Here is a 72,089-nt window from a genome sequence, read left to right as displayed (position 1 = left end):
CCACATGCCTCCGGAGAGCTGCCTGAAGCCGCTCAACAGCAGAGGCGCGTGGAGGCAGACACCAGCGTTCGGCGCCCCTTCCGCGCCCCTGATGGCCAGGCGCCCTGGCACCTTGCGCCACCCAGCCCGGGCCTAGGGGCAGCCCTGAGTCCAAAGGTACAAAGACTAGGCATCCAGCAAGGTGTTCCAAAGGCTAATCAGGCAGAGCTTCTGAATTCACACTCAGTGTGCGGCCTCAAAGGGCACTTCACTGGACTTCCAAGTGCAAACACTATTTGTAGCATTACACAGTTTACCAAAAAAAAAAAGTCACGCTGGATCAAAATTTTCTTCAGCATTTCTCCTTGTTCATCTCCATCAATTAATGAGAAAGGAGATTGCACTGAAAATAATCAAAGGGAATGGGGTTTTTCCATGAAATTCTCATGGAAGGGTTTCTTCTTCTTCTTCTTCTTCTTCTTCTTCTTCTTCTTCTTCTTCTTCTTCTTCTTCTTCTTCTTCTTCTTCTTCTTCTTCTTCTTCTTCTTCTTCTTCTTCTTCTTCTTCTTCTTCTTCTTCTTTTGCATGTGTGCTTCTGTGTGCTTACCTTATTTTCAAGGTGGCCAAACTGTGAGTGTACATTCATGCATCTCCATGGAACAGCCTTACTTATTACCTACACTTCTTGAAAATGCCATGACATTCTCAGCTGGGTTTTCCTGCAAGTATAAGAAAGCAGGAAGAATACCTTGCTTGACAGCTGCTGCTTGTTGCTGCTGCTGCTTTTACCTTTACAGAAATTGGTAAGTTATCATGTGACTTGAACCAAATTTCTCCTCCATTCCTAGTAGTGAGTTAGAGACACTATTCACATTCTGGGTTCTTGCACAAGAGATACATCTTCTGCTAGCTGATTTTTCATATGCGACTTTTAAGCAGGACTGGGGGTGGGGAATCATGGTAAAATGCAGAACAGAAGTTCCTAGCAATGATGCAGAGTACAAAAATGTCATGATATGAGTATGCTTGTAATTTAAACATATTGACTTGCCTGGAAGAAGGTGCCAGACATGAAAGTCAAAGCAACAGGAAGTGACCCGCTGACTTTGCTGAGCTGATAAACATCACAGACAGGAAGTACATCATCATTTAACTTGACTCAGCAACCAGGCAGAAGAACTAATACAATTGCTGATAAGTGCTGTAATCCCAAATACAAAATAATAAGGACAAATGCTTCTTGCCTTTAAAATTAATGTAATGCTATGCTAATCAATAGCTAAAATTGTTGCAAGCTAGCTGTCCATTAAAGCAATTGTTCTGTATTCTTCAGTTGCTAGTAGACAAAGAGCAGATGGCTCTTCTGGGAAGCAACACTGGTCATTTGAAACCCAGTTTTCCCATGTTGCCATTTGCTTCACTTTGGTTTGAGAAACTTTGCAGCAGTTCACTCGAACTGTACTGTCAGAAATTGAAGATGGTGCTTTATTTAGTCTTGTTTTCTGTGTGTACAGGCAAATCATGCTGTTTAAACTGGGAAGTTCTGGGGGAAGCTGTTCAGAGGCTGAACAAAACCAATTCAATATCTATCTCCCCCCCCCCAACGCACTGCAACCAGATGGGATTCTGAGAGTCAAAGTTCAGAAACCATCCAGCTGCTTTGGGGTTTCTGATAACAGATCATATCATGGCGAAGGCTTCCCTATCTTTGATTACCCATGCGTCTAAAATTGGAGTATGTGTATTTTTCTCCTCTTCATGGGTGAATTTTTATCACTCCTTGGGTGCACATTATTCACTCTTGTGCTGAAGCTGGCCGTAACTTTTGAATGATTTCCAGTATGCCATCCGAATAACTGTTACATCACTCACTGGAGGCCTTGCTCATAATGTCCTATTCATTGAAACTTGGAGCTCTGTGGGTGCCGGTCATGGAGACTCCACAACTCAGCACCTGCGGAGCACAATCCTGATTCATGCACCACAAGCTTCGGGGCATTGTCTCGAGAGAACCGAGGACCTAGCTTAGCTGTTTCCCCTCCCTGTTCTCCCTCCACTTGCTAGTGGCACTCAGGAGAAATTAAGCTTGCAGCCGTGTTAAAACTGATGCCCCTAATAAACCAGGCATGGGCAAAACAACCAGAAGGGTGATGCCTTGCTGTGCTATCACACAACCTGTGAAGGCAGGGAGAAAGCAGCTTCAGGGTTGCTAAACCTAGAGGACCTCTCGTGAAATTGGGAGGGCTGCATCATTATGTTATTTTCTTTTGTGAAAATGTTAAGATCAAAAACAAAGAATGAAGAAATGCAGTATGCCCAGAAACACGTACAAATAAACGTTAGCCTTTTTGTTAAAAAATGAATTAAAAATAAATTGCCTTGTGCAAATCGGCTTGCCGCGGTGGCTAGAAACATCCAACCCAGTTGCACTTTGTCACATGTACAAATCCTTACCTTGTCACAACTTTACTCCCATTTGATGCATTTATGGGTGTTATGGGTCTTTATGTTGATAAACCTCCTTTCTCAACTTGGCAGGCCATGAACTGTGGAGGAAGTCCCTCACCAGGATGCAGCCACCTTGGAGTTTGCTTGTGTGGAAAAGGTGCTTCCGCCACTGGGCTTCCTGAACTGTGCAAAAGATGGGACCTGCCATCTCATCATAGGCAATAGGAGTAGCACCCATTTCCCCAACTTGTGGATTTTCCCACTGATCAGCCCAGAATGAGAAGCAATCGCAGATATAAACTGAGTCCACCCAACCATCCCCTCGCCTTAAGAACCATTGCCCTGGTGGTAGTGGTTAGCAAAATTCCTCTCAGAGACAGTAAAAATCAGAAATCAGTCATAGCTGCCAAGTCTCCTGTTTTTCCCGGGAAATCCCAGTTTCCCCAGCTGTTCCTAGCTGAAAAAATGGATTTTTTTTGTTTCCCCCCGGTTTATTCTGGTGTGGCGGCCATTTTGGAACTGGGCAGAGCATGCTCAGAAGCGACTTTTGATGCTGCTCTGCCCAGTTCCAAAATGGCTGCAGTGCGACTTCTGGCACGGCCGCCATTTTGGAACTGGGCAAAGCAGCATCAAAAGTCACTTCTGAGCCTGCTCTGCCCAGTTCCAAGATGGCGGCAGCGCTACTTCCGGCCTGCTATTTCCGGCCCGGTCCCTTATTTCTCTGACAGCAACTTGGCAGGTATGGAAATCAGTATGTACAGGCTAAAAGTTTCTCTGTTGACTAGCAAGGCCCATCTTACACCTTAATAACTGTTGATATAGTCCAGGCATCCCAAAACTTCAGCCCTCCACATGTTTTGGACTACAATTCCCACAATCCCTGACGACTGGTCCTCTTAGCTAGGGATCATGGGAGTTGCAGGCCAAAACATCTGGAGGGTTGTCGTTTGGGGATGCCTGATATAGCCTATTGTTGTTCTGGGTGTATGGGCCGCAGTAAAGCTGTGTGTGTATAATTCCAAAGTTCAACAACTACTAATACAACTACAGTGCAGTACAGTATTCAAACCATAAAACTAATAGCTATAATTTTAAAATTCCAGAGGTAAATCAAGCTGCAGGGTTTTTTTAAAAACAGGTTTCCATCATGTAGTATCAACCGAGTCAGGGGCGTCTTACCCATAGAGGCTAGTGGTGCGGGGCGCAAGGGCACCAAGTTCTGGAGGGCGCCAGGGAAGATGCGGGGGCTGGATGTGGTGCCCCCCGGCATCAGCTTGCTGCCCTCACCCACCTCCACCATGCCACACTGAAGCAGCGCCATGCCGGAGCCTCCGTCTGCCGTGGCCACCGCAGCACAAAGCGGCCAGCTGAGCCGGGAGGTGCCGCGTCCAGCCTCCACCTCTTCCCCGCCAGAGGAGCCGCCCTCCAGCCTCTGCCCGCCTCCTCCACCTCCGCCGGTAGCACCGTCCTCCCTAAAAAACTCTGGGAAACGGGGGGGGGGGCGGCGCCCGAGGGAGATTTGCACCATGGCGCCGGATATGCTTAAGACGGCCCTGAACCGAGTCCCTCACTCTCTCACACACATAGCATGTACAGAAATGTTCAAAAGACTAGGTGCAGGGACTGCTGAAATAATGCAGTATCACAACTTGTGAAGATTAGAACGGATCCAATATGATGCGCTTGCCTGCAAACACCTGCCAATGCTATTGTGATCCCACTGCATGGCAGGGTTTAATGGTGGCGTGCAAATTGCTTGTTTAGCAGATAACAGGGTGATAGTGGCAACAGAAGGTCTGGAAAGTGCCTATGATCCGCTCCAAGGATAGCTATATAAATGCAGCCTTGTTAACCTGATCCTGAGACTGCATAACAAGACAGATTTCGGTACTCCATGCTGTAGCTGTGGTTGCAGATATCTGCGTGTGCTATTGCAAAGACGCCTGTATGTGCAATCAAGCTGCCTGGTAGAATCAAAATGTGCTTTGGAGCACTACTATTTAGCACAAGTGTAAGGGAGGGCAAGAGGGAATACAAGCAATTAATTACTAACAAGATACAAAATCTGGCCTTTCATTTCTCTTTCATTTTTGCACTGTTCTCACCCATTTCTTTTTCCAGCAGCTGTAAAAAACAACAACAACCTTATACAATACTCCAAGAGACTGAATTTCTCAGACTGAACTTCCTCAGTCTGAATGATAGACAGTGTGCTATACAAAATATGTCACCCACTTTGGCTAATCATCACCAAATTGGGGTCTGTAACCACTAAGAACATTCTCAGATCTACCTCCTTAGCTTTGGTCCTTTTCATCATCAGAGACATTCTTGTCGCCTTTCTCAGGGTTGCCTCCAGATTCACTTTGCCAGCACATTGCAAAGCAGCTGGTGGCAGGAATGTGTTTATACTCTCCAAGAGTCTTAGGTGAGCATGTTTGGGTTTCAGGGCCAACAATGTTTGATGGCACATCAACACTGAGTATGTAATGCATCTGCCTTCCCTGCTGTTGCCTGTTCGTCCAAGTTGAAAACGAGATCTGTATTGCCCTTCCTTGTTGTCTACCTGAAAATGAAAACAGACTTTGAAACCAAAGTACTGTGTTCTAAAGTACCATGAGCTTCCTCAGATAAAGTCATAGCTTCAAATAATGTCTCCTTGGTGGACAATTCAGTCACATGCTGGTGCTCAAAAGGAATTATTTTTCCAGATTGTTTTCCTCTCTAGGGTCATAATAATGAAAAAAGGTTTCATTTGGTAGTGAGGGTGATGAAGTGGAATGGAAGAAGGGAAGAGCATTTTGTGTTTGCTCCTGCAAAATTAACCCACCGTTAATAGATACCTTGGACTTGTGATCAGCTCTGGATGTCGAGATGCCATTGAAATTTCCCACAATGCCCCTGATGTAGAATTTTTCTCAAGAAATTGTAGGAACATTCTGATCTAAGTACTGCTGGCTGCCTCTGCTATTGCTGCTAGGCCCATTAAGATAGGGGGCCTCCAGCAGCCACATTCTGAAGGACTCCCACAAAGCTGGAGCCAGTCCTATTCTAAGCAGCAGGAGATTTATTGAATGAGGATGGCTGAAAACAAGGAAAGTGTGCAAAAAGGGTGGAAGTAGCTCTCTCCTCTTACACTATGGTTACCAGTTACAGGTAGGTAGCCGTGTTGGTCTGACGTAGTCGAAACAAAAAAAATTAAAAAAATCCTTCCAGTAGCACCTTAGAGACCAGCTAAGTTTGTCATAGGTATGAGCTTTTGTGTGCATGCACACTTCTTCAGAAACACTGAAACAGAAGTCACCAGACCCTTATGTATGGTGATATTACTCAGAAGGGTGGTGGGAATGGGTGATTGGCTGATAGGAGTGGTAAACCTGTTGACGACTGTTAACAACTGTTAACGACTGCAATTGGTCTTGCAGGAAAAGCAAGGGTGAGATGGCATAAGAAAGCTTGATCATGTATAATGAGATAAGAATCCAATGTCCTTATTCAGACCAGGTCTCTCCATGGTTTTAAGCTTGGTAATGAGTTGCAATTCAGCAACTTCTCTTTCCAGTCTGTTTCTGAAATTTTTCTGTAATAAAACAGCTACTTTGAGATCTTGTATAGAATATCCTGGGAGATTGAAGTGTTCTCCTACTGGTTTCTCTGTCTTGTGATTCCTGGTGTCAGATTTATGTCCATTTATCCTTTGGCGTAGGGTTTTGTCTGTTTGTCCAATATAGAGAGCTGAAGGGCACTGTTGGCATTTGATGGCATACACAATGTTAGAAGATGAGCAATTAAATCATACTGAGATGGCATGTTTGATGTTGTTGGGGCAGTAATGGTGTTGTCCGGGTGTATGTGGTGTATGGTTACCAGATGTCCCTGTCTCCCGGGGACAGTCCCCAGATTTACAAATCTGTCCCCGGACAAAATCCGTCCCTGGAATTTCCCCGGATTTCATTTAATGTCCCCGGATTTATATTTTAAGTGTTGTAGATTTCTTAGTAGGGAATGAATGTTGCGTCATTGGTTCAGTGGCACAAGGCACATCATATGGGGACTTCAGGCAAGGCAAAATGGCAGATGCCACGGCAGCAAGCAGCTCCTGAAGCCAGCCAGAGACAACTGCGCTACCAGGCTGGCTCCGGGCTTCTGAGACTGCCGCTGCTGCCACCACTGCTGAAGGGGAACTGGGGACACCCAGCACGTCAACTGGGTGAACCGCTGACACCCTCCCCCCCCGTGACCCAAATTGAGCTGGGAGTGAGAGCGCCTGGCCACCCGGCCAACTGCCCAGCAGCACTCCGGGGCCAGGAAAACCCCAGAGCCGACGCAGAGAGAAGGAGGAGAGGAGAAGGAGAAGGAAGAGAGAGAAAGAGGAAGGAGAAAAAAGAGGGGAGCCCCAACCTTGCTGCGCCGCTGCCACTGCTGCTGAGGGGGAGAGGTAGGAGAGCACCAAGAGGGCAAGGACACATGGCCAAGCCCAGGCCAAAAACGGGGGTTTCCCGGGGAAAACGGGATACTTGGCAGCTATGCCCATCACTAATATTGAAACCCAGCCATAAAGATCAGCGATATATCTGAGTAGGCAGATGACTGCCAGGTGCAATGAACATCCTTGTCTACATTTGCTTCATCTTCCATTCTCTTGGCCCAACTTCACAGCCCTCATCTTTTAGACCCATTGCTTCCATCTCCTTTCCTGGACCGTGCCCAGATTCCTAGTCCTGCCCCACTTCCATTGGCTCCTATTTCCTACATGCCTCCTGCCTCTGTCTCCTCATTCCGCTTTTACCCTCAGTTCTCCTCAGCCATACCCAGCTCTTCCTGCTGTTGTCTAGAACAAGCGAATCTTTGCAGAGATGTCTGCTGCTCCTAAATTGGAAAAGGTCATATTCTCATGTTCTTCATGGCTGTGGCTGCTTATGAACACAGGAAATTGTCTTAAACCGAGTCAGACCATTAGCTATGGCTCTTCAGGGTTTCAGACCTCCAAACTCTACCTGGAGATGCATTGATTCAAGATGGGACCTTCTGAATGCAAAGCGGATCCTTCCATGCTCGTAGCTATGTAGATGGTATTCTTGGTTTTGCTCATTTCTGTGTGCCCACAGTCACTCCTTGTACCTATGCTAAGAGGGGTCTGGAAGGAACTCTTACACACATCCTCACAACTTCTTATGGATCTTTAACTTTGGCAACCATGGTTCTCATAGAATCATAGAACTGTAGAGTTGGAATGGACCATGTGGGTCATCTAGTCCAGCCCCTGTGACTTGGGAAACAGATGCCTTGAACTTACTGTCAATAGGGGCAGGCTACAACATGGGAGAGGCTCGTTGACATTATACTGGCAACTCCTTTGAATCTATTATGCCATATATATTGTGCTTCTTTAAAAAAAGGCCTCCAGCCTAAGAAATGGACTTAATCCTTTGAAAACAGATGGCTGTGTTTGTAGAAATTATAAGCCAGAAAGCTGGCATTGTACATTTACTCAGGAGGGGTGGGAGATTTGTGGATAAAAGTGACAGGATCAAATTTATCTTACCGGTATATCCTTGACTTGTTTCTTTCTTTCTTTTTTAAAGAAAACATTAGAAAGAAGGAATATTATCCCATATAAAAAAATCTTATCAGACATTTCCAGAAAAGACTTGCTATTGAGAAATAAATGAGAAATGCGCTTCTGAGTTCATAGATATTTTTCTCTCCCCCTTGTGTCATGTTGTAGACATCAGTGGGGTTATTTGTTTATTTATGCCACTGTGGATACAATCCTACGCAGACTTGTTGTTGTTGTTTAGTCGTTTAGTCGCGTCCGACTCTTCGTGACCCCATGGACCAGAGCACGCCAGGCACTCCTGTCTTGCACTGCCTCCCGCAGTTTGGTCAAACTCATGTTCGTAGCTTCGAGAACACTGTCCAACCATCTCGTCCTCTGTCGTCCCCTTCTCCTTGTGCCCTCCATCTTTCCCAACATCAGAGTCTTTTCCAGGGAGTCTTTTCTTCTCATGAGGTGGCCAAAGTATTGGAGCCTCAGCTTCAGGATCTGTCCTTCCAGTGAGCACTCAGGGCTGATTTCCTTCAGAATGGATAGGTTTGATCTTTTTGCAGTCAATGGGACTCTCAAGAGACGCAAACTTACCTGGGGCTTATTTCTGAGAAGGTCTGTATAGGATTCCACTGTACATTCCATGCTGGGAGGAGTGAGCAGAGGTAGCCAACCAGTTGGTGCTAGGCCTGCTAGAAATCCCCAAACATATCCATCTCTGGACCACCACCCCTTGATTTAAAAATATACCATGGGCCCAAGTGGCCTTGCTATCTTCCATTTTATTTAATCTGTCTGTTGTTTAAACGGTAACAGAAGAGAAATTTGTATTTTATCCAACTGATACTCTGGGAATCCCACTGGGACAACATTTGCTAGTCGATGTGCCATGCATAAAGGAATGGGCTGTAGGTTATGGGGAGGAAGAGAAGACCATGAGAAGACTCTCTCTCTCTCTCTCTCTGTGTGTGTGTGTGTGTGTGTGTGTGTGTGTGTGGCTATGAAAGATGAACAGGTCTGCTATAAATGCAAACCATCCTCTGAGAATCTGTCATTCTGATCCAAAGCAAGCACATGAATTTGAAGTCCCATTGGTTGAATTGGTTTTTTTAATTGGGCTTTCATTTTCTCTCTCTTTATCTCATTGTTGTTTAGTCATTTAGCCGTGTCCGACTCTTCATGACCCCACGGACCATAGCACGCCAGGCACTCCTGTCTTCCATTGCCTCCCGCAGTTTGGTCCGACTCATGTTCGTAGCTTCGAGAACACTGTCCAACCATCTCGTCCTCTGTCGTCCCCTTCTCCTAGTGCCCTCAATCTTTCCCAACATCAGGGTCTTTTCCAGGGAGTCTTCTCTTCTCATGAGGTGGCCAAGGTATTGGAGCCTCAGCTTCACGATCTGTCCTTCCTGTGAGCACTCAGGGCTGATTTCCTTAAGAATGGATAGGTTTGATCTTCTTGCAGTCCATGGGACTCTCAAGAGTCTCCTCCAGCACCATAATAATCTTCTGGAAGTGTGACAGTTTCACTCTACCAAGACAGAGCAATATTTTATATACATATAATACACATACATACACTACATACATACATAATTAGAATAACGTGGCTGATGCTGGGTTCTGAATATGATATGGAGCCTCATTCATGCACCATGAATGAAATGACCGAACCAAAGAAGATAGGGATGGTGGTGGTAGCAACTTCTGCCCTGCCTTGCACCTGGGTGAAATGCTTTTAGCTGTATTTTGCTGAGTGCCACATGGCACAGGTGTAAAAGACACAAGCCAGTCTGGAACCTGCTTCATATTTCAGTGCAGCAGAATAAAGACTTGCATTGAGGAAGCAGAGCCCCACTGACATCTCATCAAGACCCAACTCCCCAAATGAATTAAGTCTGAAAATCCAAAAATAGCTTCCACAGACGTATGAGGCAAGCCTGGGTCTCTGGTGAGTCATATACAGCTTTCCACAGGGAAAAGAAGGAAGCCCTCTAATGAAAACTCCAGCTTTCAGCTAAGCTCCTTTTCATAGGTGGCTCCCATCATTCTCAGCAAAATATATGTTTTTGTAGGTCCAAACCAAACTGCCTGTTGAATAATTTGGCCTAGAGCAGGAAGTGGGATCTTTGACCTTCTGCAGTGTCCTTATTGTAGATGCATGCCTATAATTCCCAGTAATTTAACAGGAGCTTTAGTTCGAAAAACAGAAAAGATTTTGGCTTTATTACTTTCATTCATCATCATTAACTCATGCCATGTGGCGTAGAGGAAGGAATGACATATTTCAGCAATTAGATTCAGTATTTTGCATGAAAAAAAATGAGCTGTTACAGCAAACATAGCTTTTTGAAACGAGAAGTAAGTCAAAAGGGAAGCAAAATCTGTGGTGCAGGCATGATAACAAAAAGACTTTTTAGGCCTTTATTTTATGAACAAGATCTTTTTAGAAAAAGATTGTACTGCACATTTGGCTTATGCTGAAAAAAGGAGAATACTGTATTTATTAAATACAGGCAGCCGTGTTGGAGAGATGGCATCCAGGATGATAAAAGGTTTGCATGATATCAAAGTAAGGAATTTAATCCGCCTTTGGGATTGGCTGAATTGAAGACAGACATACATTGAACTTCCATTTCCTCTTCCAGCACAAAGAGTATTGTTCGTAAGACCTCATTCTTGGGCAGTTGCTCTGTGAGCACAACCCATTAGGACTGGATGGCACCAGTTGCATGGAGACTCATTCTCAAACTGAGAACAGCAGGTGCTTCCCTACATGCCCCAACCCAACCTCTGTAGTATCCAGACAACAGAGTCTCAAACTCACCATATAAACACAAGCCTGTGCAGTGTTTGGGGCCAGGCAAATGGGTGTTCCTCTTTTGTCCCATTTGTCCCAAGCACAGAATGGTATTGCACAGAAAAGGTTGCCTTGAGACCAGCGCATGATGGTCCTTTCTTGCACTGTATACAATTCTGTGCACAGCAGATACTTCCTTACGAAGGGCATTCCTACACAAATCTCAACAGGCATTTGACTTAGCAGCATTTGCCATCTCTGACATTCATTTTTCCTCCCGGATGTTTCTTCATCCTGCAGATGTTGCCATGATTTTGTCCTCTTGATAACGTTTCTGTTTCTCTTCTTGGGATGTTTCCTTTCTTCTTTTCCTTGCTGCTTGTTCAATTACATGTGCTCATTCAGCTCTCATTAGTTCCTGTTCAGTGGAGGATACTTTGCGGAGCTCTTTATATAGCATTCATAATATCCTTGCCCACAATCTGGATTCTCACTGACAGCAAAGCAGTTTTGATTTCCTGTAGCCCCATCCTTTGGCAACCTATTTCTTCTTCTTTTTCTGGACAAATAGCTCCCAAGGTCCTTAAGTGGAAGTATGACAAATTTGCTGGAAGTTTGAAGGCTATTCTTAAAAATATATAATGGTGATGTGTTAACATGCAGATTCATGCACATGCTTTTAGCTTGATCTTGGTTATCTATCAGAAGTTGCTCAATTATTTCTTACATTGTCTATACGAATCTCATGTAAAATTGTGGTCATCCTTTCACTGGGTTTGCCAGCTCATTACTGTTTAAAGCAAAATGACCCTTCCCCCCTCTCTATAATAGCATATTTTTAGAGATGATTTCAGTAACTGATTCCAAAGAGGAGCATGTTAAGGTTGGTTCACACACGCCTGCATGTGTAGGTTATCCATGTAGCCTTACCCCACTGTGTATAAAGCCTTTAATGAGAAATTGAACATTTGTGCAGTAATGCATTTGTGCGCAGGCCCTGCTACTGCAAATCTGTACACCGTGAAAAGAGAGTGAGCAGATCACACAAGTGGAGATCTGCTTGCTTAGGTACTTACGCATGCATTAAAGTTTCTACATTCAGTGAGAGAAGATACAGTACATATTTGTGTTGTATGTTAATCAGTTCCACATCGCTTGAGAATATTATAAAGTAGCTCTGCCTGTGAAAGCTGAGGTCCCAAGGAATGAATGTGTTGTTCTCTGAGATGCCTTGGGAATCTCTGCTCTTCCCCACCCTTCTCTTTCTCAATATCAATAGTAAAGGTAAAGGTAAAGGGACCCCTGACCATTAGGTCCAGTCGTCGACAACTCTGGGGTTGTGGCGCTTATCTCATTTTACTGGCCGAGGAAGCTTCTGGGTCATGTGGGCAGCATGACAAGCTGCTTCTAGCGAACCAGAACAGCGCACAGAAATGCCATTTACCTTCCCGCTGAAGCGGAGCCTATTTATCTACTTGCACTTTGACTTGCTTTCAAACTGCTAGGTTGGCAGGAGCTGGGACTGAGCAACGGGAGCTCACCCCATCATGGGGATTTGAACCGCCGACCTTCTGATCGGCAAGCCCTAGGCTCAGTGGTTTAGACCACAGTGCCACCTGTGTCCCAACAGACTCCTCTTATATAGGATATGTCAGTGCTGCAGACACCTTTTGTCTAGGAAGATAGGCAATATAAACTGTAATTATGAAGGACTGGTCTCTGTCACCAGCCAGGTGACTGGCAGGTGGGAAACAGCCTTGTCCCATCCATCAGCCGGAAAAACAACTGTTGGGACAATGCTTCCCCACCCCCAGGTAAGAAAGAGCACTTTCCTCCCAATCCCATGAGAAGGCAGACCCAAAGGGAATGGTACTCAGGCATCTGCCACTGGCCTGGACACCAAGGGTGCACCCCCTGCATCCCAGAAAGAACATCTTGGCAGGGGGGGGAGATTATCCTCACCCCCATCTATTGGCCAGTGAAGGACCTACCACCCAAATGCTATCTTCTCTGCCCATTCCTTTTTCCTATTGTAGTGTATCTGTCCAATTGTTAGCATGTGGGCAAGTACTGCCTTATATTTTAATGTATGCACAGCCCTTTGGAAGTGTATCATCATAAATTGGCTTAGAGTTCTGTTCTTTTCATGTGCTTTTCTATGGCAACACGGTGAGGGAAGAGACTCCATCAGGCAAGGCCTCTTTCCACCTGCCTTGCCTCCCCCCATGGCCCTGGGACTCCTCATAAGGAAGCTGTGCCTGGAGGAAGAACTGTGAGGGGAGAGGCTCCATCAGGCAAGGTCTTCTTCCACCTGCCTTGCCTCACTCTCCAGTCTCTGTTTTACAATTTGTATTGAATTTTTTTATGCACTGTGGCTTGCTGTTGTTTTATTGATTGTTGTTTTGAAATTATTTATTGTAAATGTTAAAGAGTGGGTTTCTGTTTAATTTTCATATGCTGATATTATTCTATACTATTCTAATGATTGTTGAGCGTTACATTATTTGATTTCTTATTTTAAAGCTATGTTTTATTATCACATTTTTTTATTGCATTAGATTGTTATAAGGGTGTTTTGTATTTCATTAGATTCTGTTTCTTCAGCTTGTAAACCGCCTTGAGTATTGTATGATAGAAAAGCGGTATACAAATTAAAAATGATGAATGATGATGATCTTGACCAGCCACAACTACGTACCACAGCAGCTTGTCTCTTGTGCATGGAACAAAGTGAAGCCATCTAAGGCTGCTATCTCTCAGGCGGCACCAACCCTCCCTACCAATCCTATTATTTCAGGTTATATTCACTCTTGAACAGGTGAATGAAAAGTGAGTGAAAGTGGTACTGTAATTAAGGACGGGTGTTTTCACACTTGTGGGATAGAGTGCAGGTCTTTGGGGCTGTGTTGCCAGATGTGGTGGACATGTCTAATGGTCAGTAACTTTTGGAATCAGATCTTTAAGGGAATTGAAAATCTAATTGGTGAAACTGGTCTCCAACTAGCTCTAATTTCCATGTGTGGGAATTCAATACAATATCTAGAGGAACTAAGTTTTTATTGGCTGCTGCCAAACATACCATTGCAACATTTGGGAGAATGCTCAAATGAAGTTAAATGCAAGACTAGTAGAGTCAGATTTGGCATTCAGCCCTTATTGAGAAATGGACCAATTAGCTCTGTGCTAAAGGAAATTAATACACATTTTGTACAATTGGTACAAAATATGGGACAATCTTACTTAGTATGCTACCACAAAGAAGCATGGATTTCACCCAGCAACAAGGCTGCCTGTGGAAAGATACTATCAAATCCAAACTCTTCTTCTTCTTCTTCTTCTTCTTCTTCTTCTTCTTCTTCTTCTTCTTCTTCTTCTTCTTCTTCTTCTTCTTCTTCTTCTTCTTCTTCTTCTTCTTCTTCTTCTTCTTCTTCTTCTTCTTCTTCTCCTCCTCCTCCTCCTCCTCCTCCTCCTCCTCCTCCTCCTCCTCCTCCTCCTCCTCCTCCTCCTCCTCCTCCTCCTCCTCCTCCTCCTTCTTCTTCTTCTTCTTCTTCTTCTTCTTCTTCTTCTTCTTCTTCTTCTTCTTCTTCTTCTTCTTCTTCTTGATTTAACTGTCTTAAAGCTATATATGATGTGGCCAGCCTGTAATCTGTCTTGTTCATGTTTTAATTTTGCAAAACTGAAATCAAATCTTAAATTTTTTGATGCATGTTTTATCCTGAACAAAAACAAGAGGCTAAGAGGTCCAATGGATGGTCATGCAGACAGCAGATAGGGTCAAACTGTTGTTGCAGAACCTTGGATAGCTCCAAGCAGAAAGCTTGTTCCAATAAGGGGCTTGGAGTGCAGCTGAGGTCTTTTGTTAGTCTCAGCCTAGACTCCACCTCCCAGGCTCTGCCCCTTCCTGAAGTGTAGTGTGCCTTAAAGTAGCAGCACTCTGTCAAGCTCCAAGGGAACCATGGCTTGCACCACTGAATACCCTGATTCAGCTGCTCCTTCTCATCAGTGCCAGGGTCTTGGCTCCAGGCTCCAGGTCAAGTTCACAAAATGAAAGGCACAAATACAGGATGGGAGACACCTGGCTTGAGAGCAGTACATGTGAAAAGGATCTAGAAGTCTTGGTAGACCACAAACTTGACATGAGTCAACAGTGTGATGCAGCAACTAAAAAAGCCAATGCAAATCTGGGCTGCATCACTAGGAGTATAGCGTCTAGATCAAGGGAAGTAATAGTACCACTGTATTCTGCTCTGGTCAGACCTCACCTGGAGTACTGTGTCCAGTTCTGGGCACCACAGAGTGATATGATAGCCATGTTCAAATATATAAAAGGATGTCATATAGAGGAAGGAGAAATGTTGTTTTCTGCTGCTCCAGAGAAGCGGACACGGAGCAATGGATTCAAACTACAAGAAAGAAGATTCCACCTAAACATTAGGAAGAACTTCCTGACAGCAGTAAGAGCTGTTCGGCAGTGGAATTTGCTACCAAGGAGTGTGGTGGAGTCTCCTTCTTTGGAGTTCTTTAAGCAGAGGTTTGACAGGCATATGTCAAGAATGTTTTGATGGTGTTTCCTGCTTGTCAGGGGGTTGGACTGGATGGCCCTTGTGGTCTCTTCCAACTCTATGATTCTAACAGCTATCACTACTGCAGATACACCATCCTTTCAAAGTTCAGCTTTTGCTTCCATTTCAAGATCTGAGGGCCTAACTACACATTGCTTTAAAATGTGTTCATCAACATCAGTGTTGTTGTTTTTTAAAAAAAGCTATGTGCTGGAGCCAATTTTTATTATGCAGGGTGGGGTGGTTTAACCGTTCTTCTGAAAATGCAATACTGGTGTCAAAATGACACACACATGCAGATGGCAATTAGTATTAGGAGAAAACCTCCCACTGGCAGCAGCAGGAGCTTTTCCCTTCCCCGCTCGCTGCCAATTGCTGTGGGAGGCAGTTTTTGTCAGGTTTGCAGCTGAAGAGGGAAGGTTAAAATTTTCTTCCCTGCATGCCGCAGTCTTGGTGAAAATCACCCACACACTAATAAATCTTGATGCCACTACAAGTTACATATTTAACATAACATGAATCTAGGCCCTCAGTTGCAGACCCATAAGGTTCTCCTGGTGAAGTCTATGGTAAAGGTAAAGGTGAAGGTAAAGGACCCCTGGCACTTAAGTCCAGTCGCGAATGTCTCTGGGGTTGCAGCGCTCATCTTGCTTTACAGGCCAAGGGAGCTGGCGTTTTTCCGCAGACAGTTTTTCCGGGTCATGTGGCCAGCATGACTAAGGCGTTTCTGGTGCACCCAGAGCAGCGCACTCTACGGTAGACACTTGCTTTTATGGGGCTGCAACTGAAGACACAGAAAAGGAGAATCTGTTCTCCCATCAAATGCACGGCTATTGACTTCTGCAGGAGAAAGACAGAGAGAGTGATTTACTCAAAGGTTCCTCACCTCTCTGGAGTTCTGGTGTATGTATGCTTTATACACAGGAAACCCAGCACGATCCTCAGTCTTTCTGTACTCTGTTTTATAAAACCCTAAGCTCTGTACCCAATCTGTACTGTAGAGCCTTCAGGGTCCATCAATCATTTCCACTTGAATCCATTTGTTTGGGTTCTACCAGGCTAAAGGTAAAGGGACCCCTGACCATTAGGTCCAGTCATGACCGACTCTGGGGTTGCGCGCTCATCTCGCATTATTGGCCGAGGTTGTTGTTGTTTAGTCGTTTAGTCATGTCCGACTCTTCGTGACCCCATGGACCATAGCACGCCAGGCACTCCTGTCTTGCACTGCCTCCCGCAATTTGGTCAAACTCATGTTCGTAGCTTCGAGAACACTGTCCAACCATCTTGTCCTCTGTCGTCCCCTTCTCCTAGTGCCCTCAATCTTTCCCAACATCAGGGTCTTTTCCAAGGATTCTTCTCTTCTCATGAGGTGGCCAAAGTATTGGAGCCTGAGCTTCACGATCTGTCCTTCCAGGGAGCACTCAGGGCTGATTTCCTTAAGAATGGATAGGTTTGATCTTCTTGCAGTCCATGGGACTCTCAAGAGTCTCCTCCAGCACCATAATTCAAAAGCATCAATTCTTCGGCGATCAGCCTTCTTTATGGTCCAGCTCTCACTTCCATACATCACTACTGGGAAAACCATAGCTTTAACTATACGGACCTTTGTCGGCAAGGTGATGTCTCTGCTTTTTAAGATGCTGTCTAGGTTTGTCATTGCTTTTCTCCCAAGAAGCAGGCGTCTTTTAATTTCGTGACTGCTGTCACCATCTGCAGTGATCAAGGAGCCCAAGAAAGTAAAATCTCTCACTGCCTCCATTTCTTCCCCTTCTATTTGCCAGGAGGTGATGGGACCAGTGGCCATGATCTTGGTTTTTTTGATGTTGAGCTTCAGACCATATTTTGCGCTCTCCTCTTTCACCCTCATTAAAAGGTTCTTTAATTCCTCCTCGCTTTCTGCCATCAAGGTTGTGTCATCTGCATATCTGAGGTTGTTGATATTTCTTCCGGCAATCTTAATTCCGGCTTGGGATTCATCTAGTCCAGCCTTTCGCATGATGAATTCTGCATATAAGTTAAATAAGCAGGGAGACAATATACAACCTTGTCGTACTCCTTTCCCAATTTTGAACCAATCAGTTGTTCCATATCCAGTTCTAACTGTAGCTTCTTGTCCCACATAGAGATTTCTCAGGAGACAGATGAGGTGATCAGGCACTCCCATTTCTTTAAGACTTTGCCATAGTTTGCTGTGGTCGACACAGTCAAAGGCTTTTGCATAGTCAATGAAGCAGAAGTAGACGTTTTTCTGGAACTCTCTAGCTTTCTCCATAATCCAGCGCATGTTTGCTATTTGGTCTCTGGTTCCTCTGCCCTTTCGAAATCCAGCTTGCACTTCTGGGAGTTCTATTGGCCGAGGTAGCCGGCGTATAGCTTCCAGGTCATGTGGCCAGCATGACAAAGCCGCTTCTGGAAAACCAGAGCAGCACATGGAAACGCCGTTTACCTTCCCGCTGTAGCGGTTCCTATTTATCTACTTGCATTTTGACATGTTTTCGAACTGTTAGGTTGGCAGGAGGCTAAACACCCCCAATTCCCTCAACCATTCCTCATAAGACTTGGTTTCCAGACCCTTGATCATCTTGGTTTGCTCTTCTCTGCACACGTTCCAGCTTCTCAATATCCTTCTTAAATTGTGGTGCTGCTGCATCACACTGTTGACTCACGTTAAGCTTGTGGTCCACCAAGACCCCTAGATCCTTTTCACATGTACTGCTAAATATGCCAGGTGTCCCCCATCTTATATTTGTGCATCTGATTCTTCCTGCCTTACTGCAGAACCTTACATTTGTCCCTATTGAAAGTCATGTTGCTAATTTTGGCCCAGTTCTCCCATCTGTTAAGGTCATCTTGAATCCCAATTCTGGTCACAAAGCAGTATACACAACCATCAATAAAACCAAAGCACAGTGATGTTGATTTTAAAAAATCAAACCCACCCTAAGTTCCAGGCACAGTACTAAAGGAAACATGTAGCTTGGATTTCTGTAAAGCTAATTTTAATAAGCTCAGAAGGCTGCTCAGCAGAATTCCATATCAATGGGTAGCAAGAGCCCAGGGGCGTGATTTCCTGAAAGAGGAGTGACTAAAGCTGCAATCACAAACAATGAATGGAATGCTGCCCCTTTTAAAACTAACATTGTAAGTTGGTGTGAATTACAGTGGTAACAATACAGGTAAGTGCTGGTGTGACATTCAAAAAATATTTTTGACTGGGTTACTTAGACCACTTTGAACAGACATAGGCAGTATTCCTGCATCATAGGGGGTTGGACTAGATGATCCTTGGAATCCTTTCCCAATTCTATGATTCTGTGTACAGCCTACCAGACATAGCAGCTCATGGGTCAGAAATATAATTACTAGTGGTGAAGCACTTGGAAAGCTACCACTTGAAGCAAGACATTCCACATAAAAACTTTGGCTTGCCAATATTTCTGGATGGGAATAAACCACTTAAGGTCAGAAATAATAGAGATTTTAGAACCTAAAGTACAATGCCAGATGCAACAGGCTGATTCAGGGTTTTGCTTTGTTTTAAGTTCAACACCTAATAGTATTTCCCATTAAGTTCAATGGGACTTGATCCCATGTAAATAAGTGCTGCTTGAAAGAGCCTATAGTGCGATTTTAAAAAGTCAAAAAGAAAGAAATCCACTTGAAGAAATGAAGGAAACTATAAAGGACTTTGTTGCTAATACAGAATAAAATCAACAATTTAGAAGGCAGGGGCAAATGGAAAAGGGAACCGCTACTGGTATGAATGGGAAAGACCAGCAGTGCTCCTCATACACAAATTCAATAAATAAATAAATGTGGATGTGGATTGCTGCACACTAAGTGTATCTCAATCTACTTATATACAAATGCCTACCAGCTTCTCAAGATCTATGAACGTAAATGTCACAGTGCTCCTAATCTTTTCTCCATACTAAAGCTCGCGCTATGGCAAACTTCCACTTATTTCAGTGAAATGCAGCCCAATTGATCCACTTCTAAAGAGAAGGTTTTATGTGCAGGCTGACATCATCCAAGGTAATAAAATATCACACTGAAGAAATGACAGAAACTGGTCGCAGTTTATTCCCCGATCAGCTTCCAACATGGCCATTCCTCGAAGGTGCCACAGTGAGAAGACAAAGCCCTCCCCTTTGGTTGGCAGTATAAAATCTGTCCTTGTTAGCCATGCCCATTCCTCCATTGACATCCCAATTTCCAGAGCTTGGCTTTTATTTTTTTAATCATGCCTTGATTAGTTTGCCCCATTGTTCATTGTTTGCATGTGTACTGAACACACAGGATTTTTAATTGACTATCTGAAATGAATTACTGACGGCGATTTGGCTACATTATATTCAGTTCTGTAATCAAACAAATTTTGCTGTCAAACAAAAAAGATCAATGTTATTGTTAATTGTCCTACTTGATGAATTAAATAGAGTATTATTCACCCTTTCTAATTAAACTATCAAGAAAAAACATACATAACACTTCAAGAATGGGCTACTCTTTTATTCACAGCTGTTGGCAAACACTGTACATCTGATTTGTGATTAAGATACAAAGAAGGAACAATTATAGTCAGATTAATTGAACAAACAAAAAGGATCTGGGGACAAAGGGTGAAAAAATAAGATGGGCATTGCATTAAAATGCACAAGAGAGAGAATATCATTTCCTATGTATGCCTCGCAGAATAAAAATGTTTAGCACCCAAGTTCTGGAAAAGCCCAAGAAAACTTAAAAGCAATTTCATTGAAGGACTTTTCTCTGTGATCATTGTAGCCGAGAATAAATATGGACTTAGGTAGCATTTGAAAAGCAAGGACACTGCTCATTATCAATTTAGCACAGGATAGTCCTGTTCTCTTTTTGTACATAAAACATCATTTTCTTCTTCTTTCCTTTTCTAAATTTGCATAAGAAGCTTTTGTGGTTTGGAATATGCATTTGTCATTGTAGAGAACCTGCGTTGCTCACTGTGTGTACGTAATAGATATCTGTACTTTAGAGAAAGATGGAAGAAAAATGCTAAATTACTAGATGCAATTCGAGTAAAGCACACATGCGAATTGGAAAAGGCATGAATATCTAGCATATGGAGAAAACCCACACAAAGGGTTGGCATTTTCCATTGAGGGTCTTGCTGTTTCAGTACCCGTGAAGCACATTCCTTGTTGCCATGCCTTGACTAGACAGTGTTATGCTTAGGCTGAAGAGTGGCAGTAGCTGATTTCATTGAGGCTGAAAGTTGTGTATCCTTTGAGCATTGCAGGAATTATAGCTTAATCCAGGACTGGTAGCAGATCCAGTACTGAGAAGAGGAACATGTAGGGAAGTTTTGTTAATGTTGTTGTTGAACAGAACATCCCTATTTTCATCGAAGAAATGTTGGAGGGTATGCCCCCCCAAAATAGAATATAGGTTTTTGTTTGTGGTTTACTGTGGCTCCTTCAGGCTGCTCTTCTAAGGCAGAGCTGAAAAAGTAAGTTCCTACAGAGATTTAGCTCCAGGAACACAATGCCTTTGCTGTGCCCTTATTAAAGTTTTAGCCAGATGCTTTGAAGTAAGTGGGTGGTGGTACTTATCTTCTCCTCGCATAGCTGCCTAACTTGCTTCCGTTTTGAGGCCTCCTTTTCCCAGTTATGGGATGGCTCTGAAATGCAATCAATACACAAAATACTTAATTAACCAAGACTTTTACCTTTGGAAAATTATTGCTTGCTCTGTTACCTTAACAGTGCTTAGCACTACAGTATCTCACACCATTTTCAAGTCTTATGTTCCGCCGGGTGTGTTTTTCACTTGTAGTGGCCGAGGCTGTTTCCTCTAATGGCTGAAGAAATGGAACATTACACCATTTAACGGTGTGGGTCACATTAATCACAGAGGATTCTTTTAATGTCTCAGAAGTAACTGTCAGACTGGACATACTGAATCTATTTAAACTAAAGCATGCCATTTTTTATCTACAGTGATCTTTAATTCACATAAAAGGGTCAAGAAAATGTGATTAAGTGACAGTTTTAAAATGTACTATAATATTAAATAGCTTGATTAAGTGACAACTATAAAATGTAATACAATATTAAGTATCTGGCTATGTCCCAAAAGAACTTTAAAGTATTTTAAATGGTTTGGGAATTTTCTAACCCATTTGGAGCTACAAAAGAATAATTTTCATAAATAAAAACATGGGAACCCTCCCCAAAATGTGCATATGTACTCAGAACACCACCCTAAACATCAGATCATGTATTGTCAAGCAACGTCTAAACTAATTTCAAGTATTATTATTATTCAAGTATTATTATTCCCCATATGCAGCCGGAATGAATTCTAAGTCTGTATAATTTGCAGTGGCAAATTCACCCTGTTACCTTTTGCTCTTACATTCCTCCTTAGCGCCTTTGCAGCTCTCTGCTCTTGCCTCATTTTATTTGCCTCAGTGTTGTACCTTTGCTTTCTCATTTTTAAACAAGTAAAGGTAAAGGTACCCCTGACCATTAGGTCCAGTGGCGGACGATTCTGGGGTTGTGCGCTCATCTCGCTCTATAGGGCAAAGGAGCTGGCGTTTGTCTGCAGACAGTTTTTCTGGGTCATGTGGCCAGCATGACTAAGCCGCTTCTGGTGAACCAGAGCAGTGCACGGAAATGACATTTACCTTCCCGCCAGAGTGGTACCTATTTATCTACTTGCACTTGGATGTGCTTTTGAACCCCGTTGCAGGGATTCAAACTGCCAACCTTCTGATCGGTAAGCTGTAGGCTCAGTGGTTTAGACCACAGTGCCTTCCGCGTCCCTGTTAAACAAGTACACATACTTTATTAGCATTTTCAGCAGAAATGTTATAAAATGAACTCCTCCTCAACTTCCTGTTGGTGCAGAAGCATTGTGTCTTCTGATTCTAGGATTGCCATTTCAGAAAGGATAAAGGGAAAAACTTTCCTCTTTAACCCATGTATCAGACCATGTATGATTATTCTGCAGGAGTTTTATATCTTAAAATGTATTATTATTTTGCAATGCAACCTCGAGTAGGCATTCTGTCTTTGCTGTGAATCTCCATCCTTAAAATCGGTTTGCCTCGTGAAGGATGACTTTATTATTTTTCATGTCTCAATTATGCATGTTACCAGATTGCTGCTGAACAATGGCCCCTTACGGGCATAACATCAAACTGGGGTACACCTTATATACACAATCGCTCAATCACTCGTTGTCCTCTGGTATGTCTGAAAGATGTTTGGAATTTTTTTGCTTCCTAACCAGAGTTCAATTCATTAAAAACGTGTAGGGAACATCAGAAGAACCTTGCTACACCAGGTCACAGTCCCATCTAGTGCAGCATCCTGTTCTCACAGTGACCAACCCTGTGGGAAGCTCTCAAGCAACGTTTGAGTGCGACAATCCTCTTCTCACTTGCAATTCCCAGCAGTTAAGCAGAGACATCCCCTTTTTAAGCCTATTATATTTTAGTATGAACTTTGCTTTGTTCCCAGTACGTTTCCGAGCACAGTTTAAAGTGTTTAAAGTGTTGGTACTGACCTTTAAAGCCCTAAACGGCCTCGGTCCTGTATACCTGAAGGAGCGTCTCCACCCCCATCATTCAGCCCGGACACTGAGATCCAGCACCGAGGGCCTTCTGGCGGTTCCCTCATTGCGAGAGGTGAGGTTGCAGGGAACCAGACAGGGCCTTCTCGGTAGTGGCACCCGCCCTGTGGAACGCCCTCCCAGCAGATGTCAAGACAATAAGTAATTATTTTACTTTTAGAAGACAACTGAAGGCGGCCCTGTTTAGGGAAGTTTTTAATGTTTGATGCTGTACTGTTTTTAATATTCGGTTGGAAGCCGCCCAGAGTGGCTGGGGAAACCCAGCCAGATGGGCGGGGTATAAATTATTATTATTATTATTATTATTATTATTATTATTATTATTCAATAAAGGCAGGATCAAATCATGGTTCACGATCCTCGGTAGCTAACAAACCATGGTACAAACTAACCAGTTTTCTGAGGAGGAATGTGAGCATGAGGTTTGCTATTCTTTAAAGCTTTGTGGGTAAAATACAACAACAACAACCTCAACCACAACAACAACCTTGTAACAGTGACATAATTTTGTGTACTATCTACTCTTTTCCACATTTATCTCCAGCTATATTGCCAGTTCTTGATACCCTGCTTGGTATCATAAAACCTTGTTAGTTGCAAAGCCCCCAATATTGTATAATTGGAAAGTGAAGCATCCCCCAGATATATAGAATTCTGGATAAAAGAGCTATTCATGAGAAGACTGTGTTTTTAAGCAGCATAGGAAATTAGCTTCCTTTGATCACACCCCGTCTCCCTTTTAAAAATATTTATTTCTTTATAACGCATGAAAGGGAGATACAGTGGATCTGGACACAATATCCATCAGCTGTTCCCTTTCCATGAATTTTTCAATAAAGTTGTCTGTTAAATCAAAAATGTGGAGACAGATGCAAAGCTACCCATCAGTTATCTAATGGAGTGAGAGCATAATTAATCAGATATAACACCTAGGAATAATTGGTGCAGAAATGTATTTCCCAAGGTGGCAACATTGGTTTCTTCAGGATGTTGAGTCAACTTGTATTAATCACATCATAAAATTAGTGCCAATTTGTCCTCACAACTTTCGGATTTCTTGCAGGTTACCAGCTTATCATTCAAATGTGCTCTTTCTGATGGGGACGGGGAGAATATTAGGCCAGAGATCAGAAATCACATAGTCAAACAGACAAACTAGCAGGGCAGGGGGAGAGAAAGAAATTCCATCCCTAATGAAAGACAAATTACTCACATGGCTACTGGGATGTAATGTCATTAGAACAGAAAGCACAGGGTCCCCTTGACAGGTATGACAGAATTAGTAATGTGGTTCAAGCTGAATTTAATGCAAAGCAGTGGTATGGATATGCTGTCATGTTAGTTTGTGATCACAACTTTCTGTTTGGGCCTTGTAAGCATACTAACAGCAATGTTGTTGCTATAATGTTGTTCGGTATGGTGAAGATTAGGTCTTAACCTAGTTATAACTTTTGTTTGTCTGCTCTCCTTGCAACCTTCTAGTCTTTGTTGAGAAGCTTCCTTCAACTGTGCCAAGTGGCACTTGGACCCCATGGATTAGCTCAGGCATCCCCAACCTTCAGCCCTCCAGGTGTTTTGGACTACAATTCCCATCACCCCTGACCACTGGTCCTGTTAGCTAGGGATCATGGGAGTTGTAGTTCCAAAACATCTGGAGGGATGCAGGTTGGGGATGCCTGGATTAGCTTAAGGCAGGAGACTGAAGGCTGTAGGACACATATTATAGTACAGAGGTTTTCAACCTTTCTGAGTCCAAGGCTTTCTTGACCAACTGCATTTTTATCTGTGGCACCCCTTTGACTTGTTTACAGGCACTGCATTTCATCATCATCATCATCATCATCATCATCATCATCATCATCATCATCACCATTTTATTTGTATGCCGCCTTTCCATAGTTGAAACTATGCTCCAGGCGGCTTACAACATGACAAGATCTTCATAACTACAAACATAACAGAAGTCATAAACAATAAATAAAACACATCAAAAAGTACACAACCAAATGGAAACAATTTCCACGTAAATCATAAGATCTAAAACGAAAGGTACAACAATAATATCAGTAACAACAGCAGCTCTCTCAACCCCCCCCCCCCCCCGTAAACACTACTCCAGCCCGAGAATCTGTTCAACAGCCTCAGCTTTTGTAGCTGGAGTCAGTCCGCACTCCACTCTGCCGGGCCAGATGGGAAAGGGCCAGCAAGGCAGGGTGCAGGTCTTCCAGGGCTCACAGGCAATGAGATGGTCTCATTTAAAACCACAGGTGAAAATTAAAAACAATTTAAATGCAGCTGCAGTCCTTGTGAAGCCTGTCAAGCCCTGCCCCAGGCCAGGTGGAAAGAGGCAAGGGCAGGGTCCTTCCGGCCTTCAGTAGGCAGTTGTCCTCCTGCCAGGCACCTTTTGCAGGTGTTGTTACCCTCGCTTTCACCATGAGTGGCCACTTCCATTAATCTAATCTAATCTGCACAAACTAAGCTATCTTTTAAGAGGAGGGAGGGAAGGAAGGAGGGACAGAGGCTGGGGCTGCCCATGGCTTCCCCCACCATCATTCAAGGCAGCCCAGGGGGCCACGGCACATCGGTTGAAACCCGCTGTCATAGTATGTACGTTCATCCCATTAGTATCACCATGTTAGGCCAAAGGTTCTCAATGAGCCGGTCTTTTTAACTGATGCCGTTTTTTGAGGGAGGATTAATAATTGAAAGGGGCATGAATTTCTTGTCATTTTTGAAGAAGGGGCGGGGGGCGCAGGGAAGGAATGATATAAAACTGCCCAGCCCAGCTTTCAGCTCTTGTGCAAATGTTTGTCTGTCTTCAGCTAGAACTCCAATAGCAGAAGCAGCAAGATCTTGTTTTTTGGTTTTGTTGTCTGGCTCTGCCTTATCATCAAAGAAATACCTGTTTGTTCCTTTACTATGAGAAATCTCTGGCATATAAAATTCCGCAAAGAATTCTTTGGCCTCTCCTAGTGAAGCAACCTAATGATAATTATAAAGCAACCTAATTATTCCTGGCTAAGATTTTAACCAATGATACTCATGTATCCTATAAGAGGCTTATATTCTTAGGGCACTTCCAAACAACTTGCATACCCCCTGGTATGTTTTCAGAGCAAGTTTTAGGCCACATTTCCAGCGCATTTTCCTTATTTACAAAAGGAAGCAAGTTTGTTGCTCAAGACCTCCCTCTACTTGATTTTATCAATATGTGATTGAATCCCACCCCCAAAATAGCAACTGTACTATAACAACTTTATACTACAGTATATGCTTTACAGATGGAATGCTGAACCATAGTTTAAGTTTCCTATGCAGCCAATTTTGTACTTATATTTTGCTTGCAAATTTACTATATTTTCAATTTTGGCAGCAAAGTAGGCTAAATAAAATGAATGTCTTTCATGCTCGATGCAAAAGAATCAAGCCCAATAAAATCCATTTTTGTTTGTTTGTTTGTCTGTAGCATTTATATTTTGTGTAATATTCAGAAATTTCTAAGTGGTGAGCATAAATGTCAACAAAGAAAAAACATACGAAGTATAACAATATTTAAAATTCATTATAAAAACAGAAAACTACTACATAATTTTGGTAAGCAAGATTTCATTTACAGCATTTTGTGTCAGCTTTTGCAAGAAAAATAACCTCTGTCCTTGAAGGCACCTAAGAATGTTTCTTTAGTTGAATATGGAAGCAGAAAATAATAAAAATGGCATTTAAAATATTTTTTTTGCACAATTTCTCCCCATTTGTGTTTCTTGTGTGCTTGGATTGCATGTTCACTTTTGATGAATTACAGTATCCTAGAACATTGGTAGCTGATCGACTCCATCACAGACAGGAGAGATTATAGCACTTTGAGACACAGAATTAAGCTATATCAGAAAGGCTACCTCTCCCTGCAAATAAAGCTTAGTATATGGGAGATGTGTCCCTGTGTCTCAATGTGAAAAGATGGAGGTTAGTGCTAATTTTGCTATTGCTTTCTACAAACTAAGAACAAAGCCTGCATTTCTATGGCATTTTCACCCCATCTTTGTCCCAAGTTCTTTGCAAGAAATTGACCGAAACAAGCAGTTGATGAACAATGTGGGCGATAAACTGCCAGATGTTCTCTCAGCATGCAAACTAGGTTTACGATCTTCTTTTCAATAAATGTATATCTTCCACCTTTACTATATGTGCAACATACTGGTAAGCTATTTAAAACAGGTTTTTATGGGGAGGAAATCTGCATGCTTGCCATGAGCTTGCAAGGCATCCAGAAGGAGTCGCCCGGCATTTTTAGGGAGCATGAATATCCTCATGCACTCTAAATTTCTCCAGTAACACATAAATTCCTACATAAATTCCACAGTGGACACTAACAGAAAGGGAAGGGGCTAGGCTGTTTTCCTCTCTGCCCCCTCCTTTGGTGTTCATGAACACAAGACTATTGCCTGATGATAGTTTTTTGAACTTTCATGAAAGAGATAGAGAAAAGTCTCTTGGGTCGGCTTCGCTTTGTATCTATTGTCTCCTTGTGGCTTCTTTTAAAATGGGAGGATGGACTTTTAAGTCTTTCACTGTTTGTCTTTCGACAGTGGCATATATGCAAGAGTTCTGTTGAAGGGCTAGCATGCCACAACTAGATACAAAAGTACAAACAGTAAATCTGCGCCATTTTCGTTTAGAATGCAGCACCGATATGAACAAACAGGGAATAAAACTCTCCCTGTGTGTGCTCTTAGTTTTAGATAAGAAATTAAACAGTATCTCCTACCTATTTGACCTTAAGGGAATGGTTTCATCGTCGCCATTTATTTCCAAGCAATTCCAAACCGCTTATTTGTTAAAATAATCTGCAAGCACAAAAATATAAAACATCAATATAAAAACTTAAAACATAAAATATGCATCAATGTACAGCGTCTAGCATTAATGCTCAGGAAAAGCCAGAGCACAAAAAAAAGTAAGCCTGCAACAGAGATCTAAAATTCATCACGGACAATGCATCCCGTATAGCAGAGGGGAAGGACATTTCAAACAACAGGCTCAATGTCAGAAAATGCCTGTTTATGGGTCACTGGCATATGACAGTCTGCAGAATATAGTGCCGCCAGTGAAACCTCTCCCTGTGATCTTAATCATCTAACAGGTCTGTAAAGGGGGAGATGATCATATATAAATGTAGAAATATGTAGAAAAATGATATTACATTTGCATTGCTCCAAACACACCTGGTACTCTAGGCTGTGTGTGGCCGGTTATTAGTAATACAAACTATCCCTCATATTTTATTGCAGATCTTTTCAACCTTTTGGGTCCACGGCTCCCTTGACCAACTACATTCTTTCTGCAGCACCCCTGTGGGGCTGAGGAGTCTAGTTGTGTCACCCCTTGCCTGCAGAGCTGGCAGCCCCTCACCCCTTTTTGAACACCCTCCCTTGTGGAGGGTTCCCTCAGCCTCCTCTCCCCTCTCCTTGGGAGTCCTATGGGGGCAGCCACAGCTGCCGCCCCTGGCCTCTGAGCTGCCCCCCAACCCCAAAGACTGGTGCCTCCTCAAGGTCAGAGAAAGGGGGTGCTGTGGGTGCGGTCCGACCCGTGTGTCACCACTGAGGGGGTGACAAAATACCTGCCGGCAGTCACCGCGAGGCCTGCAGTGAGCCCAAGCCATGCATCTGTCCTGGGAGAGACACGGTGAATCGGGCCCACACAGGCTCTGGCACTGCCCAAACGGTCCACCCGCTGCCTCCCTCCCAGCTGTAGGGCAGCTGAGTGGGAGGAGGCAGGCAGACTCCGGAGGCCCTGCGGTGTGCCCTGCCCCACCCCTATGGGCGCGCCACCACAGGTGCCGGAGCGGCTTCCTCCACCGCTGGCCTCCTCCCACTGTCCCACAGGGGCCTGGGAAGCACCCCCTGGCCATCCCCAGAGGCACCATTCACCTGGGGAGCTTGTACGGTAGCTAGGGCTGCTGCAACAAACAGCTGTGCAAGCTTTGCACTACGTTGCAAAAATGAGGGTGCGCACTAGATTTGATGGTGCATTTACAGCTGCCAGCAAATACTTTTTGGTTTCAATGTTTTGAAAATTGAGTTTAGATTTGTGTAAATGCGGTAAATTAGTAAGCAGGGACCCCGAGGGTCATCTACCACCAACCAGCCAAAGGAACTAGTCAAGACTGCAGGCTGGGCAAGTTTTTGCCCTTCCCCCCCATTGTTAAAACTCCTTTTGTTAAACACCAAAGCCTAATCTAGGTGTTCGGGTGCCTCAGCATGGAAAAGTACAGATTCTGCTCCGTTTTGAATGTTCAAGAGTTAATATTTTTATAAATAATACCTAAAAGAGATGTCCGCATTAAGAGAGAATATTCTAGTTTTGGAAAGTATCACCATTTGTTTATCAGGTTCTCTTGTCGGATTGGGGGGGGGGGTGAGAGATCATCTGCCTGCCACAGTTAAATCCCACTGTTCCTCCAGAGACCTTACATGTGGTTCCTAAGCAGAAAAGTGATTTGAGATTCTGCATCGAATGCTCTTACAGACACCACCCCTTTAGTTGGCTGTGTGAAGCTGAAAACCATCCAGATTTCCCATTGCCTGCCCCCACTGGCATGCCAATGTTTTACACATACATTACCTTCCCTGATATTAGAGCAACGAAGAAAACAGTTTGCCAACCCCAAAAAGAACAAAATACTCTGAGCGCAAGCGGCTTCATATTTTAAACTCACTCGAATCACCTTGACTAAAGGAGTAAAATGAAATTTGCATCTGCTATCCAGATGCTAAGTACATTTGCTTGGGGGGGGGTATGCGCAGGTTTGTTGTAGAACAGTATAATATATATATATATATATTAAGTAAAAAGAATAACATGAGCACATTCCTGGCCGACCACCTCTAGACTATGAGAAGAAGCAAGCAAACCATGTTTGGGGTTTGCATGTCACAATAAACCACAGCATGGCTTGTTTGAGCCACGCAAGCACTGCTAATTAGTGGGTGAGTGAAGCTGTGTGGGAGGAGAGAGGCATGATCCTGATTAAACTATGGTTTAAGACAAATAATAATAATAATAATAATAATAATAATAATAATAATAATAATAATTTATTATTTATACCCTGCCCATCTGGCTGGGTCTCCCCAGCCACTCTGGGCGGCTTCCAACAGAAAAATAGAACACAGTAATCTATTAAACATTAAAAGCCTCCCTGAACAGGGCTGCCTTCAGATGTCTTCTAAAAGTCTGATAGTTGTTTTACTTTTTGACATCTGTTGGGAGGGCGTTCCACAGGGCAGGCACCACCACCGAGAAGGCCCTCTGCCTAGTTCCCTGCAACTTGGTTTCTCACAACGAGGGAACCGCCAGAAGGCTCTCGGTGCTGGACCTCAGTGTCTGGGCAGAATGATGGAGGTGGAGACGCTCCTTCAGGTATACTGGACCGAGGCCATTTAGGGCTTTAAAGGTCAGCACCAACACTTTGAATTGTGCTCGGAAACGTACTGGGAGCCAATGTAGATCTTTCAAGACCGGTGTTATGTGGTCTCGGCGGCCGCTCCCAGTCACCAGTCTAGCTGCCGCATTCTGGATTAGTTGTAGTTTCCAAGTCACCTTCAAAGGTAGCCCCACGTAGAGCGCATTGCAGTAGTCCAAGCGAAAGATAACTAGAGCATGCACCACTCTGGCTAGACAGTCTGCAGGCAGGTAGGGTCTCAGCCTGCGTAACAGATGGAGCTGATAGACACAGAATTGACCTGCGCCTCCATGGACAGCTGAGAGTCCAAAATGACTCCCAGGCTGCACACCTGGTCCTTCAGGGGCACAGTTGCTCTATTCAGAACCAGGGAATCCTCCACACCTGCCCGCCTCCTGTCCCCCACAAACAGTACTTCTGTCTTGTCACTGTGGCTTATCATGTCGTGCAGAGCACCAGGCCAGTTCCCCGAAATGCTTTCCCAGTATGTGCTGGAACATGCAGTGAGTCTCCTTTGTAAGCGAAAGAGGTGTGTTGGGGCGTGTGTGTATCTCTGCACGTACATATCTATGCTTCATGGGAAGACAGTTCCTGAAAACAAGCTCTGGTGCCTTTTAGCATACTGCAGCAGTACAAATCATTTGCTTGCTGGGTGCTCCTTTCAAAACCTGATGGATGTGGTGCCGGTTTTCTCTGTGCATATTGCAATATTCTTGGGCCTGAACCATTTTTAGGTTCACATGGCAGAGTTGTTTTGGGTTCCAATATACTGCCTACAGGAGTCACACATGGCTGGGTTACGAATCAGAACTGCCTGTGGAGCTGGAACATGCTGGAATATGAAACATGCCAATACTGCTATCAATTAGACAATGACCCAGAAATTCTTGGAAGAATGGTTTTTCAGCTCAATTCAGCCTCCAGGGTATATAGCCCTATCATTGGGTCTCCACCGATTCCTATGTTGGAAGCTGGAACAACTGGGGAATGAGCCAGAGGAAGATTTGGGAGGACAAAGAAATTTAATTACTGTCCCTAAGAGAAACAAATCGCTCAGTTAAACAAATGAATAATCAAAGCTCTTGGCCAACTAACTAAGCAGTCGTTTCAGTTGAGACACTGTGGTTAGGTTTATTATCTGTTTCTGGGCCAAAGTGTTATCCAGAGAGATGTACTAGTAGTTTGGTTTCCATAATAAAGGTTGTACTTGGGGAAAATATTTTAATGACATCTAGCTACTTTTCCAGGCCTCCGTTTCTCCAGGTCATAGGACCACCGTTTGTGTCTGTTGACCTTACCAAACCCTTCCTGTCCTTTCTGAACATTAAACTTGCCGATGCAATTATTGTATAATAAAGTATTGATTTCCTGAGAAACCCTCTAACGTTTTCTTTTTGGAATTAGCATTTAAGAATTAACCACAAGCAGCCCTAAAATGAATTATAAGGCCCTTAAATTCTGAAATACATATCCGTTTCCTCCTACTAAAGCGTCCAAAAATAGCAAGTTTGTATCTTGGATCCAGAACACACATTGTTTAATTTCTGTGAAGCCTAAAACGAGAAACAGCTATATGTAAAGATGGTATGAAATCAATGTCTTCAAAATGCATCTCAATATCTCTCATACTGTGATTGATGGTTATGTTCATTTACTCAAAGGTTTAGCTATCAGAAGTTTCCCTTTCCTCTGAGAACCTTATACATTTCCCCCCAGTAATTTCTATTTTTTGCTGCAATGTCTCTTAGGAAAGCTAGATGTGGTCAGCTGCAGGCATAAGAGCAAGTGAGGCATTTGTTGCTCCATTAGATGTTTGTGATTTCGGCAGTGCAAATCTCATGGGTATGGGATGGCTTAGCTTGACTTTTCTCCCACAAGCAAAATTTCTCAGCAGAATCTATCCTATCAGAAGCACGGTCCTAGTTTCTGGTTGCAGATCTACTGTGCAGCGAGCTTGAGGGCAACACTTTCAAGGGCATCAAAATAAGTGGTACTGATACAATCACATTGAGGAATAATATAGCAGCTGGTACCCCATAAATATGTAAGTGAATATATTGTTGTGAGTTTGATCATTCCATCTCTGTAAACGGCCAGGGATTTAAACCAAAGAGCCTTTAACGGCGGGAAATGTGCTCCTGTAGCCTGAAAAGCAGTTTCTCCAGCCTCTGGAACAGGTATCCCCAAACTTCGGCCCTCCAGATGTTTTGGACTACAATTCCCATCTCCCCTGACCACTGGTCCTGTTAGCTAGGGATCATGGGAGTTGTAGGCCAAAACATCTGGAGGGCCACAGTTTGGGGATGCCTGCTCTGGAATATAGTACCCATCAGAGTTTAGAGAAATGACAGACAGATCTCAGAGCTATAGGGGCTGGAAGAGAAACAAACTAGAGTAGGGTTACCAGATATCCCCTGATTTATGCCTGGGGACTTCCGGCGAGGCAGCATGGCGGGTGCCATGGCAGTGAGCAGCACCGGAGGTCCTGGCCACGTCAAAATTCCAGCCAGCCAATCCGAGGCGCGAGCCAGAGAGCTTCCTTCTGGCTTGCTTCTTTGATCAACGCTCACCCCAAACTTGCACAGAGCCGCCCGCAGAAGAAGAGCCCATGGCACTCTTCTGCTGAGGGCTCTGCGTGCCCGAGTTGGGGGGAGGGGTGAGCAAGGTGCTGAGGCGGTGAAGAAGAGGAGAGGCCTAGAAAAGAGCTGTGCTGCATTGCGAGACAGAGAGAGAGATGGAGCCTTGTGTGTGTGTTTTTCTGCGTGTTTTTCCAAGACCAGCGAGTGCCTTTACTCGATCTCTCTCTCTCCCCACCTCACCCACCTCTTTTTTGGGGGGGAGGGCATTTGTGTGTTTGTAGATGGGCTTCTTCACCTGCCTTGTGTCGAGGTGTATGCCCGACAACTTTGGGGTCCTCCCCCCAAAAAGGTCAAGAACTCTGGGCAACCCTTTCCTAAAATAATAAAGTATGGAAAAAATTTTTTTTAAAAGTGTCCCCGGATTCCTTGAAAAAAATCTAATAACCATAAACTAGAGGCAGTTTCACAGCAAGAGTATTTATTGTGAGGTGGCTGGTGGTGCAGGTGTGTTCTCTCTGAGAAACGGATGCAGCCCTTCTGGAAGAAGAAGAAGAAGAAGAAGAAGAAGAAGAAGAAGAAGAAGAAGAGGAGGAGGAGGAGTTTGGATTTGATATGTCACTTTATCACTACCCGAAGGAGTCTCAAAGCAGCTAACATTCTCCTTTCCCTTCCTCTCCCACAACAAACACTCTGTGAGCTGAGCTGAGAGACTTCAGAGAAGTGTGACTAGCCCAAGGTCACCCAGCAGCTGCATGTGGAGGAGCGGAGACGCGAACCCGATTCACCAGATTACGAGTCCACCGCTCTTAACCACTACACCACACTGGCTCTCCAGTAAGAGCATGCCTCCGGTATGTTCTGCTTGTATCTTTGTCAGCAAAGCACACAAGTGACACTTGCAATAATAAGGGCGATGATCTTGCATTGTGGGAGGCTCATGCTCAGATGCCAGCCACCCCCACCCCTTTCCAGGATACTCCATTATATCCCCCTAATTGGGTAATATCAGTGAGTGAAGTCTTTAGAGCAATGACACCCTACATCTTGTCATATTAGGAAGAAAAGAGGGGGAAATATGGGACTGTCTCCATGGCACCCACTTGCCCTTGGATTGCCACCAACACCCAGGACTGTGTACCTATCTGAAGGCTTTTTACAAACTAGGGTGGTGTTTGGTGGTCATTCTGGTGGAAGTCTCTGGGCCAAATGTCGCCATACTTTTTTTTAAAAAAGTATGCATAACACTACCACTTTTATTTTGAAGGGGAAAGAGCCTGCGGTTTCCATATGCAGTCCAGGTTCTGGATCAAGCCCCCACCAGTGCCTTTTTGTACAAAATTAAAGAGGCAGCACTAAAAAAGGTTTTAAAAAGCCTTGACTAAGACATCACCTTGCCTACAAAGGTCCGTATAGTTAAAGCTATGGTTTTCCCAGTAGTGATGTATGGAAGTGAGAGCTGGACCATAAAGAAGGCTGATCGCCGAAGAATTGATGCTTTTGAATTATGGTGCTGGAGGAGACTCTTGAGAGTCCCATGGACTGCAAGAAGATCAAACCTATCCATTCTGAAGGAAATCAGCCCTGAGTGCTCACTGGAAGGACAGATCGTGAAGCTGAGGCTCCAATACTTTGGCCACCTCATGAGAAGAGAAGAATCCTTGGAAAAGACCCTGATGTTGGGAAAGATTGAGGGCACTAGGAGAAGGGGACGACAGAGGACGAGATGGTTGGACTCTGTTCTCGAAGCTACGAACACGAGTTTGACCAAACTGCGGGAGGCAGTGCAAGACAGGAGTGCCTGGCGTGCTATGGTCCATGGGGTCAGACACGACTAAACGACTGAACAACAACAACAATATAACATGTAGTTTGGCCGTCTGGCAGCTGTCAACCCCAGCTGTGACTTGGGAGCCCCCGTTCTGGATTATGACTGATGCAGTTCACCGGTCCCTGAAATACATTTCTGTCACACCAAGTTTAGGCTTCCAGAAACTTGTGAGAATAGTTCAGCTCACACCTCCACCACTGAATATTTCTCTTTTGAATTTTGTTTTTTAATACACGGCCAAATATTCATATTTGCTGCCTGAGCATTCAGGATCAAAATAACAATTATAGGCTACTTTCAGGATTAACCTTCAATCCTTTCACCTCTTCCTGACTTAAACAGATTTAGACTAAACATGCAATAATAATAAAAGAACCACCAATCAATTGCTTCTCTTTCATAGGAGCAAGCCCCCATAATGAATGTTACATGTTCATTATTGCTTTTAGAGCTAGTCCAGGTTGTCCTATGTTAATGTCATTTCATTCAGGAAATTTCTTAAGTTTCCTTCATCAAAAGGTCCTTTGTCTGGAAGGTACCAGAAAGGATGTGCTATTGAACTACTTTCCTTCATGGCCCAATGAGCAAAGGGAAGCCAACTCTCCTGTTACCTGGGGATATTCAAGAAGGTAATTAGTTGACAAATAATTAAGCTATGCATAATTGAAATGCTACAGACAAATCACCTGTCTGTAGTATGAGGAGGGCATGTGCAGATTTATTTTGAAAGGCTGCATTTGGAAGGGAAATTTGGTTGGCCAACAGTTTCAAATCTCTTAAGCTGGGAAAAACATTTGTTCCTGGTAAAATGTCCCTGGGCCCAATTCATAATGTTGGTTGTTATCTTTAAAGCCGTAACTGGATTGGGTCTAGGCTGCTTGTCTTCTTCTTCTTCTTCTTCTTCTTCTTCTTCTTCTTCTTCTTCTTCTTCGATCACTCATAGCCAAGTAAGATTGTCTTCCATAAGCACGGTTTTAACAATGAGTCCGTAAGTGACTGTGGAGGCTAATTCTGGATCCACACGTCCTTCCACAGTGGGGACATTGGTTTCTGGGTGGGAGTTGATCGCGGTGTGGATTTGCCAAGTGTGCCTTCCGCTTAGCATGTTTCTCCCTTGCGTTCTGAGTTTGAGTGTCTTCAAAGCGCATGACACCTTTGGTCAAGGCTGTTCTCCAATTTGAGTGCTCGCAAGCCAGTGTTTCCCAGTTGTCGGTGTTTATACTACATTTTTAAAAATTTGCCTTGAGACAGTCTTTAAACCTCTTTTGTTGACCATTGGCATTACGGTTTCCATTTCTAAGTTCGGAATAGAGTAGTTGCTTTGGAAGACGATAATCAGGCATCTGCACAACATGACCAGTCCAACAAAGTTGATGTTGAATAATCATTGCTTCGACACTGGTGATCTTTGCTTCTTCCAGTACACTGATATTAGTTCGCCTAATATCTGTCTTCCCAAGTGCTGTGTACAATTTTTCGGAGACACCGTTGATGGAATCTTTCGAGGAGTTGGAGATGGCGTTTGTAAGTGGCCCATGTTTCACAAGCATACAGTAAGGTTGGTAGTACAATAGCTTTGTAAACCTTTTTGCTTGTAGGGTAGCCTACACCTATATGAGTCTTCTTGGCCCTTAATATTGGCCATGGAGATTCCATTTGTGAACCCACCTAATAGGCTGCTACGTATGAAACAGAGTCTTTTCTGTGGTAGCCCCGACACTTGGAAGGTTTGCTGTTTTTGACATTCTTACTCTATTTTCCTAAACCTTAAAGGCCAGCCAATTCAATGATCCTGGTTAAGATGTTCAGATTCCTTTTTTCTTTTCTTTTTTCATCAGAGCCTCAAGCCTCAATAACAGTGCTTTTTTCTGGGGGGATGCATGGGTACGCATAAACATTTTGTGAATCTAAGTTTTGCCTCATTGGGGGACAGTATTTCAATATGAGCAGGGAAATGAGAGTACCCCAAACGTGTTTTTTTAAGAAAAAAAGCACTGCTCAATAATAATAGCAGACATCCCTTATTCCAAACTACAACAGTTGTTCATGCACTTCATCCACTTGTTCTATATCTTTCTTTTAAAAATAAATAAATAAGTTTTCCCTTATTGGTTCGATAGGAAAGCATGATTTATCTATCACCCTTCCATGTTCTGGCCGAACCACTTCTTCCAGTTTGTTCTCAAATCCACTACTTAGTTCTTAAATTAATCTTCTTCGCCCCCCCCCCTTTGTAGTAAACCTTGCATAGACAAAGAAATCCCATAACAACATGATTGAGACTGCCTAAATTGTAAGGAGCAGCATAAAGGAGATTTATGGCAGGATAGGATTGAGCCCAATCTTCTTTTACTCTTCAAAATGTCTAATTAGTGCTTAATCAATTTTTATAATATAAGATCACCACTCAATAAGACCCAATCCCTTAATTTTCAACTCATGTAAGCATTTCTCTGTCATGTTAGAAACCCTCATATGCCATTTCCTGTTCTCTTTGGGGTGTAGAATCTGACAAGGTTCTTTATCCACCATCTGCTCATTAAAATGTCAAGTGTTTTTAAGTGTGAATGAAAAACTGGTCTCAGGTTCTTAAGTATTCCTCCCTACCAAGTACTGGCTAGTTTTTTTTTATGACAGTGTAAGGTAACTCTGCCTTCTGTTTAAGAACTGTGTCAGGTTCCTTTGTTTGAGCATATTTGCACCCCACCCTGGGAACATATCATCATAACATTTAGTTAAGCTACATTGTACATTCCACCTAACAGGAATAACTCATTGTTGATTCCTCATCCTGACCATATTCTGTTTGGCAGAAATGCAGAAATTCATCCTCCCTCAGCCAGGCACAGATACTTTGCATGCACACATGCCTATTCCACCTCCCCCCCCCCAAAAAATAGCACTAACCTTAAAAAACAGATACAGACAAAGCAGAATGCAAAACTCATTAGAATCTAGAGAATGTCTCTCAAGTTTCTGAAAGCATCTAGTCCTTGAGAGTGCAAAATGAAACTAATGAAAGCATGTCAGAATGGTTCAGGTGCATAAAAATACAGCCTGGGTCTATTCTCGGGGGTGGGGTGGGAATGTTTGTGGTATTTGCTTAACTGAAACTGAACATCATCACAGTAAACATCTCAGGCATGATGGCAGAAAATGAGACTCACTTTAATAAGGTCTCTTGATGAACATGTTCAAGAGAAACAGCTTTGCATATTCTACAGGTTTAGTGTATAAGAGTAGATTCCAGAATGAAGGAAACACCTTGGACACTACAGAGACTTCTGTGCGTTTTCTATGCCTTCTCAGAGCCTTTTCAGTAGCCTAAGAACCTCATCTCTATGACCACGAAAGACAGCACTTGTTACCTCATACTCTGAAATCCTGTTCTCCGGACGCCTTGGGTATTACAACACCCTACGGAAACTGTGCCAAATATCTGAAGGATCTACTACTCCCTTCCCACTGAAGAGCCTTTATTTTCGTGAGATTAAATTCCTTCCCCTCGGCAGTGACCAAAGGTAGATTCTCACATACCCCATATCAAGCCCGGTTGTGTGCCTGCAACCAAGAAGTACCTGGTTCAATGGACCACATTCTCTTAGATTGCTCTCTACACAGTAGACCTCGCCAACTGATGTTGAGCAAAATGTTGGACCTCCAACCTATAACACTGAGAAGAAATCAAATGAGGCTTTTCTTGGCAGATCGGGACAAAGATATCACTGCTTTAGTAGCTTCCTTTTTAGCCAAATTTTACCAACGAACCATCCTTTCGGGGAACAGACAGGGCATAGCAGAATATCTAAGTGCACACGATCACAGTGTGACCTTATGATAAGGTTACCAGGCATCCCCGTTTCCCGGGGACAGTCCCCGGATTTACAAATCAGTCCCCCGACAAAATCCATTGAAGTGGACAAGTGTCCCCAGATTCATTGGAAAAAAATCTGGCAACCTTATCTTATGACCCTCAACAGCTTCAGCCTTGTCCTTTTAATTATCCCAGTGGCCTGAAATGTTTTATAGTGTGGTGCCAATCAAAGTATTTGATTTGATTTGACCTCTTCTCAATGCAAGGCAATGGCCTGAAGAGAGCCTACATTGCCTGATTCATTGGTAAGCCCAAACCTTAAAAGTACCTGAAGGAGCAAGTTTAACAGGGCAGTCTCGAGCAGTTTGCGCCACCGGGGGTCTATCTAGAGCCGGCCTTGAAGTTTAAGCTAGTACATGTCAGCTAAGGCTCAGCATGATGAGTTCATTAATTAATTAATTGCATTTCCATCTCACCTTTTCCCCAAGCCTTTCAAGAAGTCCTACACACTTCTCTTCCTCTCCATTTTATCTTCAAAACAGCCCTGTGAGAGGGGGGTGAGGCTGAGAGATAATGACTGACCCCAAAACACCCTGTGGGCTTGGGTTGAGTGGCAATCAGAAGCCTAGTGTCTCAGGCCCTAGCATGTCCCTCTCACCACAGCACCACATTGACTCGGTGCACCTGAAAATGTTTTGTAATGTAATATGGTTCCCCCCGCATTGAAAGTGCACCTGGAAGCAGACAAGACAACCTGTTGGCGGGCTTAGTATGACATACCTGCTTCAGTTATTTTGGGTCACCCCTCTCACTTGGCCTTTCAATCCAGCCCTCCTGGTAAGTGGTTACCTTTTCTACATTAAAAGTGATGTGATCCATTTTCATATTTAGAATGAAGGACAAGATTAGCATTTCCACAGTTTAATATTTTACCAAGTGATCCATCTGCAGGGAGCTTCAGTTTCTGTTTTCTTTACGATGCCTGTCAACTGTTATATCATCTAACATCTCCTCTCTACCCCTGGAGATATTTCCCAATTTTCCGTCTAAGAACTTAGCATTTCAAATGCCCCTTTGTTCTCTAGCCAATGCTACATTCAGCCTGCCAGGTCACAACTTGATTGGCTCCCGGTTTATCATTGCTATCTTGAATAAAATTTTGGTTCTGTTCTTTTCTCTGGGAATGACAGAGCCAAAAAGTGGTTTCTATAATACCAGGCATTTACTGTGGACATTTTTTCTATGTTTCTTTTTATGGGGCATCTATATGACACCATCACAGACCCTCCAAGTGTTCCTATTTTCCAGGTATAGTCCTAGATTTACAGAAGCTGCCCAGGTTTCTGATTTGAGCCCAGATTGTTCCACTTTCCCTTAGGATGTCCCTTTTTTCATCTGAGAAATGTTGGAGTCTGTGGTAGGACGTCCTCGCCCGCTCGGCGAGTCCCCGCGTGCTGCGCTAAACCAGTGCAGCGCGGTGTGGGGACTCTCTTCTGCGGCTCCGGAAATCGCTTCTGCGCATGCCCAGATGCCGGAAATCACTTCTGCACAGGTGCGGTTTTTGGCGTCTTGTCATGCGCAGAAGCAATTTCTGGCGCCACGGACATGTGCAGATGCGATTTCTGGCATCTCGCTGCGCCGGCCAGGCCCACGGAGGATCTCCATGGGAGGGATCCAGCCCATGCCCGGTAAGCCTTGCCGACCCCTACTTTAGAAGGCATCTGAAGGCAGCCCTGCACAGGGAAGTTTTTTAACATTTAATGTTCTATTATGTCTTTATATGTGGGAACCAGGTGGCACTGTGGTTAAACCACTGAGCCTAGGGCTTGCTGATCAGAAGGTTGGCGGTTCGAATCCCTGTGATGGGGTGAGCTCCCGTTGCTTGGTCCCAGCTCCTGCCAACCTAGCAGTTCGAAAGCACGTCAAAATGCAAGTAGATAAATAGGAACCGCTACAGCGGGAAGGTAAACGGCGTTTCCATGTGCTGCTCTGGTTTGCCAGAAGCGGTTTTGTCATGCTGGCCACATGACCTGGAAGCTATACGCCGGCTCCCTCGGCCAATAATGCGAGATGAGCGCGCAACCCCAGAGTCGGTCACGACTGGACCTAATGGTCAGGGGTCCCTTTACCTTATGTCTTTATATATGTTGGAAGCCACCTAGAGTGAGTGGGGCAACCCAGTCAGATGGGTGGGCGAAGAAGAAGAAGAAGAAGAAGAAGAAGAAGAAGAAGAAGAAGAAGAAGAAGAAGAAGAAGAAGGATGTCCCTATTTGTTTGGAGGGTATTATTCCCCTTCTTACATATGCCCTGTGCACACGACTCACCCACCAAAACTTTTTAAAACTGATCAGTTGTTGTAAAATTGTACAACTGTTGTTGTAAAATTAACATAAACCTTGGTAAGTATGTGTCTCTTACGCACATTGTAGCTGTTGAGTGTGGCCCTGTATGATGTGGAAGACATGTAGGTTTTTGATGTTTGCCCCTTTCAGAAAGGATGGCTGTGGCACCAGACGTTTAAAGAACCAACACACAGTGTGAGGAGGTTGTCCCAGTGGCAAGCTCTCTTCCCCTTGCACATTCCAATGCATGCCTGGAACATGCCTACTTGTATACGAAGCCTCTTCTCTTTTTGCCAGGCCTTTGGTTCTTAATGGTCTGTGGGTGGGATGTTTTAATACAGTAGGATTTTTTTTCTTTTTTTTGCTGGTTGAATTACCTAGGCAAAAAATATGACCAATAAATTTAATAGATGAATAATCGTAAAATATTGGGAACCCCACCTCCACTGGGAAAACTGTAGGTCAACCAGTTTCCTTTCATGTTTTTCTTTTTAACTGCCTTGGCCTCTAAGGGAGAAATCCAACGTGGAGGTTTTGGTTCCAACAGGGCTTTATATTTTGCCCATCCTTTGAATAACGAATTTCTTATTATGTGATTCGTAAAACTCTTATGTACTTTTGCCTTATCATAATTTAAATAGGCGTGCCAACCAAATCGTAGATCATGCCCCTCGAGACCCAGTACATCTGTGTTTTTTAGTTGAAACCATTCTTTTATTCAAGAGAGGTGGGGAAAGCTTGATACTAACAGAACCTCAAAATTCTCCACCTTTTCTGCAGGGACCATTTCACCAAAGTTCTCTGGGGGTAAAAATTATCCAGCAATTTCTTTGAGATGGGGCTTACTATTAGCAGACAAACACATTTTAACTGCCCCCTACAAAGCTTTGCTTGCTTGTTTTGATTTAAAAAAAAAAAACCTGTATCAGCAGCCTGGTCACCATTTCACATGCTCCACAATGCCACAGATGAAATTCTGCAGGATGGCCTTTTTCTTTTTCATTGAAAGACCTTGGGCTAGCCATCATCTCTTAGCTTAACCTAATGCAGAGGCATTGCTAAGTACCGGAAGGACTTGGAGAACTGCCCCAGGCACAATATTGTGTCATATTTGCACATGCTAATTGATATGTATCAGCACTTTAAGCTGGTGAGTGGGTGGGTGGGTGGGGGTCTCACCAGTGCTGCACTTTGAAGTGCACCAAGGCCTTCTAGAAGCAAAGTCAATGTCAATGTCAAACAGGGCACAAAGGGGCAGGGGACCCAGGGACCGCCACAAAAGAGCACCCACTCATGCGATATTTTAGGAGAGCAGGCCACTCTGCAATTTCAGAAGAAGGAACGAGTGTTGGATTTTTTGAATAGTCAAGTTACTTTAGAGCCGGTCTAATGTAAATACTGTCTGTTTAAGAGAAACAGGTGCCAGTGTTTCTGTTAATTGCTCACAGGCGTGGGCTCTGCTTCTTGTATATAAGGCTCTGCCAGAAAGCCTTCTGTATCTCTTAGTTAGATCTTTCAGTTTGATTCATCTCGTAGTAGATCACTCTCTCAGTTGTTCTCAGTTTAAGAGATTCCTTAGTTGAATCTTACTATGATTGCTTAGTTATAATGCTAGAATGCTGTTAATTCTTGGGTAGTTTAATAGGAGTTTTGTGGGAGGTTTGGAAAGTGGGTAGATAACATTGCTAAGAGAGAAAGCGTTTATCTTTAGTTTAAAGTCTCTTTAGAGTCAGTTTGTTTTTCAGTTAAAGAAACCCAACCGTTTGTATTTTCATCTGCATACTTTTACAAGTGTGCAGCTAGTAAGGGGTTTCATATAAGGGAGATAATTCCCTACGCTCTTGGTGGTGTTTTCTTAGCCAGGTCAACTTCTGACTGCGTATACTCTGCGTGAAGCGTACTTTAAAGGGCTGCTATAAACTGGGATATATGATTTAGATTAAGCAAGTTTCAATACCCAGTTTTCTCCAATATTATTCTTATCATATATATTATTTTCCAATAACGAGAAGGTACAGAAACTGCATTCATACATTCCTTTAGCAAAGGGGGCTCTGCTATGCAATCTCCTTACCCCTTCAGCACCTAGCATTAAGTATGGACATCTGCAGAAGTGAAGCCTTCAGGTGTAGAGCTCTATGTGCATCAGTTTCCAGAGGACAGGAAAGCCTGCAGAATTTGCATTCGCAATCCGGCTGTACACTGAATCCTCTCTTGCAGACCTGCACACCCAACACATACAGATCAAGTGCGAGGGAGGCATGCAGTTTCAGCAGCAGGGTCAGGGGCGCTGCCCCGTTGCCTCCTGTACTCCTGTAGAATCCTTCCTGTGCAGAACTCATTAAGGAGGCTAGGGAGCGCCACAGTCCTGGCCAATTCCTACTACAGATCCAGCACCAAGTGTCCCTGCCTTTGTTTCCTTGATTGCTTCATGTGTGTGTTATGGTTTGTTTGGCATCATGAGGGATAGTCAAGAGCTTTTGTTTGCACAGCCAGTTGAGTCACTGGAAATGGTGGGAGGAGATGGTGTTAGGGACAGAGGAACCTGCCTCGTACTGAGTCAGAACTATCTCACTCAGTATTGCACATACTGGGTGGCAGTAGCTTTCCAAGGTTTCGGGCAAGGAACACTTCCAGCCCTACCCTGTCAGGGATCAAACTTAGGACCGCCTGGAGGCAGAGCTGCAGCCCTTCCCCAAAGAAAATGATTGCATAAAATTAAAGTAATCTTCACCAGGATCCTTCCATTCACCACATGACAATGTCTGATGACTGAACCAGGGCCGTCTTAAGCACCTCTGGCGCCCTGGCGCCGTGGTGCGACGGATCCCCCCGCTGCCCCGTTTTCCAGCACGACGGGCGGGCTCAGTGCGCACCGCAGCTACAGAGGGGGCTGCTGCACAATGGACGGGGGGCGGGCTTAGCGCGCAGCACTGCTGCCGAGGGCGCTGCTGTGTGGCGGAGCGGCCGGCGCCCCCCCATGCAGGCCGCACCATGGTGCCCAGCGCCACCCAGCCTGGCCATAGGGCCGGCCCTGGACTGAACTTTACTTGCAACTTAGCAAACTCATATAGCATCTAGGCTGTTTTTGAACATTTTCTCCATTCCTGGTGATCAGCCTCTTGAGGTGCACTTTTTGTGGTTCCTTCAGCCCCATGTGAAATACGAGTGCTTCTTATGGAGCCTTTGCCTCCAAGCTTATTTAAATAAAATTTAGATATAGACCTTCAAATCCATCAGTTATTTTTTGGGTAGGACTTTCTGGTATCCCAGTCACTTTCTTTTTTTTGATAAAAGGCTGGAAACCACTAAACTCTATGCTAGAGATGCATTGGATATGGAGAAGGTGGAGTTAATTTGCTCTTTAAAAAAAAAAAGACATTTGCTAGGGCAAATAATTGTTAGGATATAGATCTGCAAGAATTTCATTACCCAGAACAGCACCTACCTAATTCACAGTTCCTGAAATAATATACAAACTGAAACACAGCTAGCTGTTTTTTTGAAATTTGCGCTTATTTAGTTTCCCAGCTAATTAATCTATGTATATTTTACAAGAAAGTGTGCATAAAAGTGCATATATTGGTGAAAATAACATACATGAATGCATTATCTTAGGAGAAATTGATTGCAAAAAGGTGTCTATTGGACACAATTGCATACAAAATGTTTATATCAGGAGAAATATGCCAATGAATTTTCACGAGGACCTTTTTTTAACAAAAAAGTTCATGAGGATTTTTTTCTTAACCCCCCCAAAAAAACACCCCTAACTGCAAACTGATGTCAAAATGTGGAAAATTGAAATGAAAAGCTGCTGATTCAACTACCCCTACTCCAGAGGGACCTCCAAGGAAGACCACAGGACTCTAGGGAGCCTGAAGAGCTTGCTGTCATAGTTGGTCAGCCAAAGTTACCAAGCTATGATGATTTTTTGTCCTGACAGCCCCACACATTTCCCTTGGACCTGAGATTCTTCCCCTTCACCTCCATCCCCAGAATGGAGACCGTATCAGGTGTCCAGAGATAGCAGAGAAGTGCTCGTTTAGTAACCTTAGGTCTTCACTACTGAAGGACAGAGGAACTAGAGAAGGTCCAGGTATGCATTGGGACTCAGCAAATGACCAGGAAGAGGAGGAGCTACCTTTGGGGTCACAGTGTCTCCTGGGTCTTTGCTGGGATGTCTGTTTCCTGTTGGACTTCAATAAGCAGTGGCAAGTTTCCCTTGCCTCAGTCCTTATTTACTCCACTCCCACTCTCCCAGATTAATGGCATACATTTTCCCTAGGCAGCAGTAGTAGGTCTATGATACAGCTCCTTACTCCTTTGTTACTTTCAGTGAAGTTCTGTATGGTTTGGTGATAATAGAGTTAGATTTGAACATGTCCCTGCTTATGCCATGAACTTACCTACTATATTTGCACAAAATGCTAAGCCAAGGTTTGTTTTAAATAAGTTTGTTCAATAAACCATACGCCATATCACAGATGATAAAAGATATAATGGCTTGTTTTGCCAAAGCTTGCCTTGTTTCCAGCTGCTCTTGCCTTTTTCCTTTATAGCTTGGTGAGTGTCTGGGATTGTGTGGCTACATAAACAATGATTATGCAAGAGTGTTAGGATCAGACATGATAACATGCTTATACCATAGTTAAAACAAGCCATGGTTCATAGGCCAGCAGCAAACCAGGGATTGTCATTGTCATTTGTTGGCAGAGAAATGTCCCTGGCTGGTCTGCTGAGTGAGTTCACATGTTCAATGATGCCATAGTTAAGTTAAACAAACCATGGCCATTGTGTGGCCTCTGGCAAATTCAACTTCCATTTAATATGGGGAAATGGTGCCTCGTGACCAATTTGGTGTGAAATATAAAGTAAATCGTCACGCAAAAGGCTGGACTGGATGAATCCCAGACCGGAATTAAGATTGCTGGAAGAAATATCAACAACCTCAGATATGCTGATGACACAACCTTGATGGCAGAAAGTGAGGAGGAATTAAAGAACCTTTTAATGAGGGTGAAAGAGGAGAGCACAAAATATGGCCTGAAACTCAACATCAAAAAAACTAAGATCATGACCACTGGTCCCATCACCTCCTGGCAAATAGAAGGAGAAGAAATGGAGGCAGTGAGAGATTTTTACTTTCTTGGGTTCCATGATCACTGCAGATGGTGACAGCAGTCACGAAATTAAAAGATGCCTGCTTCTTGGGAGAAAAGCAATGACAAACCTAGACAGCATCTTAAAAAGCAGAGACATCACCTTGCCTACAAAGGTCCGTATAGTTAAAGCTATGGTTTTCCCAGTAGTGATGTATGGAAGTGAGAGCTGGACCATAAAGAAGGCTGGTCGCCAAAGCATTGATGCTTTTGAATTATGGTGCTGGAGGAGACTCTTGAGAGTCCCATGGACTGCAAGAAGATCAAACCTATCCATTCTGAAGGAAATCAGCCCTGAGTGCTCACTGGAAGGACAGATCCTGAAGTTGAGGCTCCAATACTTTGGCCACCTCATGAGAAGAGAAGACTCCCTGGGAAAGACCCTGATGTTGGGAAAGATTGAGGGCACAAGGAGAAGGGGATGACAGAGGACGAGATGGTTGGACAGTGTTCTCAAAGCTACCACCATGAGTCTGACCAAACTGCGGGAGGCAGTGAAAGACAGGAGTGCCTGGCGTGCTATGGTCCATGGGGGTCACAAAGAGTCAGACACGACTAAATGACTAAACAACAACATAAAGTAAATCTGTAAATATTTAGAAATATGGACTTGCAATTTGCGTGCACACACTTACAGAGGAGGGGGGGAGCACAAAGGAGTGGGTAAAAAGCCTCATGTAAAAGTGTCTTTTTACTCTTGTCATCAGGAGTCTCTCTATATATAGAGATTTAAACTCTTTCTCTGAAAACTCAACCCCCGGTGTCGTTTTGACTATCTTTTGTCCTTGCCTGGGTGCAACTCTTAAAGGACCCATACTAGCTGATACTAGTTTAGGAGGTAGAAGGCAGTCCATATCAGGAGGCCCTGCGCCTGCTCTTTGTATTGGAAGATACACAACAATTTGTGCTCTTTTGGGCATGGCAGGCCTGATCTGGACTGGGAATGCTTGAATGGCATCTTACCTAATTTGGCTCTCAGTTTCATTTGCTGGAGAAAGAACAGAAATTATGGTTCCTCACTAAAGGAGAGTAGGAAAAAGTGGGATTTCTGTTTTGGAGACCGTATGGTAGGTGTTTTCAGGAAGGAAGGAAGGAAGGAAGGAAGGAAGGAAGGAAGGAAGGAAGGAAGGAAGGAAGGAAGGAAGGAAGGAAGGAAGTCCAAGTTGGCTCCCTTTTCCTCAAAAGATGCCACAACATTCTTAGCTAAGTGGCTTCTCTCCCCACCCCTATTCACTACTGAGTGCAAAACTATACACATCAAACTCAGGCTTCCTTCTGAGGAGACATGTAAAGGAGTGCATTGATTGCTACAGTATATAAATGAATAGGACTTTTGACTAAGGAAAAGATCCAATGCATGTGCAATGGGAGAACTGCATACAAGCTAAAACTTTGTTAACTTTCTTTCTTTCTTTGCCTGCAGCAATATCCACTGCAGAAGAGACAGGCCCCAGTTTTAAATGGAATACAGGCGCTTATCACTTTAGCAGGGAAACCTGGTTAGCCAGAAATAGTGAGTAAAGCTTGAGCTGCAAGAGGAACTCCCTACCTGCACACATGTTTTTTCTCTGGATCACAGACGGTTGTACAGTCCCACTATGTGTAGTCTGTTGCGTATCCATTTATGACATATTGAACAGCGTAAATTATTGCCACTCAATTTCATAGTGAACTACAGAAGGAAAAACTGCAGGCTCCACTTTTGTGGGCTTAGAATATCCCAAGATTGCGTGATTTGCCCCACCCCACCCCCAAGTCTTTTCTTGCTTTCTTTAAGGTGGAAACTCTAGTGCCATGAGTTACTTCTTTCTTCTCTTTCCTCTTGGGCTTTGGCAACCTTGGGAACAGTCTTAAATCTGACATCACGGAAGGTTCCTTACCAGTCCAGAAACCTGAGCCACAGCTGTCCCGGCATTAAACTGAAATGGTCTTGCTCAGGGATGATGTAAGGAGTGGTGTATGTTACATGTGCATAACTTGCATACTGGAATTGATGGGGTTTAAGCAATACAAGCACCAGAAACCAACCTGTTTATTCCTGGCCCCTTTTCAGCATAGAGCTGAGGTTTCTTGCTGGTGTTCTAATGTGTGGCTCAGCATTGCAGAGAAGTCATTGTAGAGAAGCCACTGCAAGGACTTAGAAATCCGCCTTAGCTGCATCTATTCCAGAATGGAGCCAAACATTTATGCCCATTTCCCCTTGAAATATGAGAGCAATTAGTAACTGGTTAAAGTGAGATTTCGACTGACAGGCTACATGTTCAAATGGTACCTTGTGCTATATGCTGTTGTGCCTCTGCCAGTACAATACGTTCCCTGCACCGGCTCCACCAATGCAAACACATCTGCCTAAGTCATTTGTGGGTCAAAGACAGAATAACTCAAATATCATTAGTTACAGGTAGGTAGCCGTGTTGGTCTGAGTCGAAGCAAAATAAAAAAATTCCTTCAGTAGCACCTTAAAGACCGACTAAGTTTATATTTTGGTATGAGCTTTCGTGTGCATGCACACTTCTTCAGATACAAATATCATTCACTGGGGATATTTTGAATTTAGAGCGAGAGTAGCATATTCAGTCCTGTTTGATTTTTGTGTTCATTTTCTTAACCATTGTTGAAAAGCATCCAAAATACCATAGCCTCACCAGACTGACCTGCTATAAGCCCAAGTCACAGCTGAGGCCAAGGACTTTATCACCAGCATGATTTGCAGACAAGTCACACAGGGCCACTGGGAATTCTAGCTTCTCTCCAGGACCAACATGAAAAAAAGGCTGCACTGGGCAACACTGAGAAGATGCAGTGAGGGTGGTGAAAAGTCTTCTATGCTGTATTACTGCCATTGAGTAGGCTTGAAAATGAGTGTTCAGTTGCATTCCGTGGTAGTTTTCCTCCACTTGTACTGAAGACACCTCTCGACTTGCTCTTATGAATCTAAGCCCCAGGGTATACCATGGAGCATCTTAGATTCTGCTCAGAGAGAGACGGGATTGTGTTACCCACCGGGGTCATCTCCATATACCACAGATTATCCAGTGCTTTGACAGGACACCAGCCAAATTAGCCAGAACAAACCCTCAAAACCACCGGGAAACCTTCAGGGTCCATCAGTCTCCAGAGGCATATAGTTTCCCCACCCATGGAACACTCCAATCCCCCATATACCGTAGTCACATAAAAATGCATGCATAATGAAAGCTCATACCAATGACAAACTTAGTTGGTCTCTAAGGTGCTACTGGAAGGATTTTTTAAATTTTGTTTCAACTACGGCAGACCAACATGGCTACGTACCTGTAACATAAAAATGCTAGTAATTATAGCAATGTGCCCTGATTTTTTATAAAGAGAATTTTGTTAAATTTTTGCAGAAGTATATTAGAAGATTCCACTGAATACCAAATAACAAATGTACATATGAAACCATAACCAAAACAAACAAGTATGGGGAAAAAAGTTTGCTGAATAAAATAAATTGTCAGAAGAACTGTTGTCCTCATTATTGAAGGTAGACCCTACACTGGCGTTTGGGAATTTGAGATTTATTAATATAACTAATAAATGGAAACCCTGTAACATTAAAATTAGCCCATTTCACTTTACCCTCAATGACTTACCTACCTTGGGTCAAATGTTCCATTTTTATACCATCCCTCCTTTGTGGGTACAGAATCATGGGCGTAGGCAGGGGGGCAGGAGGGGGCAATTGCCCCCCCCCTAGAAGCAGGGCCGCTGGCCAGCCTGCCCCGCTGCCCGCCCGGTGCCATCTCCCCACAGCCAGCAAGGGAGAAGGGAGGCGGAGGGAAAGCCAGGCAACCGCTTTGCGTGGCTCTGGGGCTTTCCCTCCACCTGCCCCGGCGATTGCAGAGGGGGAGGAGGGAGTCGGAGCAGCCCGATTTCGGGCTGATCCTGGCTCCCCCTTGCCCCTGCCGATCGTGGAGGGGGAGGAGGGAGTCGGAGCAGCCCAATTTCGGGCTGATCCTGGCTCCCCCTTGCCCCTGCCGATCGCGGAGGGGGAGAAGGGAGTCGGAGCAGCCCGATTTCGGGCTGATCCTGGCTCCCCCTTGCCCCTGCCGATCGCGGAGGGGGAGGAGGGAGTCGGAGCAGCCCGATTTCGGGCTGATCCTGGCTCCCCCCCGCCCCTTGCCCCCCCCTGATTTTCATCCTGGCTACGCCCCTGTACAGAATACCTTCCCATACATAATGAGGCTTTTCCTATTATTGTATCATTAAGGGGGGGAAATCTGAGAACAAACACTAAAGGCATATGGACACCGCAAGTGTGAATTGATTTAACAGCCATTGTGTCATCACAGCAAATCGTGGGAATTGTAATTAGGAGTAGGACTCTCAAACACAAAGCACCTTGCTGAACACTCTTCTCAGTGCACAGAATTCTTGGGAATGTGTGTGTTTCTAATGAAGGCAGAGCCCCAATTAGCTATTCCTGAATACCAACTGTGTTAAAACCTGTTTGTCCCCCGGCATTTATGTGACTAGTAATAAACATTTGAACGGACAGCTAAAGGGTATTTCCCCAGGAATCTACAAGGCGGAGGGTCCATACTCTCTCTGCTACCATAAACTATTGAACGGACTTTTGCTGTTTTCTTTCATGTGAGGCTACTTTTGCAAATGGTTCAGGAGCTGCAGCTGGTACAAAAACTCAGTGGTCTGCCTTTTAACAGGCAGCTCACAGGGATCATATTATGCCAACACTAGCTCAGTTGAACTGGTTGGTTCAACCTGCTGCTCAGGCCTTCATATGAGAGGGGCACATAATCCTATAGTTCATGAATGGGGAGCCTGTGGCCCTACAGTAGAGTTCCCATCGTCTCTTGATTATTGGCCATGCTAGCTGGGGCTGACAGGAATTGGTAATAGTGGGATTCATTGTCAGCAGGAAAAGGGGAGGAGAGGGAGTAAAATGACTCCATTCAATCCTCTGGGGAGCTGCTGCCGGTGTTCATGTGATGATGAATTGTGGACCATTCTTAAGTGATGCTATGGGTCTTTTTTTCTAACTAGAAAAGTGTGCAACAAATATATCCAGCTAAATAGATATGGATACTGAAGGTGAAACAGCTGTGTGGGATCTACTGTTATAACCCCTGAAAGTGCATGGGCAATATTAACCGGAACACCAATTATTCTACATGGTGCTATATTAAAATATTAAAATATAATCTAGAGCCTGAATAGGAGACTGAAAAGATCAGTCTACTAACTGCCTCTTTGAACTATTTCATTTATCTTCTCAGTGCCTCCTCCTGCACATCTTGCTCTCTTATATTTCCTGGACGCAAGTGTCATTGCTCAGCACATGCAGAAATACCTTGATGCTGCTGCAGTTTGGAATTTAGATGTGCTGCATCTTTGAAGGGTGGTTTCCACAAAGCGGGAAGCTTCCTGAGCTCAGACTTATATTGCCGAGCTGAGTCCCCACTTTGCTACTAGAGGTTACCGTGGAGATACTCCTCATAGGAACAGCTCATTTTAAATATTAGATTTCAGAGTATATGTTGCCAGCTTACAGTTGCTGATGAAGCCTTACAACATCTGCTTTTTAAAGGAAGGAAGGAAGGAAGGAAGGAAGGAAGGAAGGAAGGAAGGAAGGAAGGAAGGAAGGAAGGAAGGACTTGCTAGGACATGAGGAAAGTTGATTTCCGAAGAGGGATTTGGCATTGCTTGTTCGGTGTTATAGCAGACTTTGCTTTACAGTACATTTCCTAATAAAATTAGATGTTTCTGATTTTAACAGGCACCCACATTGTTTTAATGATATCTCCATGTTATATGCTTTGTAACAGCTTGCTGTAGCCTCATCTCTTAGGAATTTACAATGAATGCATTTTTTTGAATACGTTTTCTAATAAGACGCTGAAGGAAGGAGCTGCATCTAATGACCTTTTAACAAATACATGAGCAAAGCATTTATAAAATGAACATTCACTTAAAGTGCTTTTCAATATTGACTTAGTTTAGCTAGGGACCGGACTTACCTTTTGTTGTAAACCAAAAAGGCCACCCTAAAAAGAACTCTGAATAAATAGACCTTCCTTTCCCTGGTTATTGGTAGGTTTATTCTAGGCACAAGTGCTGTTTAGTTTGATGTGAATCTAGTAGAATCTAGATCAGATCGTTTTAATGAAGCTGGACCCCCTTGCCTAATGCAAAAGAGGCATTTAAAAATGGGGGGTGTCAATTGTGTTGAAGATGCCCATCAAGATTCTGGTTACAAAGCAGCTGGTGTGGGAAACATTTCTGCTATCTTGGATGCACTGTTGCTGGGGCAGAGTGTGGCCAAGGTCAAAGAAACTGCTGCCTCTCATGTATCTGTCTATACGAGGCACAGGCAACCTTGGCTCTCCAAATGTTTTGGAACTACAACTCCCATGATCCCTGACCACTGGCCCTGTTAGCTAGGGATCATGGGAGTTGTAGTTCCAAAACATCTGGAGAGCCAAGGTTGCCTATGCCTGGTACCTCGGGTTAAGAACTTAATTCGTTCTGAAGGTCCGTTCTTAACCTGAAACTGTTCTTAACCTGAAGTACCACTTTAGCTAATGGGGCCTCCTGCTGCCATCGCACAATTTCTGATCTCATCTTGAAGCAAAGTTCTTAACCTGAGGTACTATTTCTGGGTTAGCGGAGTCTGTAACCTGAAGCGTCTGTAACCTGAAGAAGAAGAAGAAGAAGAAGAAGAAGAAGAAGAAGAAGAAGAAGAAGAAGAAGAAGAAGAAGAAGAAGAAGAAGAAGAAGAAGAAGAGGAGGAGGAGGAGGAGTAGTTTGGATTTGATATCCCGCTTTATCACTACCCGAAGGAGTCTCAAAGCGGCTAACATTCTCCTTTCCCTTCCTCTACCACAACAAACACTCTGTGAGGTGAGTGGGGCTGAGAGACTTCAGAGAAGTGTGACTAGCCCAAGGTCACCCAGCAGCTGCAGGTGGAGGAGCGGAGACGCGAACCCGGTTCCCCAGATTACGAGTCTACTGCTCTTAACCACTACACCACACTGGCTCTGAAGCATCTGTAAACCCGAGGTACCACTGTATAAGAAATGGGAAAGCCTTGACCATCCTGATATAACTCCTACTGCATTATCCCTGGCCGCTGTTCATGCTGGCAACACGTCCAAGTTTCCAATTGAGTATGCATGGAACCATATGATGCATGCGTTTGTTCCCATACTTTCTTAAGCGTACGTTTGAAGAACAAATTGCATTGGACAGCAAAAGGTGTACGGAGGAGCAGAAACAGGATCTCTAGATTTCATTCATTTATATTATTTGTGTGCTGCTTTTGCATGCACAAAAATCATGCTCAGAGCAGCTGACAACAAAGGAAACAGTCCTGTGCAGTAGTTAACCAATAGGAAAATGTAAACCCAGTGATGAAATAGGGACTGTGTCCACCTCCACTGCCATTTCAATCTTCTGCCAACTGATGGCAGTGGCGGAGCAAGGTCAGGTGGTATCCGGTGCAGAAAATTGTCAAACCCCCCCACACACATTGAAGTTTATTTATTTATTTATTTATTTTGCCTACAACAATGGTTTGACTTTATTTCATGGGGGGGGAGCCAAAACTGTTGAGCTTTTGGGGGGGGGAATCACGTGCCTTGCGACGAGGAACCAGCCGGCCGCCATACAACTGAGGGACCATTTTGGCAGCGGGAAGCCTGCGCGTGCCAAAGCAACAGCGTCTCTCACAGCTGTTGACTGGCGCACAGCATTTTGCCACACACACACCCTCAGAGGTGCCACCGGGAGCGCACCGCACCCACCTTGCAGTCCCTCTGACGGATAGACATCAGCTGACAGGAAAGGGCTTTATGTATCCACCCCAATAACATCAATCATTATGAATGCACAACAAAAAGAATGTCTGGAGGAGTCCCAAGGCTACGGTTTTTTAAAGCCCTGTTATTACTGTACTGGCATGTGGGGCTAAGATATCCTGAGGGTTTCAAATGGCGTGGGACCTCTGAACCTGTGAGCAAACTTGGGAGTCTTGACTGCTGTGCATTTTGACTGGGCTTATTCAAAAGATTGTGTATCAGGAATTCTGTACCTCAGTCTCCTGTGATACCAATGATTTGCACCGGTCCAGAGGATGTGGTGAAGTGGAATCCCAAGGGGACACTTTAAACTGAACCTCGTCTCCTTGATGAGGAGCAAAATGCTGCAGCAATGCAATGCGACTAAGGGTAGCTCACCCCCCCTTTCTCTCTTGGAAAAAGAAAGGGGTGAAAACATGCACTGCATATTTACATAGAATTCCCTCAAGAGTATCTGTCATGCCAGAGATTAAACTGAATGTCTCTCCCCAGTTTAATGTTATGCCTCAGGGCAGTATGTGCCCAGTAGGTTCCTTCCTCTGCTCCAGATTGGAGATTATGAACACAGGCAGTTTAAAATCTTGTCCTTATTTTCCATAAGGTAACAAATGCAGACCCCTCCCCTTGCTATTAAATCACAGGCCAGGAGGGGGGGGGCTTCCTGTACTGCCACTTCCCTCTCCCACTTCAATTTTTCACCCTTTCCCACAAAATGTTTAATGCTAGAGGAGAATGCATTGCCTCTCATTTAAGGATATTAAATAGTGGTCGTCATCATTAGGCAAGAGAATGGCTACTCAAGAGCAGGGATGGGGAAATTTTCGTTCAGTTCATACTTTGGCTGTGAACCATACCTGCCAAGTTGCTGTCAGAGAAAGTAGCAGACCGGAAGTAGCGCTGCCACCATTTTGGAACTGGGCAGAACATGCTCAGAAGTGACTTTTGATGCTGCTTTGCCCAGTTCCAAAATGGCCACCACGCCAGAAGTCACTCTGCAGCCATTTTGGAACTGGGCAGAGCAGCATCAAAAGTCGCTTCTGAGCATGCTCCGCCCAGTTTCAAAATGGCCGCCACACCAGAATAAACCGGGGAAAAACAAAAAAATCCGTTTTTTTCAGCTAGGAAGAGCTGGAAAAACGGGGATTTCCCAGGGAAAACGGGAGACTTGGCAGCTATACTGTGAACCTGCAGGCGTTTCCTACCTGGCCTGGGAGGGCAGGACATTGACTGACTGCGGCTACAGAAGCTGAGGCTGCTGAACAGACTCTTGAGCTGGGTTTTATTGGTGGGAGTGTTGCTATTGTTGTAGGGGGGATGTTTTTATTTTAGATCTTGTGATTTCTGCAGAAATTGTTCAGTTTGGTTGTGCATTTTTAAATGTTTTATTTATGGTTTTTGACTACTTATGTTTTAGTGTTGTTGCAAGCTGTCTTGAGCATGGCTCAAACTGTGGAAAGGAAACATACAAATAAAATTATGTAGGCATTTATTTACATTTGCACCTTCCAAAACAATACATAAACTGAAGCACAACCATCCTTGGAAATTCTCACTTCTCCTAATCTTGCCAAGCAGTTCTCCAACTAAAGAATTCTTACAAAAATGCATACAAGGAAGTATTGTGTGCATAAAAATGCGTATTTTATGGAGGAAAACATTCAAAAGTGCATCAAATTAGGGGAATCAGTTTTGCAAAAATGAGCATATTAGGCAAAATAGCACACAAATGTGTGTATTAGGAGAAATTAGCACTAAAATGCAGGTGAATTTCCATGATAACTTTTTTTTAAAAAAAACTGCAAATAGATGTGGAGAACTGAACTGAATTAGAAACTGAAAGAAACTGATATTGACAGATTCACCCACCTCTATTAAAGTGGTTTCATACTTGCCGTGGTGCTATTTACAAGTAGTTCACTAAAATGTGAAAGCTCAAAGTATTCAGTGACCAGTGGCCATCCAACTGCTATCTTCCCTTCCAGTGGGACTTTGCAGGGCATCCACAGTATTGCCATCCAAGGAGGCCATGGTGGAGGGTTAGACAATTGCCCCCAGTCAGGCCCAGTAATGGCCCATGATGGCAGTAAGGCTGGTTTGGAATTTAGAGGATCCTGGGATGGATTAGTTCTGCCCATCCTCAGAATATTCAATGTTGGGGCTTTCTGCTGGTCCCTCTGTTTGGGGTCCCTTCAGTCGTCCACACACTCACATGTTTCATGGGTGAAAGGTGTGGAGATGTTTAGGGAGTGTCAGGAGTATGGGCAGGAGTCAGGCTCTGGGGCCTGTAGTGCTTTGCAGGACTGGGGCCTGCCTCAGCTTGTGCTGGAGAAGCAAGGAGTGGCCACTCAGGTGAGGCCACTTGATAACTCACTGCACCTGGTGGCAAGAGCTGGGAGGGATAAAAGCTCAGCATTTTCCTTCAGCTCTTTGCCACAGCAACGCGATCCCTGCCTTGTTGCATCTGGCCTCCTGTTCCTTGATCCTTCGCCTTGCTCCTTGACCCTTGGACCTTCGCCTTGCCAACGCCTTGCTCCTCGACCCTTGGGCCTTCGCCTTGCCAACGCCTTGCTCCTCGACCCTTGGACCTTCGCCTTGCCAACGCCTTGCTCCTCGACCCTTGGACCTTCGCCTTGCCAACGCCTTGCTCCTCGACCCTTGGACCTTCGCCTTGCCAACGCCTTGCTCCTCGACCCTTGGACCTTCGCCTTGCCAACGCCTTGCTCCTCGACCTTCAGACCTTTGCCTTTGTGACACCCTGCTTCCCGACCTTCGGTTCTTTGACCCTGCGGCTTCCTGCTGCTTGACCCGCAGCCCCACGCCACCTGGACTCCCGTTCCTGCATCCACTCTGCCATCTTGCCTCTGGTCCTGACGTCCTGAGTTGGGACTGCTACCTCCCGCCAACCAGACCGTGACAGGGAGGCAGGAGGGGATATATTATTTTATGATATCCTTCCTAACTTGCATCAGCAAGTTCTATAGCTTAGCTGAGTTGTTAAACAATTCCCCTTTTAAAATACACAGTGGTTAGCTAGTTGGAGGCTCGTCTGAGCCTCACTATTTACGATTCCCTGGTTTCCCTTTTTATATCCCTGCTAAAAGAATAGACACGACCATCTGATTAAAGTTAACATAAAACTAGTTTACTTACAATCATCCAGTTCACAATAAGATCCCTGAAGGCCGACTTAATTTACAGGACAACATATAACCATGTGAACTATCCCATAAGGGAAATGGTCTCAAGTGACTGCGACTCAGCAGTCACTTATCCTAAATCTTAGGAACACAAAAATGGAGAACAAGAAGAGCAGAACATGGAGGCCATGTGCTCCTCTGTCCAAGAACACGCCACAGCCACATTAAGTCACATGCAAAGGAAGTCTGTTCCAGCTCAGGATGAACTAAGAAGTTTTCTCCTGAGTTAAACAAAGCATTCCCCAGCATGTGCATTGTAGGAATGTTGTATTTGACTGCAGTACGTTTTTACATCCCATAAAAGAGGGAGGTTGGCAGCAGCCAGCCAGTTTAACTGGGAGAGCTGGACAAAGGGATGCAGCCTGACATAAAGGGAGTTGACTTCTTGTGCCATCTGATTCTGCGTTTGTTCAGTAGGAAAATAGCCCGTCTTCCGACAAATGCAGCACATTTTACCAAAGGGTTATTTCCTCATGCATTCCCTTCCCAATGCATGAATAATTGTTATCGAGTTTTTAAGAATACATGCAGCCCACTCCAGAATCCCACTTCATTCAGTGGTGCTTATTTCCAATGAATTGTGCATAGGGCTTCAGCATTAAAGAACGGATTTGAATGCTAATCCACTGGTTTATTTTGCACTTTCCATTAATGTTTCTCGTTCTGTATGTTTCAGATCAGGCTCACCTTGTTAATCCTTTGATTGCAGTCTCTAAATTTGGCAGGCTAACATGGCTTATAACATATCTTGCTGAAACTTTTCCAAATGAGCCACCTATAGTCGTTTTTACCAACTCAACTGCCTATTCTGTCATCCTTTCCCCCATAGTATAGGGCAGTGTGTATGTCATCAAGCAAGGCTGGTGTTTGCTAGGAATCTTAAAACACTTCATTAGCTGCATAAGAGCTTTCAGGGCCTCTTAACAGCTCCTCCATTAAACACATACATTTCTCCATAAATGCCCTTTATATTTGAATCCTACACGGTATAACTAACTGTTGCATCATCAAAGAATGAAATATTTGGCCTGTCAAATGCGCCAGGACTCAGGGGTGTAGGAAGATGAAGCTCATTTTGGCCTGATAAAGATGGTTATCATTATGTCCCAAATTTCCCACTGTGTTTTCAAGGTAAGATCTTGTAAGCAGAAGAGATTCTGTGCTCTTTAAGAATTCCCTAGATCACGGCAACAGAGCGCTGTGGTATTCTTAGGGTAACACGCCCAGCAACACCACCACCCCATACGTTTGGTGCACTTGAGAAGAAGCTCTGTGCACATATTAATATGCGTATTATATGTAATGTGCATAATGTGTAACACTCCTCTGCTCAAGGTGTGGGTACCCTAATTGGCAAGCGGGGTCTTGGTTGATCTCCAATTGCCATAGACACCTTCCTTCTCATGCGCACTGAATGCAGAGTTGGCAGGGAATGTGACTAGCACATGCATTGGCAGCGGAGGGAGTTGCTTCCCAGTGCAATCACACTCCTGGGATGTTCTTGGGTAGTTATTATTCTCATTTACAGGTGCAGGGGGGGCAGAGACGCATTCAGCGCAGCGCAACCATTTCTGCTGCATTGGACACTGAGTCTAGGGGAGGCCTCAGGGTGTCATAACTATGTTGTATTGAATTGAGTAAAATGGAAGGCGAGAGGCAGGGAAGCGCCCAATTTTGGCCTCACAGAGGGCGCCACTGAAATTTGAAAGACCATAGTCTGCCCCTGGTTGGAGGTGGGGTGTTAAACAGGCCAAAACAGGCTTGTTTTAGGGTAACTAGTGAGTTTGAAGCTATGGTTTCCCCAGTAGTGATGTATGGAAGTGAGAGCTGGACCATAAAGAAGGCTGATCGTTGAAGAATGGATGCTTTCAAATTATGGTGCTGGAGGAGACTCTTGAGAGTCCCATGGACTGCAAGAAGATCAAACCTATCCATTCCTAAGGAAATCAGCCCTGAGTGCTCACTGGAAGGACAGATCGTGAAGCTGAGGCTCCAATACTTTGGCCACCTCATGAGAAGAGAAGACTCCCTGGAAAAGACCCTGATGTTGGGAAAGATGGAGGGCACAAGGAGAAGGGGATGACAGAGGACGAGATGGTTGGACAGTGTTCTCAAAGCTACCAACATGAGTTTGACCAAACTGCGGGAGGCAGTGCAAGACAGGAGTGCCTGGTGTGCTATGGTCCATGGGGTCCCGAAGAGTCGGACACGACTAAACGACTAAACAAAGTGAGTTTGAGGCAGGGCCAAGGTTCAAAAGAGGGATTTCCTTAACCTATTGCTCAATCTCTTAGCCCTCAGGCTGCATAAGCTCTTGCCTCAATGTGTGTGCACAGTGTTGTGGATCCAGCGACTTCTCTGAAATCAAGGGATCAGCTTGTGCACATGACTATGCTTGATTGATTGTTACTGTGACAGCGATGCTCATACATCAAGAGAAGAGAGCACCTGGACATCAGCGCAAGTGGCCCCTCCTTTCCCACCTAACAGAAGAACACTTTAAGAGTGGAGATCTGTTAGGACAGGCATGAAGACTTCTGTCTAGATTGCTTGAAGTCTCCAACTTTTCTTATGCCTGGACTGGCAGACATTCAATGGCTGGAAAGCTGTACTGGCTGCGCACACCCACAGCCAGGTGGCAAAGGTAGGCTTACCTACCTGCAAAGCAGGTCAACTTAAAACCCATGTTGTACTACATTTAAATGGTCACATGATGACAGCCCGGTATCCAAATTACCGTGGAAATCTATCAAGGCATTTGAACAGAAGGAAATCAAAATGAAGACAGCTAAAATTCCTGCCTTGGTCCACCTTGCTAAAAATGGGCTGAAAGGATGTATATAAATATTTTACATGCTTCAGAAGTCCCTGGAAACCTGTCTTTCAATTTTCCCTGCTTCTTATACACCCTACATTTTACGAACCAGCTATATTTGCATGGGTGTTAATTACATCAGATTGTTTAATAACTCAGAAAGCCATTAAAAATGGCTTGCCCACTAGCAGCTATTTAAACCCATGGGGTTACATCATCTGTTGATGTAAGTGGGCAAAATTACTACAAGGAGGTTACTCTGATAAATGCCAACAGGGCCTCCTGTTTAATACCATGACTTTAAAAAAGGTGTGTATGCCATTTAGTGGGAAGGTCTTTTCCATTAGGTCCATTGAAATGAATGAGATTGGAACAGGAGCATGGAGGGAGGGAGATGGTACCCAAGCTGCTCACAACTAGCCATTGTGAGCTGTGATGCAAATGGGCAGAGTCTGCTTGTTGGCCAACACATTGTGGACAAATGGGACACATTTCAGATTTCAGTAAGTGAGAAAGGCAAATAGATTTTTAGTGGGGGAGGGTCAGGATATATATATATATATATATATATATATATATATATATATATATAACACCCAGCACTCAAATATGTTCAAAACATAAGAGCCCTGTTGGATCAGACCTAGGGAGGGGAGAGAAATGCAATTCAGTTTGTATTTAAAGGCAAACCACCCAAACCTGCACTTTTCAAAACAATATACAAACTAAAACATAAGCACCTCTGGAAATTCTCCATGTTTTGCAATGTAATTCTGCAGCTGAGCAACATGTATTAAAAAATGCTTATACTAGGGTGAAGTGTGCATTAAATATATTAGCAAAAAGAACATGCCCAAATGCATTAAATGAGGAGAAATGCTTTGCAAAAATGTGTATATAAGGAGACATTTTCAGTAAAATGCTGGTGCATTTTCACGATGCCCCTTTTTAAAATTGCAAACTGATGTGGAAATTCGAAGAACTTAACTTAAGATTGGAAAAACGAATTAAAGATAGGAAAAAGGAGAAAGGAACGTCTCCTCCCCCATCGTTCTGCCCGGACACTGAGATCCAGTGCCGAGGGCCTTCTGGCGGTTCCCTCGCTGCGAGAAGCAAAGCTACAGGGAACCAGGCAGAGGGCCTTCTCGGTAGTGGCACCCGCCCTGTGGAACGCCCTCCCACCAGATGTCAAAGAGAAAAACAACTACCAGACTTTTAGGGGACATCTGAAGGCATGTTTAGGGAAGCTTTTAATGTTTAATAGATTATTGTTTTTTAATGTTTTGTTGGAAGGCATTCAGAGTGGCTGGGGAAACCCAGCCAGATGGGTGGGGTATTGCCGGAAGAAATATCAACAACCTCAGATATGCAGATGACACAACCTTGATGGCAGAAAGTGAGGAGGAATTAATTGAACCTTTTAATGAGGGTGAAAGAGGAGAGCGCAAAATATGGTCTGAAGCTCAACATCAAAAAAACCAAGATCATGGCCACTGGTCCCATCACCTCCTGGCAAATAGAAGGGGAAGAAATGGAGGCAGTGAGAGATTTTACTTTCTTGGGCTCCTTGATTACTGCAGATGGTGACAGCAGTCACGAAATTAAAAGACGCCTGCTTCTTGGGAGAAAAGCAATGACAAACCTAGACAGCATCTTAAAAAGCAGAGACATCACCTTGCTGACAAAGGTCTGTATAGTTAAAGCTATGGTTTTCCCAGTAGGGATGTATGGAAGTGAGAGCTGGTCCATAAAGAAGGCTGATCGCCAAAGAATTGATGCTTTTGAATTAAGGTGCTGGAGGAGACTCTTGAGAGTCCCATGGACTGCAAGAAGATCAAACCTATCCATTCTTAAGGAAATCAGCCCTGAGTGCTCACTGGAAGGACAGATCCTGAAGCTGAGGCTCCAATACTTTGGCCACTTCATGAGAAGAGAAGACTCCCTCAAAAAGACCCTGATGTTGGGAAAGATGGAGGGCACTAGGAGAAGGGGACGACAGAGGACGAGATGGTTGGACAGTGTTCTTGAAGCTACGAACATGAGTTTGACCAAACTGCGGGAGGCAGTGGAAGACAGGAGTGCCTGGTGTGCTCTGGTCCATGGGGTCATGAAGAGTCGGACACGACTAAACGACTAAACAACAACAACATTATTATTATTATTAAAATGAGAAACTTTTTTAAAAAAAACACTGAACAAACCGATTTGTCCCTCCCTATAGAGACCAAAGGCCCATCTGAATGATGCTTCATCATCAGCACACAGCAGTTTCTGCTTTGGCATATGTTTCTGGTACAGGCTCATTTGATCGCAAGGTCCAATATAGCTGCCGCCCTTGCCCGGTTGCCAAAGTTATAGGGATAGAGCTAATAATTGCTTGATGTCTAAAGTGCAGCGGAGATCCTGTGTCCCCACTGTGCTGCCAAAGTGGTGTTGCTCCCAGAGACTTCACAATCTGGCCTTCAATTTATATTGTGAATGCCATTGGACAACCCTATGCTGTTGAAGAGAAGGGATCGTCTTACAATAAATAATCAGAATGCACTGATTAGGTTTTCCAGGCTAGGGCTGAAAGAAATAAACATACTTAGGCAGGGAGAGAGGGCGAGGGGGGTGAGGGGAGAATGCTTTTAATGTATTACACCTCCTTGTCCCTGAACAGGCATTTTCTTTTAACTACTCAGCTGCACAAAGCAGCAGAATTGGAGACATAATTTCAGTTTCAACAAGTCATCAAACATTGTAAAAGTCAATTATATAAACATTTGGATTTTCTGACATCTGATGCCGGGGCTGTTTGGCCAGCTTGGGTTCACAGTGGAGGTTTCTAAACAGGCAATTCAGTTTTCCAGGTAATTAAAAATGTTTGTAAAGGCTAGTAGATTTATCTTCTGAAACCATTTTAGCACTACTGCTCTCTAGAGTAGTATCAGTTGACAGAGCGCATAATCTAGAACAGACTAATTGCTGCATGATTTCTAATTTTTCTGCAGCCATGTAAATGAGCTGAAGTCTGCACAGGTGGAACCTATTAGAGTGAATGATTTTTGCTCTCATGTTGCTATCTTCATTTGCCGTTGTCTTATCAACTCAAAGGAGGAAGTCTGCTGTCATGAAAAGCAGGCAGGGGGACAATGTCTGACTGGAAAGTCGTGTTTCATTACTTTTTAATTCATACAGTACTACCTGCCTAATGCAGTTTTCTGATTACCATGCTAGGCAGACCAGGCAATGTGGCTTTATTCAAATAAGGGAGCGGTGCTTTAATTTAAGCCAAGAAATCATCCACATTTCTTACGAGGCAACAAGAATTGTGATTCAATAATACATGAATTTAATAATGCATCGTGATAGACTTTGCAGGTACTAAATAGCAGTATCGGAATGAATTAGTTTATTGCGTTATTCTGGGGAAAGTGTGTGTGTGTGTGTGTGTGTGTGTGTGTGTGTGTGTTTCCCCCCTCTTCCAATCTCTCCCTTCATCTGGCCCTTTTCTACGTCCTCGGTTATACTCCGCGTAGGTGAAATAAACAAATTAAGCTTGCATTCCAAGAGCATTTCCCTCAGAAAACCTTTCGGCTGCACCGCAAGACCCTGCTGTCAGCTATAACGCAATATTTAGAATGGTGGGCTGTGTAGGTAAAGGAAAATAAACATAATTCTCTCCAGCAGATTTGTCCTTTCCGGGCGGGGGGGGGGTCATTGCCTTGACTAGCTGTAGGGATTTACCTTCGTCAGTGCCACTCCCTCACAGAAATCCACTTTTTAAAATGCCATTCGATACTGCACTTCAGATTTACCGTGCAATATTTTCATCTGTTTTGTGCTCATTTCTTTCATCTGCTTGAACTGCATGTTATCCTTTCATTTAGAATACTCAGTAACTCTGCCCAACACAGGAAAGAATCACATGTCTTCAGCAAAAAAAAAATTAAAAAATGAAGGACATTGATGAACACACTGGTGAAGATTTCATGCAGAGACCAGTAAAATTATTATTGGTAGTATTCATTTAAAGGGGAAAGAAAAATCTCAATGTGGTTTGCAACACATTAAAGCATCAAATAATAAAACAATACTGAAGAAAGTCAAATATAGAGTCTACATCCAAAGCAACAACAATTAACGGGAAACTAAAATATTATCTTGAAGATTTCAATATAAAATGTTATAGAGGAGGTCAACTACAGAATGCACATTGAACGCAGCAAAGCTAACTAAAAATATTATCATAAACATTTCAAAAGAAAACATGACAACAGGAAGTAAAAGATACAATGCACATTTAACACTGCATAATTAACAGGAGACTAAAATATTATCATAAGCATAGAAGACCAATAAATCAAATTATACACATAAACCAAGATTTCATTCTAAACCTTTTGAGTCCTCTTCAGAGACTATTATTTAGTAAGAGATTAAACATTATCCAATGTGTGTGCTTCCTGTCCTCAGGCAAGTATTAGGATTGGTTTGTTCCAGCAGTTCTAAATCTGTTCTGTCAATGGCCAATTCACTGACACTCACAACACAACTTTTACAATTTGACAGTAGCACCAGAATCCAGTTGTTGTTTTTTTAAGAATTTTTTTTGTTTTGTTTAAGGTTATATGATGCTTTTCGGTGAACAGAGAAAGATCTGGAGAGCAGCATAAAAGAACTTTAAAAGTGGCAATAAAAACCTAACAGCATAAAAATGGCATAGCATCAAGGGATGTTTGAGGAATTTGATTTCTGTGAGGTCTCATGAAAACTGACCTGATCCATGCATGCCAGAATAATATGTGGATCAGATTGTAATTGCCCTTCAGATATCACACTTCTCTGAAACTTGCACTATGGTTCTTGACTAAAATAAACATGCCAAAAGGCCATTTTAATGCATGTTTTGGGATAAGCCAATTCTGAACTGTATACATTAAAACAAAATACATATTTAAATATGATTTTTGTGCATCTTTTTAAAATAATAATAATAATAATAATAATAATTGCAGATTAATGCAGAAATGGGATGGAACATATTTATTCTAAGACATACATTTAGAATTGCATTTATGAATGAGCATGTGCAAAACTGCTACAGATCAGAAATAGGTGTCTCTGTCTATCCTGAATAGCTTTTTCCGCTTGCTGCTTTTTTAACAGCCTGATGTTTCTTGCTTGCTGCTATCTGCAATTTTGAAAACTACAAAAAGGACTAGTCTTCATCCGCTGCCTAAAATTTACAAAGACGGAAGCTTTGCCAATGTCCTTGAGGAAGAAAGTTTGAAACCTGATCAGCAATGAAGAGAAGTCCCTGTATCATGTAAACACCTCAGAAGAGGGGAGTCTATATGGCATTGGGCCTCTGAACATTGCCCGAGGATCATTTTGGGTGGTGGTGGTGGGGGGAGAAGGCACAGCCTGGCCTCGGATCATAATGATCATTTTGAATTGGTAGTGACAGAATACATTTCAGACTAACAACTTTTCAAAACCACACAAAAGGGCTTAGAGTTCTCTCCTAATGCATGTCTACTCAGAAATAGGCTCCACTGAAGTCAATGGGACTTAGGGAAGCAGGCATTTGATATGATGTCTAAAAGGTGCTAGTGACTTCATATAAGAGCGGATTTCTCGGTGGCTATATCATGATTCTGCACAGCTGGTTTCCTTTCAAAAGTACATAGCAGAAGTCAGGCTGCAGCAGACAAATGGCTTTGCCATCTTTCTCCACAAAGCTTTATTATCATGGACGCCAGTTTTGTGCCCAAAGTATGGGAGTCTTCTCCAGTAGTGAAGACCCACATTTCCACGAGTTCAGCTCACTTCTCATATTCTGGCATGCTGTTGTTGTTGTTGTTGTTGTTGTTTAGTCGTTTACTCATGTCCGACTCTTTGTGACCCCATGGACCAGAGCACGCCAGGCACTCCTGTCTTGCACTGCCTCCCGCAGTTTGGTCAAACTCATGTTCGTAGCTTCAAGAAAACTGTCCAACCATCTTGTCCTCTGTCGTCCCCTTCTCCTAGTGCCCTCCATCTTTCCCAACATCAGGGTCTTTTCCAGGGAGTCTTCTCTTCTCATGAGGTGGCCAAAGTATTGGAGCCTCTGCTTCACGATCTGTCCTTCCAGTGAGCACTCAGGGCTGATTTCCTTAAGAATGGATAGGTTTGATCTTCTTGCAGTCCATGGGACTCTCAAGAGTCTCCTCCAGCACCATAATTCAAAAGCATCAATTCTTTGGCGATCAGCCTTCTTTATGGTCCAGCTCTCACTTCCATACATCACTACTGGGAAAACCATAGCTTTAACTATACGGACCTTTGTAGGCAAGGTAATGTCTCTTGCTTTTTAAGATGCTGTCTAGGTTTGTCATTGCTTTTCTCCCAAGAAGTAGGCGTCTTTTAATTTCGTGACTGCTGTCATCATCTGCAGTGATCAAGGAGCCCAAGAAGGTAAAATCTCTCACTGCCTCCATTTATTCCCTTTCTATTTGCCAGGAGGTGCACTTCTGGCATGCACTTCCTATAATCCTTCAAAACCGCATGTTCCACCTCCATCTCATGTCCTGAGATACTGGGCAAAGATACTCTTTCTTTGCAGTTGGGAGGGGGTGCTTAATTCCCCTTTTCCTACCTTGCAATCCCTTTCCTAACAGCTTTCTCAGGAGTCAGGATCCCCCACATATGTTTACAAATGCAACTCCCCGGGCCCTAGGAGTTGGCTCCTATGGTGGAGTCCCTGTTGGAGGACAAGCAGCTAAGGCAGATTCATGAGGAGGAAGTGGTAGGCAAAAGAAGTACCCTTCGCTACTGCAGGTTTTCTTCCAAAATATAATGCATTCCTGACATTTGGTTCCAGAGGAGAAACAGCATCTGGGTTTTTAAAAATATGCAGTAGAGGCAAAAAAAAGTGTAGTTGCATCGCTGATCATCTTTCACATGATTACACAGAAAACATCTTAAACAGCCTAGGACCCTCCACATGTTGAGGAAGGCTAGCTCAGGCTGATAGGAATTGTAGTCCAAAACATCTGGAAGCCCCTATGTTGGGGAAGACTGACCCTGAGCTCTGATGGACATTCAGTGCTTCATTCACACACTAGGGGAAGCTTCTCTAAACATATTCATTCATCTTACTTCCAGTATTTATTCAAGGTGGGAAACAGCTGGTGAATCCCAATTTCCTTCATTAACATCCACTGAAATGGTAGCACCTCTTGGTCTTAACTGCTAGATCAACATCGGATGAAACTATTTTTTCTTTTTATTGTGTCTTTTCATCATTTGGGAGGGCTCATTTTGGCCCCCAGTGTCTTGGGGATGCAATGTTTTATCTTCCTTTGTTCCCTTTAATTACGGCCTAGCTTACCGTAGAAAGACTTACCGTAGAGACCTAAGCAGGGGTTGGAACATCATGGAACAAGAGAATAAATGAAGTAGGGAATTGTGCAGGTTGGGTGGGAACATTTTGCATCTTTGTATGTCTCTTTGGGGTTGGTTACTTACAACCTCAGTTGTGTGGGGTGGTTAATATAAAGCCTATTAGAAGCAGAAAAACCAGCTTAATTCCCTGCCCCCAGTGAAAATGCCCAATGTTGAAATGTTAAAGTCTACATTCCTGCTGCATATGTCCTCCTCATGTGCTGATCTCTAGAGGGTAGTGGTCATTCTTCATACGGGATGAATTAACCAAGCAGAGTTCTTGGAAAGTTGGTGAGATTCTCTGCATTGCAGAGTCTTGTGGTTTGAAACGGGGCTTCCTTGTAACTAGGCCAGGTTTTGCTAGTGTGGTTTCAGGTTGTTCTTCATCACATTCTGACACCAACCTACAAGTCCCAAGCAATCTTGTGTCTGCTCAACATAATTACCCTCAGTTTTTGGCTTGGAAGCCCTGCAATCATTCAAAAGCATTTCAGGTTTGAAAAATAAACAGAGAAGTTACTGCTGCTGTTTATGACATTCTTTTTTATTTTCCCCAGGGATAATCTCCCTCTTTGGCATTCCCTATGAGAAAAGGAGGTTCCATGACATTTAGGTATAATAGCAAAATGCACCAGTGCCAAGGGCTTTGGGGAGCCATAAAGGCAGCAATACGGCTGCTTTTAAGGTATGTGTCTGGTTGCCTGGCCAACTATAGCTTAGTCAAAGCAGAATGATCCCAAGGGAACTGTCAATTAGGAGCTGGGTTCCTAACCTATAGCCAAAGGGACAAGCAAGGGAGACATAAACAGACTTTTCTCAGTCTCCAGTAACAAGTGCTTTGATGTAAACAAATTGTTTGGATTTTAGAGCATGTGAGTTTGTTGTCTGGACTTGGCTCTAACCTTCTAGCCTTCTTTACTGTGGCCTCAGGTGTGAATTTCCCTTTCCCTTTGCCACTACTAGAAACAGGCTTAAAGGGCACTTTTCATCAAGTTCCATGATTCTTTCCTCTGCTGTTTTCTGCATGTTAAAATCCAAAGTAGCTCAGGCTGCATCCAAGTAAAGGTGGGGCATGAATTTGGACCCTGGACAAGGAGTGGTGGAGAAATTCGATCCATGGTTAAAGGTGAATCTTACAAATCTGTATCTTTTGAAACAATATGTAAACCAGAGCAATATATGAATTTACCCTTTGAAATTTACTCTTCTCCAGATTTTACAATGTAGTTCTCCAGTGATGTCATGTATACAAAGCTGCATGTGCTTTGCAAAAGTCTGCATTTAAATGCATGCATTGCTAAAAGTAATGCATTTTGAGCAGGCGTTTGGCTGCTCAGAATCCCTCCCCAACCACTTTCCTGCTCACCAGGAAAAGATACAGGGTTCTGTTACCAAGGTGCTCTGCCTCATTACTATCCTAAGTATACAGGGGGTGGGCAGGTGTGGAGGACTCCCTGGTCCTGAATGGGGTAACTGTGCCCCTGAAGGACCAGGTGTGCAGCCTGGGAGTCATTTTGGCTTGGTCCATGCAGGCACAGGTCAATTCTGTGTCCAGGGCAGCTGTTTATCAGCTCCATCTGGTACGCAGGCTGAGACCCTACCTGCCTGCAGACTGTCTCGCCAGAGTGGTGCATGCTCTCATTATCTCCCGCTTGGACTACTGCAATGCGCTCTACGTGGGGCTACCTTTGAAGGTGACCTGGAAACTGTTATTAATCCAGAATGTGGCAGCTAGACTGGTGACTGGGAACAGCCGCCGGGACCATATAACACCGGTCCTCAGGCCCGGCCCTACATGCAGGCTGGGTGGCGCAGGGCACCATGGCGCCGGCCCGCCAGGAGGGCGCCGCGAGCTGCGCCCACCCGCTGGCCGACCGGTCCGCCGCGCAGCAGCGCCTGTTGCACCCGCGCTGCGCGCGGCGCCCACCCGCCCACCGCACTGGGAAACGGGGCGGGAGGGCGCCGGAGGGATCCGCCGGGCGCCGGAGGATCCGGCACACCACGGCGCCGGGAGCGCTTAAGACGGCGCTGCCAGTCCTGAAAGACCTACATTGGGTCCCAGTACATTTCCAAGCACAATTCAAAGTGTTGGTGCTGACCTTTAAAGCCCTAAACGGCCTCGGCCCAGTATACCTGAAGGAGCGTCTCCACCCCCATCGTTCTGCCCGGAAACTGAGGTCCGGCACCGAGGGCCTTCTGGTGGTTCCCTCACTGCAAGAAGCAAAGCTACAGGAAACCAGGCAAAGGGCCTTCTCGGTAGTGGCACCTGCCCTGTGGAACGCCCTCCCACCAGATGTCAAAGAGATAAACAACTACCTGACATTTAGAAGACATCTGAATTCAGCCCTTTTTAGGGAAGCTTTTAATGTGTGACATTTTAATGTAGGTATTTTTAATCTTTGTTGGAAGCCGCCCAGAGTGGCTGGGGAAACCAAGCCAGATGGGTGGGGTACAAATAACAAATTATTATTGTTGTTGTTGTTGTTGTTGTTGTTGTTGTTTAGTCGTTTAGTCGTGTCTGACTCTTCGTGACCCCATGGACCATAGCACGCCAGGCACTCCTGTCTTGCACTGCCTCCCGCAGTTTGGTCAAACTCATGTTGGTAGCTTCGAGAACACTGTCCAACCATCTTGTCCTCTGACGTCCCCTTCTCCTAGTGCCCTCAATCTTTCCCAACATCAGGGTCTTTTCCAAGGATTCTTCTCTTCTCATGAGGTGGCCAAAGTATTGGAGCCTCAGCTTCACGATCTGTCCTTCCAGGGAGCACTCAGGGCTGATTTCCTTAAGAATGGATAGGTTTGATCTTCTAGCAGTCCATGGGACTCTCAAGAGTCTCCTCCAGCACCATAATTCAAAAGCATCAATTCTTTGGCGATCAGCCTTCTTTATGGTCCAGCTCTCACTTCCATACATCACTACTGGGAAAACCATAGCTTTAACTATACGGACCTTTGTCGGCAAGGTGATGTCTCTGCTTTTTAAGATGCTGTCTAGGTTTGTCATTGCTTTTCTCCCAAGAAGCAGGCGTCTTTTAATTTCGTGACTGCTGTCACCATTTGCAGTGATCAAGGAGCCCAAGAAGGTAAAATCTCTCACTGCCTCCATTTCTTCCCCTTCTATTTGCCAGGAGGTGATGGGACCCGTGGCCATGATCTTAGTTTTTTTGATATTGAGCTTCAGACCATATTTTGCGCTCTCCTCTTTCACCCTCATTAAAAGGTTCTTTAATTCCTCCTCGCTTTCTGCCATCAAGGTTGTGTCATCTGCATATCTGAGGTTGTTGATATTTCTTCCGGCAATCTTAATTCCGGCTTGGGATTCATCTAGTCCAGCCTTTCGCATGATGAATTCTGCATATAAGTTAAATAAGCAGGGAGACAATATACAACCTTGTCGTACTCCTTTCCCAATTTTGAACCACTCAGTTGTTCCATATCCAGTTCTAACTGTAGCTTCTTGTCCCACATAGAGATTTCTCAGGAGACAGATGAGGTGATCAGGCACTCCCATTTCTTTAAGAACTTGCCATAGTTTGCTGTGGTCGACACAGTCAAAGGCTTTTGCATAGTCAATGAAGCAGAAGTAGACGTTTTTCTGGAACTCTCTAGCTTTCTCCATAATCCAGCGCATGTTTGCTATTTGGTCTCTGGTTCCTCTGCCCTTTCGAAATCCAGCTTGCACTTCTGGGAGTTCTCGGTCCACATACTGCCTAAGCCTGCCTTGTAGAATTTTAAGCATAACCTTGCTAGCGTGTGAAATGAGTGCAATTGTGCGGTAGTTGGAGCATTCTTTGGCACTGCCCTTCTTTGGAATTGGGATGTAGACTGATCTTCTCCAATCCTCTGGCCATTGCTGAGTTTTCCAAACTTGCTGGCATATTGGGTGTAGCACCTTAATATTATTATTATTATTATTATTATTATTATTATTATTATTATTAGCACAGGGTGAAGAAGCTTTTTCACCTTAAGTTCCACATCCTCTTGTGATTAATTTCCAGGGTTCACATGTCAATGGTGGACAGGGCAAAGCCAAACATGGTTGGGGACATGCCACATAATTGTTGTTGTTGTCATCCATTTGCCTCGAGATGCAATGATGCATGTCTCCAGTGGTGAAGTCAAACTCAGCGCCTGCTGTGGTTGCAGAGACCAGTAACTCATAACTGCTGCCTTCAACATAGTTTTTGCTGCATTGGCAGCTCCCAAGTGACCTTCCCACGGTACAAGCCCAGGCAGTGGGGCTGCCCATATGGCAAGATCCCCTCTTGGCCTCACTGATGTGGTTCAAAGGGAAAACTTTCCAACAGCAGGAGCTTTTCGGCAGTGGAACGGTCTCCCCCAGGAGGTTGTGTTCTCTGCTTCCTTGGAGGCAGAACCGTCTTTCCCATTGGTCTTAGTGGTTTGTTGTGCCAGGGCACCAGCCTCTCAGGGGCACCCTAGCGAGTGGGGGAGCTGCACGGCTTTGCCGGCAGCCTCCCCTTTCCCTGCGCCCCGCCAACTATATGGCTGGTGGGCGTGCAGCTTCCTTCCCAAGCCTCCGTAGGAGGGGAGCGATCCCTGAAGAGGCTTAGGATGGAAGCTGCGCACAGCTTCTCTCCCAAGCCTCTGCATCTGCCAAAGACAGGGTTGTTGTCCTCCTGCTGCTTCCTGGTGAAAAGGCAGTGCGCAGCCTTCCCAGGATGCCT

General features: G+C 44.1%; 1 long non-coding RNA gene across 1 annotated transcript; it reads right to left on the bottom strand.

The window, feature by feature from the left end:
* Positions 1–19,834: 19,834 nt before the first annotated feature.
* Positions 19,835–47,844, bottom strand: LOC118082575 (uncharacterized). Its single transcript, XR_004692281.2, has 3 exons — positions 47,688–47,844; positions 27,717–27,795; positions 19,835–20,993 (listed from the first exon to the last, which is right to left on the bottom strand). It is a non-coding gene; the product is annotated as an uncharacterized LOC118082575 (long non-coding RNA).
* Between the last annotated feature and the right edge of the window lie 24,245 nt (positions 47,845–72,089).

This window comes from Zootoca vivipara, chromosome 3 (assembly GCF_963506605.1).
Source record: "Zootoca vivipara chromosome 3, rZooViv1.1, whole genome shotgun sequence".
Classification (NCBI taxonomy): domain Eukaryota; kingdom Metazoa; phylum Chordata; class Lepidosauria; order Squamata; family Lacertidae; genus Zootoca; species Zootoca vivipara.
This window is presented reverse-complemented; position numbering and strand designations above follow the sequence as displayed.